We start from the raw sequence: 72,089 nt of genomic DNA on the forward strand, positions 1-72,089 counted from the left end.
GATCACAAAGCTAAACATAAAGTGCAAAACTATAAAACTCCTAGAAGGTAACACAGGAGGAAACCTAGATAACTTTAGGTAAAGTGATGGCTTTTCACGTACAACACCAAAGTCTTCATGATTCATGAAAGACATAAATGATTAACTTGTCCTCATTAAATAAAAAAAAATATGCTCAGCAAAAGATAATGTCAAGGGAACTAGAAATCAAGCCACAGATTGGGAGAAAGTATTTGCAGAAGACACATCTGATAAAGGACCATTATCCTAAATACACAAAGAAAACTTGAAACGCAACAGTAAAAAAATAAACCTGATTAAATATGGGCCAAAGACCTTAACAGATAACTCACCAACGCAGGTATACCAGATGGGAAACAAGCATAAAGATGGTCCATGTCACATCATCAGGGAAATGCAAATTCAAACAACGAGATACCACTATACACACACCTACTAAAATGGCCCAAATCTGGAGCACTGACAACATCAAATGCCAACCAGGATGTGGAGCAACAGAAACTCTCACTCATTGCTGGTGAGAACGCAAAATGGTACTGCCACTTTAGAAGACAGTGTGGCAGTTTTTTACAAAACTAAACATACTCTGACCATACAATACAGCAATTGGGTTCCTTGTTATTTACCCAATGGACTTGAAAAGATGTGTCCACACAAAACCTGCACATTTATAGCAGTTTTATTCATAATTGCCAAAACCTGGAGCAACCAAGATGTTCTTCAGTAGGTGAATGGATAAATAAACTGTGTTACAAACAGACAATGGAGGAAGATCTGGGTGGCTCAGTCAGTCAAGTGTCTGCCTTTGGGTCAGGTCATGATCCCAGGGTCCTGGGATTGAGCCCTGCATCGGGCTCCCTGCTCTGAGGGGAGCTTGCTTCTCCCTCTCCTTCTGCTTGCCGCTCCCCTTGCTTGTGCTCGTTTTTGCTCTCTCTCTGTCAAATAAATAAATAAAAATTTTAAAAAACAACAAGAACAACAACAAAAACAACCAGACAACGGGATATTACTTAGAGTTGAAAAGAAATGAACTATTAAGCCCCATGAAAAGACATAGAGGAAACTTAAATGCTTATTACTAAGTGAAATAACTCAATCTGAAAAGGCTACATACTATATGATTCCAGTTATATGACATTCTGGAAAAGGCAAGAGTCTGTAGACAGTAAAAAGATCAGTGGTTGCCAGGGTTATGGTGGAGGAAGGGAAGTTCTGGGGATGGGTGAATAGGAATAGCACAGAATATTTTTAGGGTAGTGAAAATATTCCATAGATCCCATAATGATGAATATATGTTATTACACATTCGTCCAAGCTCAGAATGAAAACACCAAGAATGCATCCTAATGTAAACTATGGTCTCTGAGTAATTTTGTTATGTCAATGTTCATCAGTTGTAACAAATGTACCACTCTGGTGCAGGATGTTGGTAAGGGGGGTTGCTATGCACATGTTGGGGCAGAGAGTATATGGGAAATCTCTGTACTTCCCTCTCAATTTTGCTGTGAACCTAAAACTGCTCTAAAAAATTATAGTTTAATAAATAAAAACCTGAGTCACCATTTGAAGCTCAGGGGATTTCAAATATTTAGATTTAGATTTTCAGGTTTTTTCTTTTCTAAGTTAGAAAAGTCTGGTAGCACTGGGCCAGCCTTGGTCATAACTACAATCAGGTGAGCTAAGTAGTATGTACTCCCGTTAGGAAGATCTGCTCTGTTATGTTCAGACATTTTCCCACCGGCTTTACTCAGTTCCATTTCCTTCTTGGGCTCTACGTGGTTAAGAGGCAGACCCATCCGCTGCAGGTTCTGAACAAGTTACCCCACTAAGAACTCAGTCAGAGGGAGCATGGCAGGAATTGGGTTGTCAGAAGTCAGTAAAAGGAAGAGAATGAGTGGAAGCAATCCAGTGTCTATTAGTAGATAAATGGATAAACAAAATGTGGCATAAACAAAGAAAGGGATATCATTCAAGCTTTAAAAGGAGGAACATTCTGACATAACATGGATGAAACTTGGTAGCATCATGCTAAGTGAAATGAGCCTGTCCCCAAAAAATAAATATTATAGGATTCCACTTATAATAATGAGGTACCTAGAGTAGTGAAATGCATAGACAGAAAGTAGAATTGTGGCCAGGCAGCTATGGGATGGGATCAATGAAGTGCCTAATGAGTATAGAGTTTCCAAGAGGAGTTGTTGATTTTTCAGTCTGTTCTACTTTTTACTTGTTGTTTGGGCAGAGTGGCGACTTCCAGGGTCCTTACATTTGAAACTAGAGACTGGAAATCAGAACTTTCTTGCCCAGTTTTTGAGAACACTCACTAAATAAAATGAATCCGCAAACCTAATTTGGCTCTCAGGCCTTCAGTTTGTGACTACAACTCTAGGGTTAGGTGTCCAATCTTGCTCTCACAGATTAGTTAGTGATACTTCTGAAACCTACACCTGACATGGGCATGGGCAGATCTGCCCAGTTCCATTTCCTGGTTGGAGTTGAGAATCGAACCTGGGGCCTGCTCCTGGGTTCCACACTGCCATGTTCTGACCATAGCAATGAGATCCAGTGTGGTGGAAAGATGGACTTGGGGTCACCTCTCAGCTGTGGCATTACTAACTAGCGGTTCCCAAGGGGCATTTTGGAAAATGGAATGAGTGTGAACTTTGAAGTCACATCAAAGAAGAATCCTCTGAAGGCAATAGTCTTAAAATTATGAGTGAAAATTCATAGTTTAATGACAGGCACCTGGGAAGCTCCACTTTTATAGGGTAGTGGTAGTCATATTTAAGGCTGGGATAAAGATTACATGAATTCACATGGCAAAAAGCCTCACATACCATGCATGGTGACGTAACACACAAGTTCAAGAAAAAGGTCAGTTGCTAACTAGATCCTGGTACATGAGCCCTAAATGACTACATTGCAGGAATTTGATACATTTCTGAATAGAGAGTAAATATAGTAATAAATAGTTGACAGTTTTTTTTAAAAGGGTGACTTCCAATAAATTTATACATATTTATTGAATGCCTACTATAAGCTCACGACTGTGATGATGAAAGAAATAATAAGAGGCTAACACATAGCTGAAGGTTTGGGCGGGGATCAAAAAGAATTATACATAAAGTACTGATTAACAATTCAAGGAAATACATATGAAATACAAGGAAATACATATCTATCATATGATATTTTATGGATTTTGCATGCTTTACTCTATAACACGAGTGTTTAAGAAATTGTAACAATTGACAACAGTCTTCTTTCTAACATAGGAGCAGAATAATTCTTTTTTTTTTTTTTTAAAGATTTTATTTATTTGACAGAGATAGAGACAGCTAGCGAGAGAGGGAACACAAGCGGGGAGTGGGAGAGGAAGAAGCAGGCTCATAGCAGAGGAGCCTGATGTGGGGCTTGAACCCATAACGCCGGGATCACGCCCTGAGCCGAAGGCAGACGCTTAACCGCTGTGCCACCCAGGCGCCCCCAGAATAATTCTTTCAAATCGTATGCTAGGTTGTGATATGCCTGTCAGAAGTAACACTGTTCATGAGCACCTGGTGGTCAGTTAAGTGGCCAACTCTTCAGGTCATGATCTCAGGGCGCTGGGATTGTGCCCTGCATCAGGCTACCCACTCAGCAGGGAGTCTATTTGTCTCCCTCGCCCTTTGCCCCTCCCCCCATCACATGTAAGCGTTCTCTCTTTCTCTCTCTCAAATAAATAAATAAATCTTTTAAAAAAGAAGTATCACTGCTTAGTATGATCAATACTATTATTTACATTTGATAGAAGAAAATTTTCCTTTTTATCATTGATCTCTTAAGAACACTAAAGAACACTAAATCTAATGAAATATTTGAATATTTTGACTCAAAATTAGGTATGTACCTTATTTTTATGAGTATTGTTTTTAGTGGTCATATACTATTTCATAATGTTGCTATCCCATTAATTTATTAAACTATTCCTCAATTCCTGAGAAATAGGTGGTTTCTTGTCACTCAGAGTTAAATTTTGATATAATTGCAACTGAAATATGACTGTTTAAATATAGCACAACTGAGTAGGGTTTGTGGATGAAATATAAGATGGCTCATCATTTATTATCTTTAAAAATTTAAGGGGAAAATCATGACTATATCAACAAATGACCAAAAAAACAAATAATTAAATTTAGGAATAAGTTCTAATTCCTTTTTTAAAAAAGCTTTAAGTAAAATATGAATCAAATAAAATTATCTTGAAAATAAAGAAACACAGTTATTAGGTGGAGGTGATATGGCAATATTCCTAAAAATCTAATAAATTCAACAGAAATTGTTAAACTACTAAGAGGATAAGGTGGTTTTATGTAAGACAAAATACAGAAATAAGTATTGCTTTCCTTTTTATCAGTATTGGACAATTAGAAACTGAAATAAGCAAAGTCATATTCAAGATAGAGTCAAAATTAGTCTGCAAAACATCTAAGAATTACTTAATAAGAGAATTATATATTTTTATTAAAGGATGTATAATAGGAGTAAAATAAATAGATAACAATAATTCCTCATGGAAAGATGAAATAGCTTACAGGTGCCAGTTCTTCTCAAATTAATGCACAACTATAATGCAAATTTGACTAGTATTCTAAGAAATTATTTTGGGATATAAGCAAGTTGATTTTTTTTTAATTTGAGACNAGTTGATTTTTTTTAAATTTTGAGACAGAGAGAGAGAGAGCATGTGCACAAATGGGGGAGAGGGGCAGATGGAGAGGGAGAAGCAGACTCCCTGCTGAGTAGGGGGTCCGAGTCGAGTGGAGTCTGGGCTCAATCACAGGACCCTGGGTTCATGACCTGAGCCAAAGGTAGATCCTTAACCAACTGAGCCACCCAGGCACCCCAAACAAGTGGATTCTAAGGTTTATTTGGAATAATAAAGTAAGAGTTTGAAAAAGAAGAATCATGAGGGAGGATTTTTCTCTTCATGATATTAAAATATATAATTATTTAAATCAAAATAGTTGAGTAATGATACAAAAATAGATAAATAGATCAGTGGTACATTACAGAGAATGCAGAAACAGATACATTTGTATATGTGAGTTTAATATTATGATAATGAAGGTATTTTAAAGAAAATAAAATTTCTCCATATTGCACACTGTTATAAAAATTATAGATGAACTGAACATAAAAATGTAGAAAAAACTATATGGTATTGTTATATTAAGGTAACTATGTATAATAGCAAAAACATCTTAGGATCACAGTGACTTAACATAGGAAAGAGCTTTTTTTTTTTAAAGATTTATTTATTTATTTGAGAGAGAGATTGAGAGTGAGGGGTGGGGCAGAGGGAGAAGGAAAGAGAATCCCAAGCAGACTCCATGCTGAGCATGGAGCCCAACATGCAGCTCAAGCTCATGAACCCAAGATCACAATCTGAACCAAAACCAAGATTTGGATCCTTAACCAACTAAGCCACCCAGGCACCCCAGGAAAGGGTCTTAATTAAGCAGAGTCTGAAGTGAATCTGAAGACTTCCCATGGCGGTTCCTTCCAGGTGATGATTGTTCCAATTGTTCCTGTGCAATTTGAAATATATGGTTTTGAGGTGAGAAGAGAGGGATGGAGGGTCAGACAGGGGTATTCATGGTCAGGGGTAGAAACGACACAGACTGTATGTGTTACTTCTGCCCCCACTCCATTGGCTGACATTAGTAAGCTACTTATAACCTAATTCTAAAACAGGCTGGAAAACGTGGTAGAGGACATGGAAATTCAGTCAGCATTAAATGTCTCCATCAGAAAAGTATTACAACAAATACAGACAACACATTTTTATAAACTCAGGGCTGGAAGAATTTCTTATGATTGTCTAGGAAAAAAAGCAATAAAAGGAAAAATAAATTCGACTACAAAAATGTTTAAAAGCATTAAACAGTGAAAGATAACAACAAAAAACTTAAAGGAAAGTGACAGATTAAGATATTTGTCACATACATAAATGGCAAAACATTAAAATCCCTAACGTGCAGCCTTTCTATAAAGAAAAAATGACAAACCAATAGAGAACATATCAAAGGATGTTAAAAATTCAAGTACAGATGGTCAGCCACATATGTACAAGGAAGTACATTGCAGTATTGTGGTAATGGCATAAAGATTGAAAACAATTTAATTTTTAATAGGAGTCTCACTGAATTGTATTTGTTGTATCTCTACAATAGAGTACTGTGCAGTTATTAAAAGAGAATGAGGTAGGTCTCTATACTGATATAATCACATGTGTATGATACATAAATGGAAAAAAAAGAGATGTAGATCACCAGAGACAATGATTATAGAAATTAGTGATATAGACAGGTGATTGATAAATAATCTAAATAAATAAATACTATAATATGATGAAATAGGGAAGAATATGGACAAATTGTCAACATTGCTTTTCTCTGAAAAGTAAAGAAGGTGATATTCACTTTGGAAGTCATATAGTATTTTAAGTAGCAACTTTTTATCTTTTTGGTATTTTCTGTATTGTTCAAATAAAAAAACCCATTGATAACATTAATTAATTAATTCATTTATCCCTCCACTCGTCTACCTATCCATACATCATCCATCTACCTACCCTTCTATTATTCACTTATGTGTCCATCAATCCATCCATTCATTCTATCATGTTCAAGCAACGTTCAGTAAGTACCTATTCTCTGACATTGTGTTTGCCATGCTTATTACAATTAACATTGAATTTCATTCAGCTTAGAATAAAAAGAAGGATACCCAAATGTTTTTTCCTCCTTCTAGTTGACCGTTTATTTAAAAACAAACCAACAAAACTTCAAGATTCTGGCCCCAGGCTCCTTGAACACACCATCTGGCTTGGCTTCCCTAGTCTCTGGCCTTTGTCTGCCCTGTAGATGACAGATTAGTGAGGAACATCCTTTATAGTAGGAAATGGAGGTCAATAAAATTTGCACCAGGCTTTCCAATTTAGTATCATCCCAGTCAGGACATCCCAAAATAAAATTTGTTTCAAAAATAGATCTAGGAGGAGAAAAAGTCAGGATTGAAAACAAACAATTAATCCTCTTATGTCATTGATTCTGTGAGAAAACTAGATTTAAAAAAAAATCAGTTTCTTGTTCAGGTGCAAAGATTCTGTTGGTAGACAAAAAGCAGAACAAAAATAGTGCGGTCAAAGAGTCCAGTGTGATAAACGATACTATAGAGCAAAACAGGAAGTTGTTTAATGGAAGAGAATAATTGACCTCAGAGCCTGAGACACAAATAGACCGTTGGATGCAAAGGTTTTTGCATTTGCAAAGCATCATATTGATGCCTTATTGATCAGAATTGGCTTATACACTATGTATTCTTTTGTGGTGATCCATTGGCTTATCTACCAGGTAAAGAGATGGCATCCATAATGTTGAATGATAAAGCATTCCAAGGTCATTACATTACACATTAGTTTCTATTCTAATACATGTAACTTCCACAGGCACATATCTGCATGCACATGCTTGTGTGCATGCATAGGCATGTGAGATTTTGTGCAATAGGGATTTTAATTGATGTTATGAGCAATTGGACAGGAATCCCAAACCAATCTGATTTTTTTTCTTGCTATAATCTTAAAAAAGTAAGAGCTACATCACAGGAATATATATTTTTTTCTTTTTTTTTTCAAACTGTTGAGGAATGCATGTTTGAAGGGTATATGCTCAAAAGGAAAAAAAAAATTTTCTTCCTGATATTCCATATGATTGGTTCGTATAGTGCTACTCTGGGATAATGTCAATCTAGAGCAGTTTCCTCTGGGAGAACTTGTCTCAATGCCAAGAAAGACTGTTAGGCTTAAAAATTGTCTTCATATAACTTAAATCCATAGTCTGATAATTCAGGCAGAACTTCTCCTGACATAAGATAAAGGAAAGTGGTGGAGGCTGATCCCAGAGGTTTATTTTTTTAATCTCCATTTCCATTTTACAGAGGAGGAAACTAACACTCAATGAGATTCTGTAACTTGTTAGAGATAGAGCTGTGGTGGCAGAGCTGATCTCAAACCAGGTAACACCAACCCCCAAACACTTGCAAAATGTGCTCTTCACGTGAGATCCAGAAAGCTTATGTATGAGTCTGTTGACTTGCTGTCCTCTGTGATCCTACCTGTCTGTAGTGACAGCCTCGTGTGCCCCTCAAACTCATGCAGACAGCAAGGAAATGATTCCAAGACTGAGGACCTAGGGTCCTTGGAAGAGAAGAGGGTTGGCTTGTTTTGTTAGTTGTTGTTTTCCTGGGATAGGCCCTTGTCAACACGTTCAGATACATAGCGGCTGCTTCCTGGAAGTTCTTCCTGGAAGGCCCTGCCTTTCTACCCTTTTGTGGGGGCTGTGGGCTGAGCCTCTGCCCCATCCAGGGAGAGTGAGCTGAACAGATGGCAGCTGACACTGAGAGGGCACGTGTAGGAACACCCGCCCCAGCAGGCTTCCTGAGCTGCAATTCTGCGTCCCTCCCTTGCCAAGGCAGCTGGGGGGAGCCTGATGACTTGGCCTGGGACCAGTGGACTGGTAGCCAAAAGGCAGTAAATCAAAGTGAAAAAGAGGTGATATTTTAAAAGCAAATGACATATTTGTTTGTTTGTTTTAGAGGGCAGAAAGAAGTAAGTTATTGTAATGGCAAAATGGCAGGTGATATAGAACAACACTGTCTTAGAGGAATTTAAAGTTGTTTGTTTGTAAAAGCCTTTTCCTGAGAGTATGCTCTATTCTTATTTGGCAAGATTCCTAATATTTCTCTAGATGAGTATGGAAAATGTGTACATTCTGGTTTTACCTGGAAATTGGTGATCTAGTGTTATTGAGGTTCTTATCACTTTGAAATAAATAGAATATTCTAGTTCATAATCTCCACCAGGGTATTAAAATGTTTTCTGTGTAAAATTTTTGGCCCCCAAATCTTTCTTTCTTATCCTAATTCAAGTTCTGTTTCCTCTGTCCTTGATGACTTTTTTCACCTGGACTCTCAGAGATAGAAAAATGTTTCTAAATTCTCACCTCCTGCAATCAACTGAGAATGGCTTGGCATCCCCAGAGAAGGATGTGTGGGGAAGTCAGAACTGGGTATCAGAAAGCAATATTACAGGAACACAGATCTGGGGGTGCATTTCCACAGAACACAGAGGACATAGAGTCATTCACCTGTTTATCGTGATTGTAACTTTGCTTTTACTTATAAGTATAAATGTTTCAGAAATATAAAAAATGTATAAAGATTAATACTATGAACACCCAGACACTGGCCACCTTGATTAAGAAATAAGGATTACACTCTAATTATAGGGGAAAATATAATGTCACCAAAGTATGAATTGAAAGCAATATATGATAGAGTGGAAAGAATGCTAGATTTATTGTTCCTTTAAATTTACTAGCCACCTTTATTGAGCTCCTGTTTGTGCCCCGTCCTGGGGCTGCAGACATGAAAGATAACCTTGCTGACTCAGATGTGATGAGATAATCAAGGAAAAAAAGGAAAACCCATAACACAATATATCCTCTTGGAAGTGCTATGGCAGATAGAAGCTCCTGGAGCAAAGGGCTACAAGGAAGGAGAATCTAGGGGCACCTGGGTGGTTCAGTTCGTTAAGCATCTGCCTTTGGCTGAGGTCGTGTTCCCAGGACCCTAGGATTGAGTCCCACACGGGGTTCCCTGCTCAGAAGGGGAGTCTGCTTTTCTCTCCCTCTGCCTCTCCCCCTGCTTGTGCTCTCACTCTCTCTTTGTCAAATAAATAAATAAATAAATAAATAAATAAATAAATAAATAATAAAATCTTTAAAAAAAAACAAAAAAGAAAAAAAAGGAGAATCTAATTCAGAGTGGAAGGTGGGGATAGGGATGAATGGTCAGAAAAGGTTTCTCAGGGAGAATGATCCTTGAACTGAGTGTGGAAGTGGAGGGTTGAGCCAGGCACCCAGGACAGGAAAAGTGTGTCAGGCAGAGGAAGTGCCATCTACAGACTAGGGTGCACTGGCATATAAGGTTAACTGTTAAGGCTTTGTTATCTGGGATAGACTGTGTTAAGGGCTGGGACTTGCAGGAGGGGATTTCAAATGATCACATCTGCATTTTAGAGCAAGACCTTTGCTCAGAGACTAAGGTAGGGTTTACTAGCTAGAAGTGTTTGTAGATGGCTTTAGGGGTTCTGTGGATCTTTTGAAATCGTATGCAGTGGGGTAGGAGCATGTGAGCATGGGTGTGCGTTCACGTATTCATGTTTTTCCCCTTGGAAAGCCCAGCTCTTTCTTTCCATCTTAAAATGCTTTGTAACTCTCACAAAGGGTAAAAATCTCAACTAGGATAGAAGAGGGTGGTCAGATTGGAAGGTTTCTGCAATAACTGAGATGAGAAGCAATGAAGTTCCACATTGAGAAACTTACTCTGGGGATAGAAGTCAAGGGGAATTTCTGAGACACATAAGAGATGACGTGATAGGGTTCATTATCTAATTGGATTTGCAGGGGGAGTGAGAAAGAGCAGTTCAGTGCAAATCCTCTCAAACTTTAACATGCACTGAATTACCCAGGGATCCTGCTGTATGTAGATTCTGACTGGGAGGTCCAGGGAGGACCAGAGATCCCACATGGACAACAATCTCCCTGGTGACAGAGATGTCATGCCGTGGTTGGGAACTACACTTTGAGTAGCAAGGGATGAGGTAACATATTTTGGTCCAGTTTTCTCAACCTCAGTTGTTAGCATTTTGGGGCCACATACGTCTTTGTTATTGGGGGGGTGGGGAGATGGGGAGACTTTGTAGGATATAGCATCCCTGGCCTCTAGCCACTAGATGACAGTATCACTCCCCCAGTGGAACAAAGGTATCTCCCAGTATCACCAAATTGGAGGTGGGGACGGTCATGGGGAGATGAGGGTAAGGTGTGGTAGCTGGCAGTGCTCTAGTGATTCACAGCCCTGCTAAATATTAAAATCATCTGGGATGTTTTAGGAACTATCAGTGCCTGACCTCACCCAGATTGATTATATTCTAACCTATGGTTGGGTGGGGGAGGACACCAGGCAGCTTTTGGGAAACCTAATGTGCCAGGAGCTTTGCTGTGTGGCCTGGCCAGGGGGCAGTGCTGTTCTTGGAGCCAGAGATGGAAACTTTGCTGGTAGAGGAGCAGTGGGGGCAGGAAGGTGGAGTGAAAGGTAGAGATAAGATTACAGATTTAAGGGGCATCTGGGTGGCTCAGTCGTTAAGCGTCTGCCTTCGGCCCAGGGCATGATCCTGGGATCCTGGGATTGAGCCCCACATCAGGCTCCCTGCTCCGCTGGGATCCTGCTTCTTCCTCTTCCACTCCCCCTGCTTGTGTTTCCTTTCTTGCTGGCTGTCTCTCTCTCTGTCAAATAAATAAAAATCTTTTAAAAAAAGATTACAGATTTAAATGCTGATGAACTTGGTGTGCCTGGGGGTCCCTTAGATGGAGATGTTTACTTTGATTTTCTGGGTCCTGAAAAGCTGTGTGTCCTTGGGTCAATTAGATATATTTCCAGGTTTTTATTTTCCTTATCTGTCAACTCTGATAATATTTATTCTATCTTAAAAGGTGATGAAAAGGTAAAATAAATTAATGGATGTGGACAAAAGTAAAAGACATCTCATACTACTACTACACACACACTCTCTCTTTCTCTCTCTCTCTTAGCTCGAGGTAGATCTTTAATGTTATTGAAAAAAACATATTTTGAAATAATGGGGAAACATTTTATAAAATCATGGCAAGGAGTGATTTTTGGGAAAAAAGAACAAGCACAAAGAGCACAAATGGTAATTAATAAATTCAAGTTTAAAATCAACTTTTGGAATAGTACTCCCTATTATCCACTCTTTTGCTTTTCTTGGTTTCAGATACCTTCAGTCAACCGCTGTCTGGAAGCAGACGATTCTACTTCACACAAATCATCAGAAGGTCAATAGTACCCTAGGGCCACAGCACGATGCCTGCCTCATTCAGCTCACTCCATCTCTTCAGGTAGACATTTTACTGTCACATCATCCCAAGAAGAAGGGTAAGTACAGTACAATCAGATATTCTGAGAGAGAGACCACATTCATACAACTTTTATTATAGTATTTGTTATAATTGTTGTATTTTATTATTGTTGTTGTTTATCTCTTACTGTGTCTAATTTATAAATTAAACTAATGTATGTATATTTAGGAAAAAAACAGAGTATATACAGGTTTGGTACAATCCACAGATTCAGGCATCCACGAGTGGTCTTGGAATGAATGTATCCCCTGTGGATAAGGAGGGACTATTGTACACCAAAAGGCACCATTAGTAAAGTTAAAAAAAACAAGCAAAACACTGGAAAAAATATTTTCCCTGAATAAATTGACAAAGCTTAAGTATAAAAAATAAGCAATAAACTGCTAAAAATCAAGAAAGACAAACAACCCAGCAGAAAATAGGCAGAAGATATATACAGGCAAGCCACAGAAGGCAGAATTGGAATGGCTATAAACATAATACCTAGATGCTCAACCTCCCCATTTATCAGTCAGTTGGAGCTGTAGTGTATAGTATTTCTCACCTACCAGATGGGCAAAAATATACTAAAATTGTAAGGCAAAAGAAACTCATGTTGCTTGGGGAGAGGGGGATATAGATTGGTGCAACTACTTTCTGAGCAATTTGATAAAATTAAAAATCCCTAATAACCAAACTATTACACCATAATTCCATACTTAGGTGAGGTATATATGTGTAAGGATAATCATTGTAGCAAAATAAAAAGTTGGAAAGGTCCAAATGTCCATCAATAGGAGGATAAGTAAATTGTGCTCCTTTTCATATAATGGAATAATATATACTTTCATGAAAATAAATAAACAGAGCTCTAATTATTAACATAGGTAAATAACAAAGGTGATGTTGAACAAAATGATAAATTATAGAAGTATGCAGAGTATCCTTTGTTTAAAGTGTAAAAAATACGGAACAGTACTATATACTCTAATTAAAATTGTATGCATTCTTAATTTTAAAAAAAGACCAAAAGAGTGCATGGGAATATTAAAAACCAAATCTAGAATGTTGGTTCTCTTCAAGGGAGGGAGAGAAATGAGATTGGGGAAGGTGGCCAGGGGCGGAGAGGTTGAGTAATTTGACTTTCCCCTCCAGCCAATGGCTAGAGAGTCTTGAGCCAGGTTCGTTCCCAGCATCCGGCAGTGACGGAAGTACTCCTGCTCTGTGCTCTTCATCTCTTTGTTCCATGTGCATCTTAAATTTAAACTATCACCTCTATATCCAAAAGAAGTTTTTCTGGATGAGCTGTTGTGTTCAATCCATTTATGATGATTTAACTGGGGGAAATAAGTGGTTTTTGCCAAATAATCTTTTAAAATTTTGTGACTTAGTTTTAAAATATTAAAATAGTTAAAATATTCCTAGCACAGCTTATTAGTACCAGCACGTGGTGTAATTATGTGACTACTTCATTTTTTATACCTATATTTGATCTATAACATACTGACAAAAATATAATTTTCTCTCATTAAGGGCCAAGGATACAGTACAATTAGGCTTCTTATTTTTTTAAATCAGCTATTTATTCTTTTTTTGTAAACTAGTTTTCTACTCTTAAAAATTGTAGTTTAATGAGATTATACCTTTGTGAGCTTTCAACAAAATTTCTTTATACTGAAGAAAAAGGTCCATAGTTCTTGGGTTTGAGCTTATGTTATAGTTGTTTGGCCCCTTGAAGTGTTTGAAGTAGAAAGCAACATTTACATGGAGCTTCACTATTTTGAAAGTTTTCTTGCATGTATGATTCTAAATCCTTCAACCTGAGGACTTTTTGGGGTCAGTAAGTGCCTATTGCTACTCTCATCAATTTGTAATTGAGATTAAATAGCAGTGGTCTTAATTGATTTGCCCTGAGACCCACTGACCTTGGAGGGACTGGAGCTAGCATTCTAATAGGAAGGGCCTGGCATGACCACTTGGGCTCAGTCCATGAGGACCCGCTACTTTCCCCTCACAGACCATGGCTTACTGATTTGGTCCCCTCCTCTGTACTGGAATGGCTCTTCCAGGCCACTAGTGGCATGCTCCGCACACCCTCCTTCTGTGCAGAGCAGCAGCAGCTCTAGGCAGAGTTGGTCACTCCAACTTCTGTTCTTGCCCTTTCTCAGTCTCTGCCACTTGCAAACATCTAAATATTGGACATGTCAGGGTGTTATTTTTGAATTGCTCATACACCTACAAGCATTTGTTATTTTCTGAGCTCAAAATATCATAAATAAATACATAGTGAATAGAGAGGTGAATTATATGAAAGATGTTGGCTTTTGATTTCTGTGCCTAACCACTGCCATAATGTTGAGAGCTAAATTATTCTCAGAGAACAATAGTGGCTGATTTTTTATTACAGTTTGGATGATGTCAATGCCAGAAGTGGTACTACAAGAGCTAGACTTAATGAAGCCTTCAGAAATGAGTTTTTCCCCTCCAGCTAATCCCAACCTCAAGTTATGGGCCAGTTTAGGAGCCCAAATATTAGGCAGAGTTCAAAATGCTGAAATTCAGCAATTTTAAGTGCAAGTTAAGGGTAGGGGAGAGAAGTAAATGAGACCTTTTCTAAATCTTTGGGAGACTGTGTCTTCACCTTCAAGTTAGGCAGCAGATAAGAAGACTGGAATATACCAAGCACCATTCTAGGTGCTGGGGATACATAGCTAACAAAGTAGATCAAGTTGGAAGAGGCAGACAATGAAATAGGTACAGAAGAAAGTGGATGGCTTTTTGGTAGATGGAAGATGGAGGCTCTCCTATCTGATGGTTCCTATTTCCCCCATGAGGCAATGTTAACATCTGATGGGGAAGGGTATGTATTTTTATAAGAGATTTGAGACAAGAGAAAGAAACAGAAGGAAGACAAAACCCCAGTCCTCAATCCTCCATTTTTATTTTCATCATATGAGATGCTCAAGCTCATAAAATATTAGTGCCCATTTTTATATCAAGCAAAAATATTTGAATTTGAATCAGAACTCAAATTCTTACAATTTCACTAAGTAGGCTTTTAAATTTACTTTCTTGTTCTAAACACTCACTTATTTTCATATTTTTATGTTCAATGAAAAAAATGTAAACACACCCCAAATTATAGTGTTATTAATTTTTTTAAAATGTAGCTTATTAAGAAATTATCACATAGATGTGCTTGTCATTTATGTGTAGTAACTGGAATGCCAGTCCCTGTTCCTCTCCATTTTGGGAAGAAAAAACAATTTTATGGGTCTTAGAATGAGATTTTCATGAGAGCCAATGTGGTGTCCATACTTTATGGTTGAACTGTGTAAAGAAAGAATCCATTGGATACTTTATCAGGATTAAAAAAAATCACGTGTGTTGGAATGCCATGGTTGAGTCAGCTAGGTATGTCTTAGGAGTATTGTTTCCCCCTGTTTTGTGGAATTTGAGATGTAGAGTTTTGTCTGATCACTTGCAAGAGTTGGTTAGGGTATAAGAGGGGTCAGGGTGAGTAAGAAAATGTTCATGAAACAACACATTCATGTTCTTGCAACTTTCTTTTTAAAATGTTTATTAGTAGTGACAAAGAATTTATCATGCTTTATTTTGGAAAGAGGAAAACAGAAAAAATTAATTTTAGATTTCAGTTAGTATTCATAGTGAGGGAGCGTTTTCTGTGCAATCATACAGTTGTTGTCACCAAATAAGATCCTCAGTGAAGGGTTTCAGCTGTGCCTGATCCTAGAGCCCAATCCTCCAGTGGACATCCTGTTATTTTTCTTCATTCAGGGATATCCACATGGATGGAGGTTTGAAAAAATCAGAATTGACACAAATGTTCTGAACAGTTTTTACTGCCAGAAATTCTAAATGTTCTAAAGCCTGTATTTCCTAGTGTTGATATTTGGGGGGAAATGGAATAGGGTTCTAGTTTTGACCCTGTATGTGATGTTGCACAAGACATTTTGTAAAATTTGAAGGCAGAACTAATCTCTCATGTCTCTTCCAGTTCTGTGATTCTAGTTCTGAATAAATTATACTTCCATATGTCACTCAAATACAAGAATTAACTGTCAAAGTTATTCTGGATTTGCCAATCTTTATCATAAAGTCACACTAAAATAGTAGAAACCAAAAGTCGTTCAGTGAAAATATTCAATATAAAAAAGACAACGCCTGAAAATGAAGGGAAAAGATATCTTGACCAGGTTCATTAGGGTAGCTCTAGTGTTCATTTTTGAAGGGAATAAAAGGGAATAAGAGGATGTCTCACTGATATTCTCTCATATTATTTTGAATTAGCAAAATTAAGAAGGACCCATGTGTCTGACACTCTATGTACCCAAATGCGACATCTATTTGAGAGAAGCAAAGGCCATGAAGGCCCATCTCTCACCAGACACATGAGTAAATTGTTCAGAATTTAAATTTTACAGGCTCAAAAACCTGAGGAATGTACCAATACTTATATCGTCCCTGTTTTAACTTTGCAAAGAGGAGGATTTCCTAGTATGTTACTAAATTATTTCTTAGTTTTCTCATCTGAAAAATTATTGTGGGGTGCCTGGCTGGCTCAGTTTGTAGAGCATGCCACCCTGGATCTCAGGGTCATGAGTTCAAGGCCACATTGGGCATGGAAGCTACTTAAAGAAAAAAATTATTGTACCTACATCATAGGACTATATTGAAGATTAAGTGAATATATTTATACTATAGGTAAGTTTTTAGTATTAATGTCATTCATTATTATTGACTCTCCCCCAATACTGTTTCCTGTATCATTGCATCATTCTTGTGGAAGTCTTTGTGTATCCATAAATAATAGTATGTGCCTTAAAAATTTACATAGTTGTTATATATTTTTTATAATTTGTTTTCTTTTTTTTAAAAGATTTTATTTATTTATTTTAGAGAGAGCAAGAGAGAGCAAGAGCTGGGGGAGAGGCAGAGGGAGAGGGAGAAGCAGACTACTGGCTGAGCAGGGAGCCCAAGGTGAGGCTCAGTCCCAGGACCCTGAGATCATGACCTGAGCCGAAGGCAGACACTTACAACTGAGCCACCCAGGTGCCCATATAACTTGTTTTTAGCCTGCAAAATGTTTTTAAGATTTGTTTATGTTGATATATATACATCTATATCGATATATGTACATTTATTGATTTTCGCTAATGTGTGCAGTGGAATTTACTCTTGCCAATTGATGCACGTTTAGACACTTTTTTTTTCCTTTTAAAGATTTATTTATTTATCTTAGAGAGATAGAGTGAGAGCATGAGCAGGAGGGGCAGAGGGAGAGGGAGAGAGAATCTCAGGCAGACTTTGAGCTGAGTGCGAAGCTGTATGTGGGGCTTGATCCCAGGACCCCAAGATCAGAACCTGAACCGAAACGAAGAATCAGATGCTTAATCAACTGCATCACCCAGGCATACCTAGACACCTCATTTTTTTTTAACTCAGTGAGCCAATAATGATATTATACATTTTTCACTGGGGTCTCTAAGGTGTTTAGCTAGAAGTAGATTTCTTGGGTCATTGGAATTATACATTATCAAACATAATAGATATTGCCATATTGCTTTCCAAGTTAGTTAAACAAAGTTACAATTCCAATAACAATGCACATGTAAGAGTTGTATTTCTCCAGCTTTTTGTCTATGTTAGCACTGTGTTTTTGCTAATTTGTTAAGTGTGAAAAGAGATCCTGTAGTTTTATTTTGCACTTTCCTTGTGAATAAGGAAGCTGCATCTTTTCATATTTATTAGCACTTCAGATATTTCTGCATCTTGCCTTTTTGCATAGTTTGCCATTTTTCTATTAGATTATCTTTTCCTTTTGGTTTGTAGATCTTTACAGGCTAATGAAAGTACAGCCGATTCTCAATATTTTCAGTAGTTGTGTTCTACAAAGTCACTGTGAACCCTGAATTAGTGAATATTGAACCATTGTTCCTAAGGGAAAAATACAGGGTTGGGTTCCTGTGAGCCTTTGACTACTACATTTTTGTCAACTGATCAATACGTAACTTTGTTTTATGTGTTTTTGTTTAAAGACACCTTATTTAATGTATATTGTTGATTCATTAACATAAATGAGTCAGCACTATAACTCATGACCAACAGCATTATAACTCATGCCTGAATGAATCTTCTCTAACACATATATTTTCTCCATAAGGCACATCATAGCCTTCTTGCACTTAGGAACACTAGACAGCGTTTCAACACTATGCTTGGGGACATTTGAAATAATAAAACACCAACAATCCCAGAATTGAGAAAATGTGGCAATAGAATCTCAAGGACACTTATTTACAGTATGAAAGCTGAAAAAAGAAGGCAGAACATAGGCTTGTTTGACCTTGGTTGGGAATGTCATGTTGGATGATTCAAAATTTTTACTTCTCTGTGCATGACTGTGAATGACTATGAATGTGCCACAAGTATTGATTTGGGGTTATAAATTAATTTTAGCAAGCATTGGTGAATTCACAAATGTGGAATCTACAAATAATGAGGATTGACTGTAATTCTTTGTCCATTGTACACAATTCAAATATTTCCCCCAGACTGTAATTTGTCTTTTAACAATATTTATGGTGTTTTTTGTTACACAAAAAATTTTATTTTAACTTTGTCAATTTTACTAATCTTTTTTTTTATGGTTTATGGGTTTCATCTTGTTTTGACATCTTTCCTTACTTCGGTATCAGGGAAATATTCTCATATATTGTCATCTAAAAGTTTTGTAGTTTTGCCTTTCCCATTTAGATCTTTAATTTATTAGCATTTTTTGAGTAAAAGATGAATAGGATTTGATTAAGTGATTTTCCAGAATTGTTCATTAAGCAAAGATTTGGATTTGATTCATAATATGACTTCCGTTATATACCATGTTCCCATGCTTTGTTTCTAGGCTCTCTATTTTTTTTCCATGTTTATTTGTGTATTCTTTCATCAGCCCTAAACTTTCAAAAATTATTATGGCTTTATAATAAGTTTTAATATTTGGTAGGGAATATTCTTTATTCTTCCACTTTACTCTTCTTCAAAATTACATCTTACTTCTTCAAATGAATTATAAGATTTGTCAACTTCCTTGAAAAATTTGGTTAGTATCATAATTAGAATAGCATTAGATTTACAGGTCTACTTTGGGGAATTTACCTTTGTAGAGAGTGAGTTTTCCTGTCTGTGAACATAGTATTTTCCTTCCTAAGTCTTCCGTAATAGCCTTCAAAAAAGTAATCGTAGTTTTTCCCAATATAGATCTTACACAACATTTGGTAGATGTATTTCTAGGTACTTTATATCTTTGGTTGTACTTTGAATAAAATTTTTATAAGGTGATATTCCTGATAGATTTTTGCAGGTGTACAGTAAATTATTAACCTTTCTATAGCAAGCTTGCTGAAGAGCTCATTAGTTCTAATCATTTGTCTATATATTCTCTTGGATTTTTATGTAGATAATTATTTCACCTAATAAAAATAATTTTGTTTTTTCTTCAGCAATCAAATTATTTCTTTTTCTTATTTTATTGTGTTGTCTAGTATTTTTATTTTGGTGCAACTCTGTACCTGCACTGTAGCAACTCTGTGTCCTTAAGTGAACAACTGGAACCAGGTTTATTCTCCATTCATAGTCTGCATGAGGCTTCACTATTCCCAAAGTCTGGAACACTGCCTAGTTTCATATCATGGGCAAATAGCTTAACCACTTCACTATCCTGACTGATAAAATAGGCATAATAATAGTATACTCTTGATGAGGCTGTTTTGAAGACTAAGTAAGTTAACACTTATAATACTCTTATAGCAAGAGAAATGGGGAATTTTTTTTCTACGAGCATAATTTCAGTTATGTTAGATAAGTTCTAGAGATTGCTGTGCAACATAGTGCTTATGGTTAACAATATGGTGTTGTACACGTCAAAGTTTGTTGAGGTTCGGTCTCATATTAAGTGTTCTTCACATAAACACAACAAAATGACAAAAGGACACAACAAAAGTGGGCAGTGTTGGATATGTCTGTTACCTTGATTACGGTGATGGTATCGTAGACATATGTCTAAATTCATCAAATTTTATACATTGAATATGTGAAGTTCTTCACATATCAGTTGTGTCTCAATAAAGCTGTTAGAAAGCAACAATAACAGCAAAATGTCTTATAGTGGTGCCTGAAATGTATAAAGAACTAATAGAGTTTATCAATTAGTACTACTACTACTACATAAAAATGAGATTGGCTGATAAGCTTCCTTTCTCATATTTATTTCATCTGCTTTTGCTACCAAGATTTATAAACTTCCAAAAGTGAGTCGTTTAGTTTTCATTCTCTTTCTATTTTCTTGAGTGGATTAATGTAAAAATAGGAATTATCTGTTCCTTAATCTTCTGGTAAAACTCACATTTGAAACTTTTTAGTCCTGGAAGTGTTCTGATTCTGATAATTGATTCAATTTCTGTAATGTTTATGTCTACTCATATTTTCAATTTCTTTTTGAGTTATATTTGGTAGTTCATATTTTCCATCTCACTTAAGTTGTCAAATTTATGGCATAAAGTTGATCAGGGTATCCTTTTATGATGTCTTAAAGTTTACTGTACCTTTAATGACCTATTTTTTTTACGGAAAGAGTAAAATCTGATTAGTTATTTCAAAGAATCAGCCTTCGCTGTTATCTATCCTTCTTTTATTTCTTTAATTTTATCCTATTTCATCATTTTTCATTTTTCATTTTACTTTTTTTGAGTTAGCTGTGTTCTTTTACTAAATCCTAGAGTTGAGTGCTTAGTTCATTAATTTCCATTTTTCCTAAAATATATACTTATGCACATACATTCTTTCTAAATATTGATTTTGGGTAGCCTGCGGAATTCTACATGTGCTTGGCTTAAAGAGTCACCAAGGATTATAATGAAAGAAGCATTCTTTTCTTACCATTTCCATCCCTAATTCACATCTTTTTTTTAAACAGTTTCTTTTGGTCTTTATCTTTTTTTTCTAACTCACATGTTATACTTTCATTGCTTGATATTTTAGTTTAACTGTTATTTTCTACTATGAAGGATAAGACTTGTCCCACATCCTCTCTCTCCCCCCATCCTTTTAACAGAACTAATGTCATCATTTTCACTAAATTGATATTCAGTGTTTGCATTATTAGATGGTTATGTAAGTAGTATTCACAGAAGAGCTATGAGGTATACTGTGATTACACTTCCTGTTTTGGCAATCTTTCTCCTTTTTTTTAATTAAGACTTTAGTTATTTGAGAGAGAGAGAGAGAGAGCACAGCAGGGGTTGGGGGAGGACAGAGGGAGAGGGTGAAGGAGAAGTAGACTCCTCACTGAGCAGGGAGACCAACTGGGGCTCAATCTCAGGTCCCCGAGGTCATGACCTGATGAAGGCAGATGTTTAACCAACAGAGCCACCCAGGCCATCTGATTTTTTTCCTTCTTAAAGTTAATAACAGGTTTTTGTTTTCCTTAGTTTTCTACTTTCTTGTCGTTCCTTCCTTCTCAAGTTCTCCTCCCTAAGTTTAAATATTTTCTCACTGTGGTCATACACATCGGGTATTTGAATTTATCTCTTTCTCAGAGATAACCCTTCTAGAAATCTATGTCTGTTCCTTCTAATCTAGACTTCTTGTGCTCTATGCCTGCTATAGGGCTCTTGTCCAGGGATTTCTCTTCACTATCATGCTGGTGCCAGTGGCTTGATGATGGGTGAAAGGCAAAATGAACTTTCTCCAGCGTTCAAGCTACTAGTTTCCTGCATCCTGTATTTTCCCCTTTGTTTATGCTATTATTTTGGTAAAGCATATTCTACAGTAGCTTCTTGAGAATAAGTGTGTATTTTTCCTGATCATTTTATAGAATTCTTTAAAGTTTCTGAAATATTGTAATGTTTATCCTTCTCTATTATTCTGGATATTCAGCATAATGTGCATTGGTGCTTTTTCTTTTATTGTCCTGAGAACTTAGTAAGCCTATTCAATTGGGAAATTCATGTTGTTCAGTAGTAGGGAAATTTCTAGAATTATTTCTATGACAAAACCATCAGTTTTATTTTCTTCTTTATGTCTTTACAGTAAAACTTTTAATTAGACGTTAGAGCTTCTGAACTCATCCTCTGTTTTTTTTTCTTTATTTCTTATCCTCTGTCTTATTTTCCATCATCCTCTTTGTGTGTGTATGTGTACACACACATACACAAACACACGTATATGTTTACATATTTATATGTATATATTTATATATTTATAAGTATATTTTTATATATAACATATATACTTGTATGTATATGAACAAATGGGATGATGGAAAAATATATATCACTTTCATGCTCACTTAAATATAATATTTAATAATTTTTCTTATGATTTGTCCTTTGACCCATGAATAATTTACAAGTGTGGAGCGTAATATCACCAAGAGGGCAACATATGTTATTCACTCTCCCCATAGGAAAAATAACTAATATCTATTCATGAACAAGACACCAGTGAGAGAATCCTAGCACACAGGGGTGAGGCTGAGGCACCCCCTGCACCACAAATACCAAAACAGACCACACTGGAAAGTAAGAGAAGTGGCTACCTGCTGACCACATTGCGTCTCTCCCAGGACAACATAGCACCACATGGTGAGTTCTCTTCTGAGCCTCCAGTTTGGTGAGGAAAGAGAACCCAGGGAGAGCAACAAGCACCTCCACCATCATTGTGGGTCACTTTGTAGGAGCCCCTACTCTGATCTCAATCCATGGGGTTGCAGGAGAATCTGCGGGGTTCAACCACTGGGAATATGACTGTGATGGAGAAGTGAGGAGGGCTTGCAACAACCAGCACATGGATTTTGGCACACCCAATTCATATCTGCAGTGACCAAGTAGTAGTCCCAACCAACGGTTTGGTTTGTCTACAGAACAAAGTTGGGGGTGCACTCTGATCAAAGAACTCATGAAGTGCAGATCTGCCTAATTTGGATCCTCAAGTCAGGAAGTTTGCCAGCCCTAGAGCCGGGTTTGCCCAAGTTCAGGGAAGGTGCTAAATCACAGTCCCACCCACTGTGGAGAGTGTCTTCCATCTCCAACCAACCATAAGGGATGGTAAAAACCTCTGAAAACTGTGTGGTCCAATGGCAGTCAAGGCAAGAGAGGGGCAGACAAAGCCAATAGCTTGCAGAGCAAAGTCAGTAGCCCTGTTCAGCCAGGGAAACTGGGGTGTGGGTCAGCTTGAGTTAAGAAAACAAATAGAGCTTTACTGGTTTTAGAGACGCTTCTCTCACTGTGCCCAGGCTGGGAATCTAATTCAAAGTCCTGCTCATTGCTGAGTACAGCCTTCAGCCTGTCCAATCAGAGAAACTAACCAGAACATACCAGAAACTGTGTAGCCCATTTAACACCCCTATGTACATCGGTGCTTGGACAGAGAACAGAGCCTATGGCTTCTCTAACTGGCAGAGCAAAAGTGATGGCCTCATCCAACCAGGAAATTCAGTACACACTGATTCAGGCTCCCAAAAATCAGTCATGTAGGCCCTGGGCCCTGGTCTGCTGCCCTGCCAGAGCAGGGAAGCTAATTCATAGCCTCATCTACTACTGAATATATCACCCAATCCCAATCATCTGGTAAACCTGACCAGAGAATCCAGGCAACCATAGAACCCATCCTACAGCCTCACTTGGGTAAGAAGTCAAGCCAGTAGTGCTATCCAACTGTTCTCAGCCAATGGCACATCCCCATCCCCAAACTCAGAGCTTGAATAGTTGCTTCACCCAAAATAGACCATAATAGCAGGCCTCACTTCTCCAAAGACAGTATCAGCAGACACACCTAGAAACCCAAGCCAAGCTGACTTGTGAAAAACTGTCTCTGCCAAAGCTAACCTGTAAAGTGTGGAAGAGGAGCCCCATTACTCAAATGAGCAGAAACCAACATAAGAAATCAAGGATCACAAAAAATCGGGTAAGTATGACACCACCAAAGGAAACATAAAACCTCTTAAGTAAGTCTAGCGAACTACAAGAAAACACGGACAACACAATTAGGAAAACAATGCATGAATGCAGTGAGCAGTGTGATAAAAAAGAGCAACCATCAAACAAACAGCCCCAAACAGAAATCCTAGAGTTGAAAACATACAATAAACTGAAGAATTCAGTCAAGAGTTTCAAAAGTAAACTCAGCTCTTCGGAAGAAAGAATCAGTGACCAGGAGGATAGGAGACTGGAAATTACCCAGTCAGGGGAGCAAAGAGAAAAAAGAATAAATGAGAGTAAAGAAAGTTTATGAACATTATGGAGCACAATGAAAAGAAACAATATTCACATTCTGGGAATTCGAGAAGGAGAAGAGAAAGAGAAAGCGACAGAAAGTATATTTAAAGCGATAGTGACTAAAACTTTCTAAACCTTGGGAAAGAAATGAACGTCCCCACCCATGAGGCACAAAGGACCCCAAATAAGTTAAACCCAAACAGAAGTGTACTTCGTAGTTTCTAAAATGTGTGTGGGTGCATGCGTGTGTGTTGGGGGGTATTGGCAATCTTTTGTTACTGATTTTTAATATTACTGAATTTTGATCAGATAATGTGATCAATATATAATTTTTAAAATATTTATTGGATTTCCTTTCGACATGCTGTGTGTTTTTCTTAATATCTCATGTATGCTTGAAATGGAGGAATATATTCTATTCATTGGGAGTGGTGTTTTATATGTACTTCCATTAGATCAAGCCTATCAATGGGGAAAAAACGCTTTGTGCTTCAGTTGTGTTTTGTCATTTTGACTTATCATTTTCTGGGAGAGTTGTGTTCGGTTATCCCAGCCGCATATTCTCTTGTGCAATCTTTTTTCAGACCACCACTCTGTCCACCCTTAACTCCTGATCCTCTTTCTGTACAGTTTTGCTTTTCAGAATGTCATATAAATGGAATCCTGCACTATGAAGTCTTTGGGGTCTGGCTTCCTTCATTAAGGAAAATTCATCTAAATTTTATAGTGTTGCATGAATCAGTAGTTGTTCCTTTTTATTGCTGAGTTGTAGTAGTCGACTATGGGATGTACCATAATTTGTTTATCCAGCCACCTGTGGAAGCACATCAGGGTTTTTGCCAGTGTGTGGGTATAAATAAAGTGTTAAAAATATTTACATAGAGGTTTTTAGGTGAGCATAGGTCTTTAATTCATTTGGATAAATACTAAAAAGGGAGATTTCCCAGCCATATGATAAGTATATGTTTAAATTTATAAGAAATTTTTGAACTGCTTTCCAAAATGGCATGTCATTTGCATTCCCATTGATAGTGAATGCGGATTCCTGTTGCTCTAAATCCTTGCAGGTCTTGGCATTGTTAACTTAAAAATTTTAGCCATTCTAAATATGTGATGGTGCCTCTTTATGATTTTAATTTACCTTTCTTAATGACATTAATGTTGATCATCTTTTCATATGCTTATTTGCCAGCTGTATATTTTCTTTGGATAAATTTCTTTCCATATGTTTTGCTAACATTTTTTTAAAAAAGATTTTATTTATTTATTTGACTGAGAGAGAGAGCAAGACAGAGAGTACAAGTAGGGGGAGTAGCAGAGGGAGCAGGAGAAGCAGGCTTCTCATTGAGCAGGGAGCCTGATGAAGGGCTCCATCTCAGGACCCTGGGATCATGACCTGAGCCGAAGGCAGATGGTTAACCTACTGAGCCATCCAGGTACCACTGTTTTGCTCATTTTTATATGGGGGTTGTTTGTTTCTTATTGTTGAGGTTTAAGAGTTCTTTATATATTCTACAAGGGTACAAGGCCTTTCTCATACATTGGATATATACATTTTTTTCCTCCAGGTCTGTGGCTTTTCTTCTTTCTCCTAACAGTGTCTTCTATAGAGCAGAAGTTTTTAGTTTTTAAAAGTCTAATTTATCAATTTTTCTTTTATGGCTCATGTTTTTAGTGTCATACCTAAAAGTTTATCACCATACCCTAGTCACACAGATTTATTTTCCTGTCTGTTTTTTCTAGAAGTTTTAAAGTTTTAGATTTAGAATTAGGTCAATAATTTATTTTGAGTCAATTTTTGTATAAGGTATGAAGTGTGTGTCCATCTTCTTTTTTTTTTTCTTTTTTGCACATGGATATTCAATTGTTCCAGCAACATTTGTGGAAAAGATAAAACTTTCTAAGTTTATTTGCCTTTGTACCTTAGCCAAAAAACAACTGACTATATTAGTGTGGGTACATTTCTGGGCCCTTTATTCTGTTTCATTGTTATATATATTTATATCCTTTCACCAATATTATACTGTCTAGATAAATGTAGTTTTATAGTAAAAGTAGAAATCAGATACAGTGAGTCTTCTTTTTCCATATAAATTTTATTTTATTTTATTATTATTTTTTATTTGCCTCATAATTTTTTTATTTGTATCAATTTACCAAGGCTCTTTTTCTTGCCTTTTATTGTTGAAAAAAGTAGGTAACATTATCCTGTAGAATTTTCCACTTCCTGGATTTGACTGATCACTTCCTGGGTGCTGTTTTTTTTTTATTATAATAATATTTTTTAGCATATTATGTTAGTCACCATACAGTACATCCCTGGTTTTTGATATAAAGTTCGATGATTCATTAGTTGCATATAACACCCAGCGCACCATGCAATACGTGCCCTCCTTACTACCCATCACCAGCCTATCCCATCCCCCCACCCCCTCCCCTCTGAAGCCTTCAGTTTGTTTCTCAGAGTCCATAGTCTCTCATGCTTCATTCCCCCTTCTGATTACCCCCCCTTCTTTATCCCTTTCTTCCCCTACCGATCTTCCTAGTTCTTATNACCGATCCTCCTAGTTCTTATGTTCCATAGATGAGAGAAATCATATAATAATTGTCTTTCTCTGCTTGACTTATTTCACTTAGCATTATCTCCTCCAGTGCTGTCCATATTGTAGCAAATGTTGAGAAACCGTTCTTTTTGATAGCTGAGTAATATTCCATTGTATATATGGACCACAACTTCTTAATCCAGTCATCTGTTGAAGGGCATCTCGCCTCCTTCCACAATTTAGCTATTGTGGACAATGCTGCTATGAACATTGGTGTGCATATGGCCCTTCTCTTCACTACGTCTGTATCTTTGGGGTAAACACCCAGTAGTGCAATGGCTGGGTCATAGGGTAGCTCAATTTTTAACTTTTTAAGGGACCTCCACACTGTTTTCCATAGTGGCTGTACCAACTTGCATTCCCACCAACAATGTAGGAGGGATCCCCTTTCTCCACAACCTCTCCAGCAACTGTTGTTTCTTGCCTTGTCAATTTTTGCCATTCTAACTGGCGTAAGGTGGCATCTCAGNATCTCAGTGTGGTTTTGATTTGAATTTCCCTGATGGCTAATGATTTTGAACATTTTTTCATGTGTCTGTTAGCCATTTGTATGTCTTCATTGGAAAAGTGTCTGTTCATATCTTCTGCCCATTTTATGATTTGCTTATTTGTTTCTCATGTATTGAGTTTGAGAAGTTCTTTGTAGATCTTGGATACCAGACTTGTATCTGTAGTGTCATTTGCAAATATATTCTCCCATTCCATGGGCTGCCTCTTAGTTTTTTTGACTGTTTCCTTGGCTGTGCAGAAGCTTTTTATCTTGATGAAGTCCCACAAGTTCATTTTATCTTTTGTTTCTCTTGCGTTTAGAGATGTGTCATGAAAAAGTTTGCCTTGGCCGATGTTGTAGAGCTTGCTGCCTATGCTCTCCTCTAGGATTTTGATGGATTCCTGTCTCACATCGAGGCCATTCATCCATTTGGAGTTTATCTTTGTGTATGGTGTGAGAGAGTGGTCAAGTTTCATTCTTTTGCATGTAGCTGTTCAATTTCCATATAAATTTTAGAGTTAAGTCATGTATATCTCCAAAAACCTTGCTAGAATTTTGATTTGTTTTTTTTTAAAGATTTTATTTATTTCTTTGACAGAGATAGAGACAGCCAGCGAGAGAGGGGAACACAAGCAGGGGGAGTGGGAGAGGAAGAAGCAGTCTCCCCGCAGAGGAGCCCGATGTGGGGCCTGATCCCGTAATGCTGGGATCACGCCCTGAACCGAAGGCAGACACTTAACCGCTGTGCCACTCAGGTGCTCCCTAGAATTTTGATTTGGATTACAGTACAGTGTATATCAATTTAAGAGATAGATACCTTAAAATATTGATTCTTCTAATTCATGAACATGGTATATTTATTTATTTAGATGTTAATTTCTTTTATTTGTGTTTTATATTTTTCAGCATCCAGACCCTGCATATATTTTATTATATTTATACCTAAGTATCTCATTTTTAGTGCTATTGTAATGGTATTTTTTGAATTTCAAATTTTGATTGTTCATTGCTATATGTAGTTCATTGCTATGTGAAGACAATTGACTTTTATATATTGACCATGTATCCTGTAACCTTGTTAAACTCACTTTTGTAGTTCAAAGAGATGTTTTGTAGATTCTTCAGGATTTTCTCAATAGACAATGATTTTCCATTTCTAACAGTCTTCATTTCTTTGTGCAGACCCATTTCTGACCTATATTACATTCCTTCTGACTTAAGAACTTAACATTTCTTGTGGATTTGGACTGCTGGCAATGTTGTTGGACTCCTGCCCACTCCCTGTCTCCCATGGCATCTGCAGCTTCCAGGGTTTCAAACTCATTCTGCCTCTACACTTGGCTTTCAGGAATTCATTAAAATCTTTTTACTGGCTTATATAGCATCTGATGACATCTGCCCCAAGTAGGAAAACCTTGGGTCCTGTTTCCTCCTGCAAGCACCTGTCTCTTTGAGGATTTCCAGTTAGTTGTTTGCTCTTATGACCCTGGCTCTTGCCAAGGGAGATTCAAGAAAGTCATTATTTTGCAGTGTGTCCAGCATTTTTCTTGTTGTAAGGGTGGGTGTGCCTTTTTCCTAGGTCTCTGAGTCTCCATGATGATCTAGAAATTTAAAGGATCTGTTTTAAAAATGTCTACATTTTATATCTGCTTTTTTTCTCTCAAATATTCTTGATTTTTAAAAATGCTGTCCTGCCTTTTGTTATTGCTTATATTCCTTTTTTAGTTTATATAAGTTTAAATGTATCTTTTTTTTTTAATTAAAGATTTTATTTATTTATTTGACAGAGATAGAGACAGCCAGTGAGAGAGGGAACACAAGCAGGGGGAGTGGGAGAGGAAGAAGCAGGCTCACAGCAGAGGAGACTGATGTGGGGCTCGATCCCATAACGCCGGGATCACGCCCTGAGCCGAAGGCAGACGCTTAACCGCTGTGCCACCCAGGCGCCCCTAAATGTATCTTTTTAATGGTGTTTTTCTGATTTTCCTATTTTCTCTCATTCCTGAGCTCTAATTCCCTTCAAGGTGGTTCCTCATGTAGCTTTGATGGTGTTTGCATGTGTGATTTTGATTTTGTCACTTTGAATTTTGATTTATGGTCAGTAAGTACTCCTCTTTCTATGGAAGATCTGGACTATGCAAGTTTTCCTAGGGAGCACTTTTATATTTGCTTTTCTTAGAATCTCAGAATTCAACTCTCCTGGACCAGTCTTCATGTTTAAATCTCAAGCTGTGTTTCCTGCCCCCTGCAGGTGGTGTAAATTCACATCCACACATGAGATAGCCTGATGTTTTGATTTCTTAGAAACAATTTGCTTTATCCAAGGCACCTTAGACTGAACTTTTCCTTGCTACTGCTTCTCTCTCTCTCTCTCTCTCTCTCTCTCTTTTTTTTTTAAGATTTTATTTATTTTATTTGACAGAAAGAGACAGAGGGAGAGAGAGTACAAGCAAGGGGAATAGCAGAGGGAGAGGGAGAAGCAGGTTTCTTCCCTGGGCAGGGGCTCAATCCCAAAACCCCGGGATCATGATCTGAGCTGAAAGCAGGTACTTAACAGACTGAGCCACCAGGCGCTCTCCTTGTTGCTTCTTAGGACAAGTGTACTGAATTTTCTTGACTGCTCCTTAGTCTGGCCAGCCCTTCAATACATCTGGACATTTTGCAGGTAGCACCATCCCAGCTGCCTCCTTTTTTCTTCTCCTGTCCTTCCCTTGGCATTAAGATCCAAGTTTTCAGGCCAAGTCTGAAATCCTTGTGGATCCTCATGGCAACAACTTCTGCACACTGTTTCAAGAGTCTTCTCTTCATTTCTGCAGCCTAAGGATTTCCATTATCCAAGGACATTGTTAACAAAAAGTGTTATTATATCCTACAGTTCTATTAGTTTGTTTTTGTAGGACCCTTCTTCACCATTACCCCAATGTACTCACTCTGACAGTCAGTCAGCCATGTTGCTGGAAGTGGCCTGAGTGCAACTTCCAAGTGACTAGAATTCTGATGTCAGCTAAATGCAGTATCTCCCTTCAGTTTCTTTAAGAAAAAGAGCTTCATGTCAAAGCCAATTTGAACCCTCTTCCTCCTTAGTTACTTAGAATAAAGGTATAGAATTTAGTGATATTATATATTTTTTTCCTCACTTGAATGATTTGTAAATACAGTGGTTATACTTGATTCTTATTGTCCACATGACAATGAAGTCAAGGCATTTTGCTTTATACTTGAGAAGTTTAGATTAGATCCTTAGTTTATTTGAATGCACAGGCAAACACTACCCATGCTTACTTAAGTCAACCAGCTTGCTACTCACATTAAGAAAAAAGTCACCTTCCCAAGATCACCAGCAATTCCTACTGGTGAGGTTTTTTCAAGTTCCAAAATAATCAACAGTAGAGGAACATTCTGAATTAAGTGTCTCAAATTTCTGCTCTTTGGGTTTCATGAAGAAGTTGCTTTGCAGGAGTTCAAGCATGCTTGCATCCCTTGATGATGTCCTCAGGAGGGATGTGACCAATAGAGATGAAATGGAGGAGAGACAAGATATTCTTAGATCATTAAATCCTTAAGTTATCCCAGTGAAATAAAAATATAAATGTTAAATGGAAACAGTCTCCTTGGTAAGGGATTGAATTTCTTGGTATTTTACTAATTACTAACATACTTGACTGTATATTTTTACTTTACTGAATTTCTTGCAGCAAAGGGCAGATCTCCAAAGGGAACTTGACTGGGTAAAGCAGTGTGTCTTTAATCTGTAAGATGTGGTTTATTAGGACTTCATATTATATTTCTCTGGCCCTTCAAAGCAGTCTCATCCAGCAATTAGCTTGGAGATGAGTGTCATAGACAGCATAAGAAGTGGAAAGGCTTTGCATGAAGACATGCTGCTCAGTTGGCCAGTTTTTTTTCTCATCTATAAAATACGGTGCTCTGTTAAATTGGCTCCTAGGTTGTTTCAAGGTTAAGAAAGAACTATAGTCATAAATCAAAATTCAGAGGAATTATGGGTTTGAGGTGCTATAATTCTGGTAAGTTGATAGACTAAATTGATAAAGATTACCAAATAAAATGCCTCTGGTTCCTGAAAGGGACACCAAGGAGAACTTGCCAGATCCCACTTCTGCCTGCTCTTTTTTTTTTTTTAAGATTTTATTTATTTATTTGAGAGAGACAACACAAGTGGGAGTAGGGTCAAGGGGCAGAGGGAGAGGGAGAAGCAGACTCCCCACTGAGAAGGGAGCCTGATGCAGGACTCGATCCCAGGACCCTGAGATCATGATCTGAGCTGAAGGCAGATGCTTAATTGACTGAGCCACCCGGGCACTCCTCTGCTCTTGTTTTAGAAATTCTGTTTCAAGAGTTTTAGGAACAGGTTTAGTTACTCATTTATATATAGGCCACTCTCCCAGGCAGTAAACTTCTGTAGGATTCAGGTCTCATTGTTTTCTTGAGTCTCAAAACTTACCACAGGTACATACTCACTGACTGAATAAATGGCAGTACTGTTTTTCTCACATTTGTACGTCCAGATCATACATTCTAAGGTTGGTTTGGGAAACACATTCATACTCCTGATACTGGTAACTAGGGTGACTGTTGTTCCTCACTGTATTTTTCAGCTCTCCCTTGCCATCCTCAACCCTGACAGGCTCACATGAGCACTCCTGGCTGATCTCTACTTTCTAACCCAGATTATTAGTCATCATCATTAAAACCACATTGAAGACTTGTAATTGTGTGTTTGAATTGTTTCCTTGGTCCTAACTGTCTTGCATCCTAGAAGGAAGTAGAAATCTGAGTCCCTTGGGAAAGGCAGCACCACCTTACATCTGAAGAAGATCAGATCCATGTGTGGGAGAAGCAGGCCAGAGTGACCAGGGCATCAGTGCCAGCATCAGTCAGGAGGCTGCTTGGCTAATGTAGCATTGCTTCTTTATTTATAAATGCTTATGTTAAATCCAAGATTCCTTAAAGATAATTTCCAAGGCATGGAAGAAAAGGAAATTTTTATTTCAAGCTTTCAACATGGAATGGAAGAAATGACTAAAAAAATTTTCTCTTTACCTATGTGGCTCATTAAAAAAATATTTTGGGGGGGCACTAATCAAATATGGGTATGGTGTTACATTTATTAAATAACACAGTGGTGAACAAAAGGAAAAAGGTCAGTCTCATTTTACTTTGAGACATTATGAGAAGAAAAGATTGCTGGGCAGATCAAGAGAGTGATGCCAGTACTCCCTGAGCCCCTCTGTGTTCCTGTGAACTCTCTCTCCATAAATGCCTCCTCTGTTTTCAGTTCTCAAGGTGCACTGATGCTTATGCACCACAAGATGGAGCCTTCAAAGCAGCTTATTTCCCAGTGCTTCCTTCCCATTTCCCCTTTTGGACAGTGAAGATCTGGGTCTGTGAGTGTTTGGGAAAGCAAAACCAATACAGCAATGGGGGGGCGCACAGACTTGGAGGGGGTCTAGAGGATTGTTGAGTCATTGTCATAATGAAAACTGATTGGTCTTTGGCCCTATCCTGATGAACATTGTTATCAGCATCTTCCAAGAAGACGCAAGAGACATGCTTAGCAAGTGTGTGATGACACAAAGCCAGGGAGGGTAATTGGTGCATTTGGATGATACTGCAAAATTCTGAAAGTTTTCAATGGGCTGAAATCTAAAAGATGAAAAGTGAACGGGAATAAGTCATTCTAACACAGTGTTACTCAGAGTGTGGTCCATGGACTGCCATTCGCCAAACTGCTAGTGGCCTTTCCTTGACAAGATAAGGAGCTCCTGCCAGGGTGTCAGTGAATTTTGTTACAAAGCACATTGTTCAGCAAAGCCAAACAAGCAAAACTTCCCTGGTGAAGGAAGTGGGGCATTGGCCTACATTCTAGCATGAACTCATCATCTCGTGGAGGGGATGCCTGTTGAGTGGCATGGACCTGGACCGAACTGCCTCAGTCTCTTCATCTGACGGGTGATTATAATCATATCTAACATAAAGGTGAAGGTTAGAAATATCAAGCACTTATTTTTCCCCACACATGGTATGTGCTCACTACATGGAAGTAAGTATGACTGTGTTTCTCCTTTATACTTCTTGGAGGAAAATACTGTTGTTATCCCTGTTTTATAGACGAAGAACTGAAGTGAGTGTAAGTGAAGATTAATCATGTCCTGTGGTCATGCAATTCCTAGGTGCCAGAGCCAAGACTTGAAACCAAAGATTTTCCAACTCTAAATTTCAAATAAGCGCTTATCCATTATAGCACACTGCTCGTTCCTGGTTAGACTAGGTGATTGGCTTTAACATTTTTTGACCAAAACTTAATTATGGTCATAATTTAGTATGCACATGCGTGCATACGTACACAGACACATGTGTATATAAATCTGAAACACGTTTCATGAAATAATACTTGCCCTTCATAAGTGCAATGCATGCCGATACCTTACTCTATTTTATTTTTATTTTTGTTTTATTTTTAACTTCAATTTATTTTTTAATATTTTATTTCATTTTTAAAAGAAAATTGATTTCGTGACCTGCAAATGGGCTGTAACCCACAATGTGTACTAGCAATATCAACAGTTTATTTAGCTCTAAACTTCTTGATTCTCCTAGAAAACAAACAAAGGACTTCCAACCCAATTGCCTTAGTGTAGAACAGAACACCTGGGCTTGGAAATGGTTGGTTCATGTGAAGAAACAGTAAGGATTTTAGCTTAGGTCAATATAAGGAAAACACGGCAGTGTTGGGACAAAAAGCTCACTTCAAGTTTCCCTCAGGAATCCCGCATTCCCTCTTGGGTGCTGTACTTTGACAGAAATCGACAACCTGACACAGGCAAGGTGGGGAAGGGTCTGAAACCGTTTAAGGAGCCAGGGATGTTTAATCCAATTTTGAAGGAAGAGAGTCTATAAAGAGTTATTTATATCTACATCTACATCTACATCTATCTATCTATCTATCTACATATCTATCTATCAATCTAGATATAAATGATAATAGATCCCTAAATTAGTAGAATTATTTTGCAGGACTCAATAGGTCTTGGCCAGTCTGTCATTATCTCACAGAAAGCTTACTTCCATTGCATTTTTGGATTTTGGTGTCTGAAGTGAGAATCCTGCAGAATGATTGTTACTCCACTTCCGTTCTGTGAAAGGCCGCGGAAGGCAGGAAACCACTCCTCTCACGGTGAGAGGAGGAGTTCTCCAGCTTGACGTTGGCAAGACTTTTGCTCAGCTTCAAACAGGTTTGCAAGGGTGGTGTCAGACTCCAGCCCAAGCTGTGCCTTGGAACAGGGACATTCCTTTGCCTAGACCCTGGCCTGGCCTTGTGGGAAAGCCCCCAGTTCCTGGTACTTTGGGTTGGTAGGAAGCACTTGCCTGGTTGTTTCCCTCCCTCGTCAGCTCTGCAGAGAGCTTATTCTCTATGTGAGTCAGGAAAGGAGGCAGTGAAAGACTGGAACAGTCCCTCTGCAGGTTTGCATGAGGCCCCAGGAATGCCTGGAGCTGGAAATCCCCCTGGAAGGTGGTTACAACAATAGAGGTTTGCACTGCTGCCGCTGGGGTAGGGCATTACATTGGAACAAGTAGCAGCAGATTTGTTGGTAGTTTATTCAGGAAGGAAAATTCAGGAAGGAAAGGGGAGAGGGGAGTCAAGAATGACTCAAAGGTTATGTGGTTGGGAAATTGGGGAGCAAAGTAAGGTCACCAAAACAAAGTGGAAAAACAGAAGTGGTATAAATTGTGAGGAGAAAGGATGTATACTTTTGATGGTACTATGTGATTTAGAGTCAGAACTGTGTTTGTGAAAGTTTGAAATGAAGCTGGAGGGGTTAAAATACATCGATCTTACTGTTGAACTGTCTATTCTCCAATGTTAAATTCAGACACTTGGAGCCAAATGTGATCATATTTGAGAGTGAGGTGACTCTTAATGGTTGAAACTGCTTGGATAACATATTCATTCATTTGTTCATTCATTCATTCATTGATTCATTATCTGTTGGGATCTCAGATTAACTTTCAGAACATAATTGACACATTCATTTTTTGTGGTTCTTTATGTAGAATTAAACTAAACAGGCTAGGGGCACCTGGGTGGCTCAGTTGGTTAAGCATCTGCCTTTGGCTCAGGTTGTGATCCTGGAGTCCTGGTTTGGAGCCCCACAGGGCAGGCCCCCTGCTCAGCAGGGAGTCTCCTTCTGCCTCCCTTCCCCAGCCCCCCTCCTGCTCTCTTGCTCACTCTCTTTCTCTCAAAAAAATAAAATCTTTTAAAAAATAAAATAAACAGGCTAATGAGGTGCTTTCTGAAAATGACTGTCTACATTTTATTTCTGATCTCTCAGGTAGATTGAGTCAAATGACACTGGTTATTCTAGATTGAGTCGTGTCAGGTGACATGGAGGGACTGCTGCTGAAGCAGTGAATGTCTTGTGCATGTGTGCTTGTGGACTAAATGCAGAGAGATGAACTGATGGATATGATGATGATAAAAACAGCAGTTAACATTTATCAGGCATTCCCTATATGCTCAGTGGTATTCTAAGCACTATATATAATTATCTAATTTGATCTTCAACAACCCAATTAAATAATTACTATTAATACCTTCCTTTATAATTAAAGAAACTAAAGCACAGAGAAGCTAGTGGATTTGGCCAAGATTGCAGAGCTGGGATGGTCTGACCACCGAGCCACACCATGAGCACTAAGTAGGAATGTATTGTTTTTGCCTGGCTTGATAAACTGACACAAGGCAGCCAGAAATTCAAGTAGTCAGAAGACGTGAAGAAATTTTCTTTTTTTTTTTTTTAAGATTTTTTATTTATTTATTTGACAGAGAGAGAGCACACGCAAGGGGAATAGGAGAAGGAGAAGCAGGCTGCCCGCTGAGCAGGGTGTCCAATGTGTGGCTTGATCCCAGGATCATGACCTGAGCCAAAGACAAATGTTAAATTGACTGAGCCACCCAGGCGCCCCAAGAAACTGTTTTCTAAGAGACACTGTTCCTTCCAGTGCCCAGCTGGCATGTGTGATCCAACACTGGGGAGAGGGACATTTTCCTCTCATCCAAAGATTATAGGCAAGCTGTGGGTTTCCAGCAGGGAAAGTCATAGCCCTTTGAGGAACTTCCCTGGGCTCAGATAGCCAGCATCCCGGCCTCAGGAGGAGCCTCTTTCAAGTGCTCCTGTGCAGTGGATTTCCATGAAGAAGCGGGATGCACTGATTTGGGCTTGCATAGCCTTATCCTGGACTCACCTCATAAACCCAGGAGGACCGTGGAGGAGGACAGTTAGAAGGTTTCCAAGAACTAAGTTTCTATAGCCACTCAAGTAAGGCTCACAAGCTAGCAAACCTCAGGAAAATGCAACTTAATTGTACCCACAAGTAGGTGAGGTCTGGATGTGTGCTGAAAGAATGAAGAGTATCTAAAAATAAATCTTTATTCAATTTTATTCTATTATTCTAAGTTCCTAAAACCTGTTCAGAAGAACAAATGAGAGAATACTTTCTATCAGCAAAATAAGCTCGCCTTAGTTTTCAGGTATTTTTGGAGGAGCGGGAACTCTTTACAGCCTGTTTCGCTACTATGTGTATGTGCCCAGAGCCTAATATGCCATAGTCAGTGTCACATAACAGATGCTCAACAAATGGCCATCAGCCTGAACATTACACAGGTAAGTGGAATGTGAAATGTAGGGTTTTTTTTTTTTAAGTAACCTCTACCCCCAACATGGGGGCTCAAACTCATGACTGTGAAATTGAGAGTCTCATGCTCTACCCACTGAACCAACCAGGTGCTCCTGAAATGTATGTATTTCAGGGGATAAATGTAAGGTTGTCCCCTGAAGCTTTTTAGATGCTACATGAGGAAATGCTAATAGGAAACATCTGGACAGTGACCCAACAAGCAGTTATTACATAAAGATGAAAAATTCAGTCACTGTAATAAAATAGCAAATAGAGATGAGGAGACACAACACTTTTAAGCCAGAGCAGGGGGAGAGAAGGCAATAGCACATTTAAATTCTGCAGGGAGATGTCCTTGAGAGATAATTCAGGTTTTAAAGTTTTCGTCAAAAATTCCAATCTTAATTTATAGGGGAAAAAAAAAGGTCCATCGACCAGGATCCCACTACTCCAACACATCAGCTACATTTAACCATGTTTTCTTACTGGACAGGTGCCCAATCAGTTTGCGTGGAACCTCCAGTCATAAAGTTCTCTTTATCTTCTGAGCCAGAGTGGCCACTCCTGAGAACCAGGTTTCTCCGTGAAGATAGCAGCGCGCCTTCAGAAGGTGGTGCTGGGTGGCAGAAGCCCCTTCCTGTCTGAGGGCTCCTTGCAGCTGCCAAGGAGGGGACAGTGAGGTGCCCCACTGTTTCACTCCCCACCATTGGCAGCTGTCCTAGCCCCCTTTGAGGGAGTGGAGAAGGGAAGCTACTGATTACATTGGAAAAGATTCTCTCCTTGAGCTCAGATTAAATCAGTCCACAAATGACCCAAGGGAGCTTTCTTTTTTAAATTGTGGCAAAACAGACATAGCACAAAATTGACCATCTCAACTATGTTTAAGTGCCCAGTGCAGCGGCATTAAATCCACTCTTGTTGTGCCACCAACACCCATCCGTCCCCAGAATTGTTTTCATCTTGCAAAACTGAAACTGTGTCCAAGGAAGCCTTTGGTACCACTGTCTCTTAAACTATTTTTTTTAACCAAACTTTGCTTTCTTGTTGCTTTCAAGAAATCTAGCGAGAAAGGAAGGCAGCAATATGAAATGTATTGTTTTTCATAGGTGCGGTTGTCATGTTTGGGACAAATGTGTTTGTTAAGATCCATTTTAAGCCTGCACACTTACAAATGAAGCATGACCTCTAAAAAGCCTCAAGGATATCTTTATTAAGAGCCATTCAAAATCAACCAAAGCTTCCAGGGATTATGGTTGTGCAAATGCAACATTTCCTGTGAAAAGATCTGTGTTATACTAAAGAATTTGTCTGGTCTTTGTCTTGGGTTTCTGATTGGGGGGGGGCTGGCATTGTTATGCTAACTAGATGACTCACAGGAGCTCCTAGAAAGCTTCAGGATGGGGGCTGGTCACCAGAAAGATCAACCTTGTGATTAGAGGGTTGGGATTCTTAGCCTCCTGACCTCCGGCAGGGAGAGAAAGGCTGAAGATTTGATTCAATCACATTGCCAATAATTTAATCAATCATGCCTACATAATGAAACTCCAATAAATAACACTGGACAAGAAACTCAGTGGAGCTTCCTGGTTGGTGAACATGGATATTCAGGGAGGGTGATGTGCCCTGACTCCACAGAATTCACAGAACTTCTTACCCAGAGCTTTATAGGTGGTATGTGTATTAGTCTGGGTTCTCCAGAGAAATTGAACCAATAGGAGATTATATATATATGTGTGTGTGTGTGTGTGTATATATATATAATGAAATTTTCTGGAAGGACTTGGCTTATATGATCATGGAGGCCAAGAAGTCCCAAGAAGTCCCTTCCTATAGTTAGGAAGGTGGGTAGCCAGGAAAGTCAAAGGTATAGTTGCAGTCTGAGTCCAAGTCTGTTGGGAGGAGAGAAGACCCATGTCCCAGGTCGAAGACAGGCAGGCCCAAAGATCGAATTCTACCTTTCTTAGCCTTTTTGTTCCATTCAGGCCTTTAACGTATTGGATGAAGTCCATTTACATGGGGAAGTGCAATCTGCTTTACTCAGTCTACCCATTAAAATGTTAATTTTATCCAGATACACCTCACAGACACATTTAGAATAATGTTTAAGCAAATATCTGGGCACCTGATGGCCCAGTCAGGTTGACACATAAAATTCATTACTACAGTAGGCAACTGTTTGTATTGCTGCTGTAAGAAATTACCAGAAACTTCAAAACAGCATAAATTTATCATTTTACAGTTCTGGAGGTCACTAGTCCAAAATGGGTCTTTGTGGGCTAAAATCAAGGTGTCCCAGGATTGCATTCCTTCTGGAGGCTCTATGGGAGGATCAATTCCTTGCCTTTTTTTAGATTTTAGGAGCTGCCTTCCTTCCTTGGATTGTAGGCCCTTCTTCCATCTTTAAAACATAACATCTTCCAATCTCTCCCTGACTCTGGCTCTCCTGTCTCCTTCTTATAAGAATCCTTGTGGCGCACCTGGGTGGCTCAGTTGGTTAAGTGTCTGGCTCTTGGTTTCTGCTCAGGTCATGATCTCCAGGTCCAGAGAAGAGACCCATGCAGGTGCAGGGCTCTGTGCTCAACAGAGAATCTGCTTCCTCTTTCCCTCTCCCTCTGCACCCCCCACCCTGCCATGCATTCTCTCAATCCCTCTCTAGAGTAAATAAATAAATCTTAAAAAAAAGTCCTTGTGATTACACTAGGCTCACCTAGATGACCTAGGATAATCCTCCCATCTCAAGATTCTTGGCGTAATCACATTTGCAATGTCTCTCTGGACATTTTTGGGGGGCTATTGTATCATAGCAATCAGTAAATACTGTTGAATTAATGAATTATTGGTATTGTCAATTAACTGGTTACTTTATACTCAGTTTCACTACCTTCAAGCTCAACCATATCATCAGAATGGTAACTATAAAAAATACCTTGTACCTCCTCTGTTAAAATTCTTTAGTGGCTTCTCATAGGTTGTAGTATAAATCTAAACCCCACCACGGGGTGGCCCCTGCCTACCCTTCTAGCAGCCTCTGTCATTGCCTTACTATACATATATAATGTTAAATGATATGAAATTACTGGTAATTGACCATTTTTGACATACAAAAATTGGAATTTATGCAGGTCAACCTAATACCACCATTAGCCACATTGATATTCTGTACTTACTTGTCTCAATGCACAAAGCTTCTCTCATTTCCGTTTTTGCAGATGCTGTTCTCTCTTCTCCCTTCCCTGATATAACTATACCCCAAGCAAATTGCTGCAGAAATTATGAGTGAATTATGAATTATCACCTAATGTGATAAGATTGTGCATGTTTTTTAATTTGAGCTTCAGCCCACAATACAGTTTGAGCATTGCTTTATCTCTACTGACTTGTCTTTAAATATAATTGTGTGTCCTGTGATTACATCGGGACCCTTCCCCTCCTGTGAAGACTGGGGTCAGGCTGGCCTTTAGTAACTATGCAGAGAGCAGGAGGAGGTTGATGGAGTTTTTTTCAAGCATCTGTAGATCTGTTTGGGAGCCCATTGAATTTGTAATCCTCAGAATGTGTGTATCCAGTCAAACAGGTCCTCAATAAATGTTTACCGAGTGAAGGAATGAAAATAATTTCCTTTGTCCCATTGTTTACTTAGATCGTGAACCATGACCATGTGGGTATAGTTGCTGCTTTTCAGTGGATTAAACAGTCCAGCGGCTGAGTTTGAGATCAGACTCAGCTACTAAAGGGGTGTCTGATCTCAGGAAAGAGCTCTGTCTCTCTGGGCTCAATGTCTGTATCTGTGAGACCAAGTACCCTTTGTCTTGCATTATTCTTTAGTCTGCCAGCTAGTCAGTGATGTTATCTGCTGCCTGGAGCTGGGGTGGGGGAGCGTCCCTCAGCACCCTCAGTGCTGGGCTGTTGTATAACTGGATCCTGAGGAGGGTGGAGGGACTGGTGTATTTTTGGCACCTGTATGCTTTCTTTGCTTGATGGGGTTGTAAGTGTAGGCTGGAATGTTTTGTGTGTACATTGCTCATTGCATCATTCCTTGTTGTGACACACCATTAAGGATCTGACTCTATTGTCTGGCCATTGCCGTTGCTGTTTTCTAAAGTCAAGTCAGAATTTCAGAGCACACCAAAGCATATTACTGGAAGCTTTTCCGAATATTCACTAAACTCTAATTCTAATTCATGATCTAATTGGCATATCCTCTTTATGTTTGATACTTTGCTGGGAGCTTTCAATTAGACTGTTTAAGAATCAGAAAAGGATCCTACCAGGAGGGAATATTAGCCTCATTTTAAAACAAAGGTTTAGAGAAATTAAGGGCATTGTCGAGATTCCTTTACTAAAAGAGACAAATTCCTGGTGCATATATGTGATTTCTTTTACAAGATGTGAAATAGACAAATAGATAAATAAGTAAATATGTTCAATACCTACCCCTCATTAAAAATATTCTTCAGAACATCCTTGGAAGATAGTTCAGAAATATATTTTTTAAAGATTTTATTTATTTATTTGATAGAGAGAGAGAGCATAAGCAGGGGTAGCAGCAGGCAGAGGGAGAGGGAGAGGGAGAGGGAGAGGGAGAAGCAGGCTTCCTGCTGAGTGGGGAGCCCAAGGAGGGGCTGGATCCCAGGACCCTGGGATCATGACTTGAGCAGAAGGCAGACACTCAAGTGACTGAGCCACCCAGGTGTCCCAGAAATTCTTCTTCATTCTGTAGTTTGTGGGACATTTTGGACAAAGTAAAAATGAAATCATTTGTCCACCTGCATATCAATAATAAAAAAAAAAACCCCTGGCTATTTAGAAACTACATTCTTCTAAGTAAATTAGTAATATTGTTTTAGACAGTGCCAAATGCCCCAAATGAAATAAAACAAAGTGATGTGCTGTTCAGTGACTGGGGGAGGGTGAGCCAATATTGGCCAGAGTGGCCTCAAAGGAGTGACATCAGAGCTGAGACTTAATTGGGGAGGAGGAAAAAAGCAACCCAGCATGCACAAAGCCCTTGAAGGGGTCAGGACTAGTAGGGAAAGGTCAGGCAGAAGGCCAGCGGTGGTTTACTTGTAGTGTTCAGCACTGTCTGAAACAATGTGACTCATGAAATTACTTGTAAGCTGCCTACCATCCATATAAGAACAAAAGCTCTAAATGGCCAGGTCTGTTCCAGCACATAGTAGGTATGCAATGACTGGCACATAGTAGGTATGCGATAATATTGCTGAATGAAAGAAAAAATATTCTGGGTGCAGGAAAGTCTATCCAACCCAGCTCCTTACTGTGCAGACTGGTTTAACAGGAGCAGCAGAGGGGAAACCAGTCCTAGGTTTCTGGCTGGCCAAGCTCTGATCTTTCTGTTGCACCATCCTGCCCCCTGCTGCTGAATTTATCAAGAAATGCCAAGTTTTTCAAATGCACCAGTTCTTTTAGATAGAATTTCTTGATCTCTGGAATTGAAATTCTGTGGTCACCTTTGAAGGAACGTTGCTTCTTGTGTGTTCCACCTCACAGAAAAGATAATTTTTGCATTGAGGAGAAAATGAAACAGATTGTGCCTTTGCCAATCTAGGCGATAAAACAATATGAGACTACCACTAAATAGCCAAAAAGCCTAAATAACCCAATAAAGAAATGGGTAAAGGACTTGAACAGACATTTCCTCAAAGAAGATATACAAATGGCCAATAGGGATACGAAGAGATGCTCAACACCATTAATTATCAGGAAAATGTGAATCAAAACTACAATGAGACATCACCTCCCATCTGTTGGGATGGCTATTAATAAAAAAAAAAAAAGAACAGATATTGGTGAGGACGTGGAGAAACTGGAACCCTTGTACTCTGTTGGTGGGAATGTAAATTGGCATAGCCACTGCAGAAAAAAAAAACCAGTATGGCGATTTATCAAAAAAGTAAAAATAGAACTACCGTATAGGCCAGCAATCCCACTTGTGGGTATTTATCCAAAGGAATTGAAATTAGGATTGCAAAGAGATATTTGCACTCCCATGTTCACTGCAGCATTATTCACAATAGCCAAGATATGGCAACATTCAAATGTCCTTTGACAGATAAATGCAAAAAGAAAATGTGACACATACATACATAAAATGGAATATTGTTCAGCTTTAAATTTGCCACAACATGGATGAACCTGGAGGACGTTATGCTAAGTAAAATGAACTGGTCAAAGAAGGGCATATGATGCATGATTCCACTTATATGAGATTACTAAAATAGTCAAATTGATAAAAGCAGAGAACTTGATAGTGATTGTCAAGGCCTGGGGGTCAGAGTGGGGGGAATGGAGAGTTGTTGCTCAGTGGTTGTAGTTTCGGTTATGCTAGATGAATAAATTCTAGACATCTTTGTACAACCTAGTGCCTACAATGAACATATGGTATGGTGTGCTTCAACATTTAAGAGGGTTAAATACTTAACATGACATCTACCCTCTTAAAAAACAAACGAACAGACAAAAACAAAGGGAAACAAGGAAACTTTGGGAGGTGATGGATATGTCTGTTCTCTTGATTGTGATGAATGTTTCATGGGTGTTTGTATATGTCCAAATTCATCCAACTGTACCCATTAAACATGTGTAGTTCCTTGTATATCAATTATACTTCAATAAAGACGTTTGAAAAAACCCATAAAACGATATAAGACCTTTGACCAGGGGTTCTGGTGACCAAAATGAAGGTAATGATGATGACAAGTGATCTGATACATTTATCACCTTCTGGGGTCCTCTCATCCTTCGTCTGTGGCATTGCTCAGAGCCCATTTCTGCCTGGCCAGAATAGGTACTTATGTGGTTGTTGAGAGAATAAGTGAAAAGTATAGATAATATGTGCATCTGGTAGTCATCTATAACAAAAAGTAACTGACTCGTGAACTCTTTGAAGTCAGACTTTTTTTTTTTGGCAGGCACATGTTTTAAATGGAGCAGCAACTCACTTGTTATGGGGACTTACCTCCACTTTCTAGTGTCTAGATGAAAACATACTTTTCAAGATAAATATTCAAAATATCAACTTCAAAATAAGGTAAAAAGCTCATAGGCTCATATGCCAAATTATATTTATATGCCACAAAAGATTTGATTAGAAAAAGAACAAAATAGGTTCTTTTGTGGCCATTAAATAAAATTGAATTTAAAGGAAACATTTATGTAGGTTGTAGTTTGTACTATTTTTTTTTTACCAGAATGAGGGAATCTACTCACTGATCCATGATAACAGTCCTGAATCTGACCCCAGCTCTATCCTTTGTTATTGTGTGGCTTGGGAGTTATGTGAAGTGTTTGCTGTTACTACAGGTAACGCATGTAACAATGCAAACATTGCTCTTTCCTTTGACCAGCACAAAAGAAAACCAGGTTTACACTTAAACAGCATGTGAGCAACAGGATCCCAGTGATGCCAGGTCCTTTGCTCTGATTCTTTCAAACTGTAGCCATCTTGATTAAGACATTCTGGAGGCAACTGAGGACTTCTACATACACTTTGGATGTTACAGGTAAAATACATGATTTTTTCTCTCCTTGTCTTTTTTTTTTTGTGGGAAATGGTAAATAAAATTTATAAAACTTTATTAGGTTTTTTTTTAAAGATTTTATTTATTTATTTGACAGAGACAGCCAGCGAGAGAGGGAACACAAGTAAGGGGAGTGGGAGAGGAAGAAGCAGGCTCCTAGCCGAGGAGCCTGATTGGGGCTCCATCCCAGAACGCCGAGATCAAGCCCTGAGCCAAAGGCAGACGCCTAACGACTGTGCTACCCAGGCGCCCCAATCTTTATTAGGTTTTTAAATGGGAGGATATCTCTAACTTTTATTTAAATGAGGAAGATTGTTTACTGGTGTGGAAAATATGCCAATTGGGTAAAGCAGGAAAGGCCTGAGCTAAATAATTTTTACTCTTGGTTGCTGTGGGGGAGGTGAGTGAACTAATTTTTATTGTGAAGCATTTTCGCAGATGTTTCTGAGATATTCTAGTTTTGAGAGGTTGTTTGGACACTTGTCCTTAAGTTCAAGAGCCTGTGGGCTAGCAGAGGACTTGGGAGTTAATCCTTAAAGCCCTGGGGATAAGTTGGAGGGTGTAAGGCAGAGAAATATTATGAGTAATCTTTGTTTTTAGAAATAACGACTGACATTTATTAACTATGGAGGAAAATAGGAGAGTGGCTCATGATGGGGCAGAACTAGATATATGCCTGAAGACCACTTAGGAGGCTATCCAGATATGTCCAGATACTCTAATATGGGATGACAGAGATAAAATTAAAGAATGGGAAAAGAATATTCAGAGAATAAAATGGAGTGGGGATATATTTAGAGACTCAGTCCCCGAATGGGAGAAGGAGTTTAATATGGCTTCTAACGTGGAAGTTTCTAACTTGGTTTCTAATGTGGATGACATTAATTTCCCATATTCTTGCAATTGCAATTTTTCATGTTCAATAAGTTAACATTCAGCCTGCAAACATCTTCCTAGTTTGCAGAATGGGTAAACTGGGAGGAGAAGCTTGGATGCCTCACGGCAAGATCACAGGAAGTGGAGTCAGAGCATGTGGGCCTGATCTGGAAGCCCCGGGATGTGCCTGCAGGCAAGTCCTGCAGGGCTCCTCGCACTCTAAAGTGCTGCATGAATGTTAGTTATTATCTTAGATTTTTTTTTCTTATCAGTTGAAGCGGAAGTTTGTTTTCATTTTGATTAAGTGACTAGCTGTTCTGACAGCGGTGGAGGTGGCTGGAGCAAGGAGGGTTGCACAGGGTCCACCAGGCTCAATGCATTTGCTAGCTATGCAGGCAAGGAGCCCTTCCTACCTTGCTCACTGCTGTGTTATATGTACATTCTCCCTAGTGAGAAGAATACAGCTGGCCCTGAGGTCTCTGCTCTGAGGTGGCGGCTCAGAATGCCTGCTCCAAGTCCTCCAACCATGTGCAAATTATTCCACCTCCTCCTTCCTGTTTCCATCTGTGAATTGGGAACAGTAAGGGCAGGGCTGTGGAAGGCCACCACACACAGTGCTTAGCACACTGTGAACACACAATGTATAAACAGATCGATCTTCTTTGTCTGGGTCTGACATGATGACATCATTTGAGCAGGGAGACCCACACTCTCTGTAGCATATTTGATGTCATCCCTATGTGAGTGGCCTCCAGTGCTTTATGTGGGGCTAGAGCTGGAGCCTCCATGTGGGGAATATGAGCACAGAGTGGGCTCTTGCCCTCGCCTCAGCGCTGGAGACAGAGCTACTCTGCAGCCTCAGGACTTAGGATAAAGATTTGGACACTAGAGAGACTGGAGCTGATTTCGAGAGGACCACATAGTGAAGTTGTTTGAGATCGGAGTGGTAGGACTAGGTGAGCCCCATTACCCCAGAAGTTGGATCCTCAAAAGAAGGTTCTGTCAGTCTGGCCCCATAGACTGAAAACCCAGTTCAGCTAAACCTTTTTACTGCTAAACGTTCTTAATAAATCCCCAATCTCCTTACTTCATTTGGCATATTTGAAATTAATGACATAATACTTTCATAAGAACACACACTATAACATCACTTTCTTCCTTTTAGACAAGCAATGTACGCATTTTAAATTTGTAACGTAGATTCTGAGGAGACTCAAAGTGATTGCTAAATTCCTTGTCATCGGCACCATAGCAATAAGTGTTTAGTTTTTGTTTTTATTTACTTTATTCAGTATCTCAGAATCATTTAATAGCAACATAACATAAAAGCCAAACAGCACCCTTAGAAACATAAACACCGTGAAGACTGGGGCATGTGGAAGTATTCCCTTGGTGCAAGCAAACGCTAGAGAAGTTTGGGAGGCATGACTTACCTGGTCAAGTTGGACAGAAAGTGAACAGAACAGATCATCAGCTTGTGAAAAAAGAAATTATGGTGTTTCAGGTGTTAGTGTTAGAGTGTATAAGGTCCGGCCAATGGATTATTTTATTCCAGGCTGGCTTACTTAGTCACAAAAGAATTTTAGTAACTAGAAAACAGAAAAAAGATCAATGACATTCTGTTGTTGCTAGAACATTCTGTGAATACACTTCTGTTTTTGATGCATGGTTGGTGAATGCCAAATTCCAATTAATTATACATCCTGATAATAAACAAATTAATATCAGAATATCAAACATGAAATAACTGTACTCAAATAAAGGAAATATAGTAAAGTACAAATGAAAATAATTTTTGTTTTCCTTTGAGAAGGTATTTCAGAATTTTATAGCATTTCAGGGACATTACTATAAATATAAGTAATATAAATATTACTTATCACAACAGAGTACCATAGCTAAGAAGGTATATGAGATTGGCTGTCGAATGAATGGATGGTCTCTAACTTGTTTACAGAAAGATGAGATCCTAATACTTAATATTAAGTAATTTAAAATGAATCTTCCTAAAAAACTCAGCAGGTTTTCTATTACTCAAAGGATTCAAAGCTAAGAATTTCAAATTTCTTATGTTTATAAGTAAAACTATTGAATATGGGTGTAACATTTTTATGCCCATTAAGAAAATGAAGACTGATTGATGAGTGTTTCATTTTAAAGTATTTTTGTTAAGATTTTATTTATTTATGTGTGTGTGAGAGAGAGAGAAAGCAGAGGGAGAGGGAAAAGCTGGCTCCCCACTAAGTAGGGCCCTGGGATCATGACCCGAGCCAAAGGCAGATGCTTAACCGACTGAGCCACCCAGGCACCTTGAGTGTTTTGCTTTAAATAATTGCATTCTTCACATCTGAAGTTACTTGATGTTTCAGAGATGCCTTTCCTAAAGAGCATATTGAAATGATAACATTTGCTTATGATATATAAACCGGTTTCTGGGATAAGTTAAAAGAAACATTTCTGTAATATTAGGGTTGATGAAGTATCACTATTAATTTATAATTATCCAGATTTCAATATTAATTGATTAAAAAAGCATTTTCATAGTAGATGTTAGACAATGGCACCTTCTTTGACATAGAAAAATAATTTTCCAAAGATCTCAGAAAGTTCTGTGCAAGGAACAAGGGACCAGGAAAACGCTTTCTATTTCTATAGGCTTTGCCCTGAATGAGCATTGCAGGCACTGGTCAGTCAGGCAGGCCACACTGAGTCATCCTTCACTAAGTCCCACAACACTCAAGACATACCAGTAGTACTTGCAGTCTTTTCCCCTTAAGTTATCTACCACCCTGTTATTTGCCTCTCAAGTCCTACCACTCTGGTACAGAAGAAAATAAAAATCTAAAGAAAGAAGGAGGAAAGCATAATTAGTTTCCCCCTAAGGCCCAGAAGAGAAGGGCCAGCCTTTAGGGTTGGGTGGGGCTGCTGTGTGGCTTCCTAAGGAGATCAGAGATTGGAAGTAGGCAAGGAGGCAGGAGGTCCAGGGCCTCTTGTTTCCTCAGCCATACTGGAAATCTGGATTTCTGAGACATGCTCACTTGCTGGGATGGGCCTCTCAAAAAGAAGTGCAGTGCAGGAGGGTGTCATTTACCTCCTTGGGTCTCCATTTCCATGTATGTGATGCAGATAAAATACCTTTCTTATAGGGTGGCTTGATATTTAAGAACCCAGCACATTTTAAATGCCTTACAAGTGTTAGCTATTATTTTTTTGATACCCAAATCTTCATTTCCTGGCCTCAAGGCCCATCCATTTGTCTAACACATGGAAATAGCAGAAAAGGACTAATCCATAAGCAGTAATGTTGGCCATTTCATCACAAATGTGGGTAAATGCATCCCAGGAGGAGCTACTCAAGATATGCTGATGTGACAGATTTGGTGGCCATGGTGGCTTTTCCTCACAGAAATGATGACTCTCCCCAGAACATTTCAGTCCAGGTGTCCTCTGAGTGGGGCTTGGCAGCTTTTATCCCTGTCTTGGTCTTCTTTTTGTTTTTTTCTTTCTTTCTGTCTTGGTATTCTTTTTTTTTTTTATTTTAATTTTTTAAATTATATTATATTAGTCACCATACAGTACATCCCCGGTTTCCAATGTAAAGTTTGGTGATTCATTAGTTGCATATAACACCCAGTGCACTATGCAATACGTGTCCTCCTTACTACCCATCACCAGTCTATCCCATTCCCCCACCCCACTCCCCTCTGAGGACCTCAGTTTGTTTCTCAGAGTCCATAGTCTCTCATGTTTCATTCCCCCTTCTGATTACCCCCCCCCCTTTCTTTATCCCTTTCTTCCCCTACCGATCTTGGTATTCTTGATAGGGCTGGTCAACTCAGGGAACAGATATCGTTTGAGATTGGCAGCAGTGGTCTTCAACTTGTGGAGGCCAATTTTCTTATCATAGACTTCTTTGCCAGAAGGATTTCTCCAATTTGGGCATGACAGGGTCTGATGGTGATACTAAAATGAATGCCACTTAAATGCTAGGTACCTGCCACAGTTTATGACAGGAGTGGGGGTGGAGTCTGGAGCCCTTACCTGGCCTGGGTTGAAAACACGGACCTGTGCTTCACGGTGCAGACATAGAAAGTACCCAGTGTTCTTTTTGTAATATGGGGAGAAGAGTAAGAGTGGCCTCGAAGGTGGTCATCAGGATTGCCTCATTCTTCCCTATGTGGGCATGATAAGAGACAATTCACAAAGTCCATCAACAGAAGACTTGTGGTTAAGGATTTGAGAGGAACATAGCCCTTCACTGTTACTCTCTGGGGGTGCTAAGCAGGGCTTGGAGGGTCCTGGGCTCTAGACAGTCCTGATTACTCTGATTTGTTCAGGGCCTGTGTTTTGTTAGACACCTTCTTCATTAGTGTCGTAGGGCTGCTGTAATGAAGCACAATGGACTGCGTGGTTAAAGCAACAGAAATTTATTATCTCATAGTCTGGAGAATAGAAGTTAAAGATCAAGGTGTCAGCAGGGTTGGTTCCTTCTGACCATTGTGAGGGGGAAATCTCTTCCATGTCTGGTGCCTGCTGGCAATATCTGATGTACCTCAGCTTACAGAATATCACTTCAATCTCTGCCATCATTTCCGGTGGTCCTCCTGTGTGTGTGTGTGTGTGTGTGTGTGTGTGTGTCTGTATCCAAATTTCCCCTTTTTATAATGATACCAGTTGTATTGGATGAGGGGCCCACCCTATCCAGTATCACTTCATCTGGACTAATTACAGCTGCAATGACCCTATTTTCAAATAAGGTCACATTCCAAGGACTGTGGTTTAGGCCTTCAACAATATATAAATTTGGGGGTGGACACAGGACACAATTCACCCATTATGGCTTCCCTTTCTTTAACAATAATCTTTGACTCTTTTCAACACAAACTTAATCAATGTTCTCCTGATAAGGGAGGAGACAGGAAGACTTGAATCTCTACTTCAGGAGGCAGTGAGCTAACCCCAGGCTATCCTAGAGGTAGGTCAGGATGCTAAAATTTAATATAGGTCCTCTGCATTCCTCTTTCCAAATCAAAGGAAAGCTCACATGTTTCAGGCTGTGCTCTCTAGGAGAGTGAGGGACCTCACCAGGCAAAGCCCCATCCCTCCTATTTTCTTCTCCACTGTGGGAAGGATTGACCAGAACAGTGCTGGTCAGATGGAAGCCATTCAGTTTGAGAATCTCTATCTGGTGGCTGCCTTGTTCTGTCTTTCTCATTAAGAGCTATCTTAGTTCAGTTGGGTTTGCTTCTCCTGCTTGAGCCGTAATTTGTGACTGGAGGCTGGCTCCAGAGAGCTGTGGTCAATGGGCAGTAAAGAGCCAGAGCTGAGCTCAGAGCTCTTCTATCTCCTCAGATACTGGCCTCCACCCAACTTGTCTGAAAGTGAAATAAAGGGAAAAGATAAGAAATTTAATGCTGACTAATTACTTACAAAGGGCTCAAACCAGCAACTATTACAAGCCACAGCGACTTTAAAACCACCTTATAGGACCAGGGAAAGTATGCTGAATTTGACAAAACAGAGTAGGGGTGTTCACAGGGCCTGAAGTGCACTGTGCAGAGCGCTGTCTGAGGAAAATGGCGAAGGTGAAACATTCAGGCTTATCTGGTCCTGCACACCCCCTGGTCTGACTCTCCTGGAAGTTCTGGGGAGGGGGGTAAACAGAGCTGACCAACCCTCTTGCAAGTCCTGGCTGCCTCTCTGGGCTCACCCTCAGCCTTGGGTGTTCCCTGCTTTTCTTCCAGTTGATTTGAATACTTAAATCCCTGTAGCTCAAAAGGCAATCTGACTTTTGCTTTTCCAAAGATAAATCTTAAAGGAAAAACTCTTCAATATAGGCAATTATTTTGTCTGCTTACTTCTAAATGCCTGTTTGACATATTTTGTCAAACTTCCCTCTAGTCACAGAATGTACTATTGTTATTCATCAATTAAGGGCTTTAGACTTACAGAGGGATGCCTACACTTGGCAAAAAAGAGTAGAGAACTTCCATTATATTCTGATAAAAGGGCCAATTTAATATGGGCATCAATATCTAAGCAATTTTTTTTACAGTCTCAGATCCAAATACCCTTCAGGAATCTACAAAAAGCTCTATTTTAACAGGATAATTCAAAGCTTATCAAGGTCACAGACATTTCACTTATTAACAAGAGGCTTCCTGAGGAAAAGTAAAGCAAAAATACAGGCATGCAGGCTTCCAGAACTTTACTTTTTAACAGGTAGGATGGAGAAGGAAAAATGTTCCCACTGGTTTTGAGGTAATTATTTTCAGTGCAATGGTCTTTGAATACAATAAGCAATGGGAAACTAGACCTCACTTTGTAGATTCAGGGAAAAAAAAAACATTGTGTGTGGGAGAAGAATCTATTAAAAAATCATGGATTTGAGAGTGTTTCACAAAACTTCAGGGTCCTCTGAGCATTTCTGTACAATTTTTAGAAGAAATGTTTATGGTCAGTGTGATCTATTTGTGATGCTTCATTAGATCAGGCATTGCTGAAATACCCAAACTATTTATTTTCTGTCTGTATGTGTGTGTTGGGGGTGGGGGAGGCAGAGGGAGATTTGTTTCTAGTGTAATCCATGGCAAATAGTAGGTGCTTTTCTTAGATTATTTTTGCTGTGCATAACTAAAACATGAAAAATAGACTTAAATGCATTTCTTTCTTATTAAAAAATGTGAATATACAGTCCAGGGTTAATACAGTAGATCTATAATGCTGATACTCAGGATTCTTCTGTCTTTTCATTCTGCTGTGACTGGCTACCATCCCCAGGATCGCCCTGTGGTCCAAGATTACTGCTAGAGCTCCAGCCATTGAACCACATTTTAGGACAGAAAGGGGGAAGAAGGGGAAAAAAATGAACCCTCCTTATTAATGAGTTTTCCTGAAAGAACCATACAATACTTCTGTTTCAACCTCAGTGGTTAGAACAGTGACATTGTCATAGGTGGCTGCAACAGACATTGGGAAATATGCTTAAATTCTTTTACCAAAAATAAAGAAAAAAATGGATTTTGAGATACAAGTAGCAATCCTTGCTCTACAGATCAAAAAATATTTGTTTAATTGAATTGGATCAATTGGCCAGAACTGGTGTACGTGAGATATTTTGTTAACTGATCTTCTCTCATGAAAAACTAGGTAGGAAGCTTCTTACCATACCTCGCAGTGTGATAAGCTGGGATTTGGAGAGAGAATGCTGGTCCTGAGCACACCTCTGGCTGACCTTGACTTACTGTGGGCAAGGATGTTAGAACTCTTGTGTTCTTTTATTCTTTAAGAAGTTGGGTGTGAACATGAATAGTGTAAGACAAATGCTTTCAAGTTCCATCAAATGAAAATCAAATGCCCTGAAGGCGAATGGGATTGATCTAACCTCTCCAGTTTCCTTCATATAGTCAGCACATGGGACAAGATATTGGGAAGACCCCTCCTCCCTCATGAATTTGCAGAATGTTCTCATCACTCTTTAGAAACAAATTCAGTGAGTATTCAGTGTTCTGTGTTATCTTTCCTTTCATGTTGTTTAAAGTAGTTGTCAAAGTGTTCTTGGCTATTTTTAAATAAACAAGTAAGTACACAAATAAGAACACACCCTCTCATAGGAACCTAATGACCAAAACTCGTTGAAAGGAAAACTGGTTTTGTAGTCTAGATTAAGTCATAGCATGCTTATTCATAATTTCTGTTTTCAGCCTGCTAAAATCCATTTTTTAAAATAGAAAACGGAAAGAATGCCATTAGGCCCAAGAGAAATCTAAATATAACTGAAGTCAGGCACATAGTAGGTGGCTTATGACGTGAGTCTTGATGGTAGGATTCCTTTGAAACTCGCACTACTCTGCTGTAAACATTGCCTCCTTAGCCCTGTGTGGTCTTGATGGGCTGTGACTGATGGCCATCGCTATATCATGGAAGACATGTTCACTCCTTCACTTGCCAGCCCTCCATTCTCCCCTTTCTGGCTGTCTAGGCTGTCCCTTCCCTTGAGAAGGGTGGATGGTGTGAGCCCTGTGCTGGTCCTGCATGGAACATGCACACCTTACCTTTCTTTTTGGGGTGCTAATCCCTCACCCTCATTCCCTTCCCCTGTTTGCTCATGGAAGTCTCCCCTGGCCCACAGACTAATCTAATTTTCCCAGGGCAGCCTCTGTGTCTGCACAGCACACATCACACTTGTCATTACTTGTTTAGAGCTGATCTTCCCTGGGAGACTTGGATTCAGGGTCACAGGGATTGTGTCTTCTGGTTCATGGCTGTGTTCCATGCCCAGCTTGGTGCCTGACATGTAATAGGTGCTTCGTGAATATTTGTTCATTGTCTGACAGATGTAGCCCCTCCCCTCTCATTATTGCAGACAGGTTCCCAGGGCAAGGTATGCACTTGGAGCCCCTGTCCATGCCTATATAGAATGGACGTGTTGGTCCCCAAGGGCTGGTGAGATCAATTAGTTCACTCTTTCCTTTTTTTAGATGAAGGAATGGTTTTAGTTTACTAGGTCTGACAAACAAATTACCACAAGCTGGGTGGTTTAGATGACAGAAAGCTATTGTTTCAACAGTTCTGGAGATTAGAAGCCCAAGATCAAGACGTCTGTAAGGGTGGTTCCTTCTGAAGGCAGAGAGAGAAGGATTGGTTCCCTGGCTTTCTCCTAGCTTCTGGTGTTTGCTGGCAATCCTTGGTGTTCCTTGGCTTGTGGAAGCATCACCTCGATCTCTGCCTTCATCTTCACATGGTGCTCTCCCTCAGGACATGTTAGTCTTCAAATTTCCCCTTTTTATGAGGACACCAGTCATATGGGTTGAAGGCCCACTCTAATGACCTCATTTTAATTTGATCATCTGCAAAGATCCTGCTTCCAAGCAAGGTCACATTCACAAGTACTGGGGGTTAAGGGACACAATTAGCACACAGCAATGACTCAGTTCATAACACATTGTCCTCTCTGTTGAAAGATAATGCTTTTGACTCACCATTTTTGTAACATGGGGGTTGGGTTATTTTCCAAGGTCTAGTCTTATTTGTTGTCTTTCGTGAGCAAGAACAGTACGAGGAAAACTTGGGTTATAAATTAAGAGGTTAGTTCATTCAGGTAATGGAGCTTGTTTCCTAGGTGTGGAAAATGGTCTTCACATAGTGTTTTCAACTGATTGACATTAGACCCACTTGGCTGCATATCTACCAAGAAGCACAGTCACAAGAGTTCATTTATTTTCATGGATCAATAAACAATTATTTAGAGAAAGTGACTTTGTCAGCAATTTAATTAAAGTCACCCAACCTTTGACATGAGAAGTAATTCAAGTTTGGCCACGTATTAGCTGTATGGCCCTAGGCAAGTCACTTAATTGTCTGGACCTCAGCACACTATCTGTAAAGCTCTGGTACTAGACTAGGTAACATTCAAGAACCCTTCTGGCTAGAATCTCCTTTGGATTGTGTAGTTCTTTTAGTGTTGAAAGCAGAACAGGCCTTTAAGGAATTAGGCTGTGCAAGGTACAAAAAGGAATCAATTGTTGAAACAGTTTTCCTATTCATTATCATCAGTAGATATGAGGTGGTTCTAGGCTCAGCATTGAAGGAATAGGCTTGGTCCCTGCCATCATCTACTTTTATGTGCTCATTGTCTACTCCACGCAAGTGACAGACCAGTAGACAGTACACATGTCCTCTGCTGACAGGGCACTATTCCCCTGGCCCACCCCAGTGATCATACGCTGGTGGGTTTGTACTATCAGAATTTGCATGGGTTCACTATGTCATTTTCATCCCCCAAATAAGTAATTTTCTAAGGAGTTATTTATGTGAATGTCTGCTAACATGTTTAAGAACCTGATCAGAGTTTTAGTTACTTGTTACAACTGAGCCTTTGGGGTGTACATGCTCCTCTTTATAATCTTGGCATAAAAACTCTGGCTAATAATAACATCTTTACTATAAATAGAGATCTTTAGATGCTCTGTCCTTCTATTGTCCTGCCTCTTACAATGCTCAATGTATCTTAATCCCTTTTCTTTATTTTGTTATTAAACTGTGACCCCTGATTGTAGGGAGGATACAAAATAGACCAGATGTCTTAACCATGTTTGGATAAATCAGTCATCACCCTTCTCTTTTCCAAGAAAAATGAGACATAGCGCCTTGAGTGAGGGGCGTAGACCCTTCTTTCCATTCAGTCTTTCCAAAGCAAACAGAAAAGAGGTGTAAATGCCTGTTAACTGTGCTGTGTCACTTGTGTGGGCATTCAATTTTAAGGATGCAACCATCGTTATTGTGAACAAAGAGGGAGACCAACTGTCAGTGTTTCGTCTCATTTAATATCAAGACTAAAAATAACAACCTCAGGAGAAACAGAATTAATTAATGAACTTGGTTCTAGTGTTTGAAAGGAATATAGATTTTGATAGGAAGCCAGGGAGACAAGCTCTCAATACAGTGGCCTTTCCCTCAAATTTCAGAATTCTTTGATATACATTTAAGTAGTATCTGATTTCAGAACTTCACTTTTAGAAAAAAATTTTTTAAAAGTCTCCCTTGACCACATTACAATGAGGCAAAGAATTGATTTGCAGCAACATAACAATAAAGTCAATCACCAGAGTATTTTGTCCCAATATTTTATATTCTGTGTTAGGTATCAGTCCCTAGGTTAGGTGTTGAACATAATATTTAAAGCAAAGCAACTTTATGAGATCCAAACAACTCCACTTTTACATGGAAAAAACATAACACAGAGGGAGTTCAATAGTCTGCTCAGGTTTGTCCAGTTAGGAAATAGTATACTCAGGATTCACGCATGGAGCAGAATCATTTGACTCAAGCCCTGAGCTCTTTCCAAATACTCTGGGGTCCTATTAACAGGGTCCTGATTTGCACACATGTTGCTGTCACACAGCTTTGCATGAATGGTAATCAGATGACTACAAAGGCCTTATTCTGATTGGATTCCTATGGCATCATTAATCTAAGCCAGGCCAGTACTGGTGGAGTTAGGAAGAGGAGGACCGGAAGCAGGCATTAATGGGCATGCAGAGATAAGGGAAACAATTCCTCAGAGTACATTTACAAGGAAAAAAGTACACATATCATTATGATAAAAGAGACAGTACAAATGCCATATGAAACTATTAAATAATGTTATTGAGAGCCTAAGGAGGGAGAGATCCTGGTCTGCAAAAGCCATTCCGCGCCCCACTCTACCTATGACCACCCACGGTAGTGGGCTGTATCACTGGGGAGAAGATAAGGAAAGACCTGTTTGAGGAAGAACATGTGGATGGGCCTGAAGGATGGCTAGGGTTTTGGTAAGAGGAAATTCAGGTGGGATATGGCATTCCAAGCAGAGGGAATGGTATGAGAGAGGCATAAAAGTGCTGCTACTGTATAAGCAGAAAAGATGTTACTGTAGAATAGCATCGCTTAGGACAAATATTTGAAAAGCAGCCCAAAGTCTGTAAGACTGGGGCCTGGGAATATTCCAGTCCAGGGATTTCAAACTCAGTCTCGTGGTTCTCTAAGGAGCCTAAGAATGGGCTTCAGTTAGTCTATGAAGTTTTATTTGAAACTCTGAGTATATGCCCATGTTTCAGTTGCCTATTGCTCTGTAACAAACCACTCCAAAGTGAATTAAAATTGAAGTGACTTGAAACAATTTATTATTTCTCATGATTTTGCAATCTCAGCTGGCTCAGTCAAGAATTAGAAGTTTGCTCTAAAACTCCAACCTGGTGTTTGGGGCCCTATCACCTATTTTCAGACTTCCTTCCTGTTTAGTGCTTGCCCTCCTGCCTAGTGTTTGAAGGAACAGCTACCCCTATCCAGAGGTTCCCCATCAAAGGCCACTTTGGGGGACATTTCCACAATTTACATTGAACCTTCCATTGCTGTCAAGTACAGAACTTAAACAAAAGAGAGGACATCTTGAGGATCAGTTTGGGTCAATATGAATCAGAATTTTCTCATATCTGGACTAACTCTGGACCTTGTCCTCAGCCTATGAGTCCTATTTTTGGATGAATTGAAGAAGTGGATGCATAACCGTGACTCAGGGATTCTGTAAAAGCAATTCTTCACTCCAAGGCGTTGGTCTTATGATGACTTGGAATTTAAAGGTCCTGAATTAGTTGTTGCCTAACAAAATGAAGCTATTGAGATGCAGAAAAGCCACAGAGATGTCTCGAAAGAGCAGGGTACTTGATCATTGGAGGCATAGAAAATGTCCATTTCCATAGCATCATGATTAATTGGTGGGAGAGGAGTACTTTTTCACCCTGAGAGTAGGAGCAAGGAGAAGGAAGACACCACTTAGTCAATCACTCTTTGCTGCCTTAGAAGTGTTCCAGCCTATGTGCTATTTACATATTCTAAGAAGAAAAAAAAATGAATGAATATGTCAGACTCTTACCACTGATGAATGCTAGTAATCAGCCTTACAACATCCGCTCACTTAACAACTTTATTAGCAGCCACGGAAGTGTATGTTTGTACTTCTCTTGCATTACTTAATGACGACCTAATTTACATTGGGTCTCTTGCTTTAAAGGTATTCTTCAAAGGTATGTTAGATATCAGAAGAGTCATTGTCAGCTATGTTAAAAAAAATGATGTCACGTGGGTCACAAGGAAGCGATTCCAACCAGCAGGTTCCCATTTGATTTGGCATCCGAATATAATACATCACCTTTGTTACAGACATGTAACAGTTCTGGTCATATCCAAAACTGCAGGGAAAATGTTAGAAGTCTGGAAGTAAAAACACAGGGGAGTGATTTATTTCAGGACAAGAGTTAATCTCTTTCCACTTTGGGTCCGGAAATTCATGGGCTTTGTTTCCTAGATAAGACTCCCTACAGCTCTGGCTAACAGGAATAAGGTGATGAGGCAATCCTAGGTGTGGGCAGTGTTATCAATAGCCTAAGGCAAAATTTGATAGCTATTTCTGAAAACCAGCCTTGATTAAATTCATCAATGAGAATGTTTTAGAGTTCTTTATAATGCTATTACCTATAGTTGCTCTATCTACTATTCTACAAGTTTAAATATGAAATGAAAACTTTAAATAAAAGAAAGCTATTTGAGTAATGGGAAAAAACTGGCTATTTTTGGTGTAAAAAATACCAGTCCCTTCTATATGACTTCCACGTTAGGGAGAAAATGTTACTGTCATTGTAGTAAATAAAAGATAAATGCCAGAAATAATGAATCTGCAGTCCAAGTTTATGGTCTATGTGATTTTCCTTATATGAATAAGTACTTTTTTGCTTTTGCAAAATAATGAATAATGTATTATTAAATTCGTATTTCCTTCTTACACAGTAAGTATGTTATGGAGCAGTCACGTGTTATGAATTGCTTATTGGTAATAGTTATGGCTAACATAATTTCTTACTTGGTGCTATGCTACTTTATCCCATTGGATCCTTGATAACATCAGACTTGGATAAATTCCATTGATGAGAAACTTGGTAGACATTTTCAGAAAGAAGAAATTGGAAGCATTGAAATATTTTCTAAATATAGAGTGAGAAATGGCTCAGAGGAATCAAGTAATTTCTTAAAGAATATTAGTTGACAAATATTAGTTGAAAGTGTAAAAAAGTAATTCTGTATTTCATTTCTTTTACCTTGGATTTTTGCTCTGGAAATGAAATATTTTTAAATTTCTTACAAGGGTCCCAGGATGTTGTGGTTCCTTTCAAATAAAAATATCTTATATTATGGCTTCACAAAATGAGCTGCTCTGTTCTTTGGTCCAGTGAATCACAGGAAGGACTCTAGCATTTGTTAAGCACAAGACACTGTGCTAAGCAAGTTACTTCATTTGGTTCTCACAGCACACTGTGAGCTGGGTATTAGAGTAGACATTTTTCAGCTGACTTCGTCTTAGGAAAGTTAGGTGCCTCAACACAAGTTNGAAATAGTCTTAGGAAAGTTAGGTGCCTCAACACAAGTTGTATATGCTATAAGCCATAGGGCTGGTATTCCAATTCATGTCTGCCATGCTCTTCTTAGAAATAGATTTATTGTCCCTTGAAAAATGAGGGGAATGAAATAGTTTTCCCAAATAAGCAGATTCTTAATTAACTTTCTAATTCTTTTTGTTCCAATGCTTCATTCTGAAGGTTTGGATACACAGTCAACGAGAATTCCAATTCAAAATCTGCAGCAAGTTTGAAGAGCTGTGTTGGTGTGTTGTTTCAAGAACTGCCAATCTAATCAACATAGCTTTTGTCTAGGAAAGTGAAGTCAGGGGCTCGAAGTGTCCAGATTTCCACTTGTGTTATCTCAGTAGACACACAGCTGCAAATCAGTAGCTACAGTCAGGTTTTTTTGATTATTCTCAACATTTCCCTCCAAATGAGGGAGAAAACTAAGAAAAGTGATGTTGAGTCTAGTCAGCACATTTTACCCATAAAGATTCAAGAAGCTGAAATGTAGGATCAATTCCGAAGGCCCAAGAGCAGGGAGGTGTTAATGACTCACCTTCCTGGGCAGATGTGCTCCTCCCTTGTCACCTTGGTTAAGGAAGGCTTTGGTGACTCGTGGCATATCTCCATCCTTTGTTAATCTGGGGCGTTTGGGATTATTGAGTCACCTGCAGTGTCTCGGTCAGCTTCCTGGTCCCTTAATCCGCTCAGACCCTGATTCAAAGCCTTGGATAGATCCAGGATCCCTGAAGCCACCACAGAATGATCAGCAACATGACTGCTGAGTATCAGAAACTGCTGTTCCCTGGACCTGGTCACTCCCCATTTAGGGAAGCTGGGAACTTTAGCCTCTCTGAGTCTAGGTTCCTCGTTCCCACAAGTTAACTCCATTCACCAACCCCTTCCTCAAAATCAGTCTACACACCTACAATGTTCACCGACTTCTCTCCAAGCCTGTCTCCAGAACTTTTAGAGGCAGTTTATCATCTGGCAAGTGTAGTATTCTCCTTCATCCTTGTCTTCAAGGATGTTAGTATGTTATGGAGCAGTCTGTTTGGACTTGGAGAGCCCCAGACCGGGTGTTGATACTCTCTGACAATGATGCAGCAATAACAGCAGAGGGCAGCAGAAAAATCAAGGGTTTGAGCCAGATGGACTTAACTGAAATATTGGCTCCAACATGCATTTAAATGGCCAGGGGACCCAAGACAAGTCTTAGTTTCCTCATATGTAGAATGAGAGAAATAACTGCTGTGTGGGGTTGTTGTAAGGTCAGAGTCAATGCATATAAAGCACTTGGCTTAATGACTGGTATGTATTAGCCATTTTAATAACTGGTAGTGTTTATTATGTCTTTCAATGAACTATTTGGACTGTGGGAAGCAAAATGTAATTTAGACATACTTAAGCCTCTGGCATGGTTTGCAATATTGAAAACAAGGAAACTAGGACTTGAGTTCTCCTGTACCAGCCCAGGGATCTTCAGAGAATGCTTATCCTTTGGTAAGGTCACATTCTCAGCTCTTAGGTATTTTAAAGGTAGATTTGACAAGGGAGAAGAAATTCTCCCTCTAGTACTGTATCTGGATGGTGTAGCCAGAAAGGCCAAGAAAACCTTTGGAGCCTCCTGGAAAGTTAGAGATTTAGGCTGAAGAACTGGAAGGGCTGACAATTTACAGAGGTTTGTTAGACAGCAGAATAGCTTTACAAATGAAGTGCCTGAAGCCAAAACTGTTAGGTCATCTAAAATTAGACTGGACAAATGCTTGAGAGTGAGCTATGCGGGCAGGGAATTGAACAAGGTGGCCTAAGGACTTTTTCCATTTCTAATTTCTGTGAGTCTATAGAAAGATCTCTTTCTTTTCTGTATTTTCAAATTTATTTTTTTTTCTTTAGCCTGAGTTTTTTTTCCTCTCAGATACATTTATAAATTCTACTTACAAAGCTTAAAATTACAGCAAAAATGCCATTTCATACTGTTAAGTTTAGTCCATTTTAAATCTTGTCTTGCAAATTTCTCCTCCTACAAAGCAAAGCTGTCCCATCATGTTGCCTTATGGCCATTGCTATTTTTGAATTACATTTAGAGTAGAGTTAATCCACCTTTGATAAGGAATTTAAAATCCATTGGCAGGTCAGCTTGTGACTTTATGCTGTGAATATAGCGGCAGATTATGGAGCATCTTTCATTTTAAATTATTCCCTGGGATGGAAAGCCAGTCCAAATGCAGAATACTTTGTGCTATAAAGATTAAAGCAGCAAGCTTGCAGAAACAATGCTTCCGCAGTGGACAAGTCTTTCAGGATGGACTCTCACAGAGGAGCGCAATTGGTTGTGAGCATATGGAAGGGAGTTGGGTGTGAAAAAACAGATACAAGAATGGAGAAGCAATGAGAGGGACCCAGAGAACATTAATCATGGCACTGAGGTTCAGAGCTGGGTGGGCTCAGAATCCAGTCTGGTACAGGAAGCAAATTTTGAAGATTAGAGCAAGAAATTGGACTGGGGTTTAGTAAGTAGCTGCAGTGTTAGGATCTCACCATGGCAGGAGGCAGGACCCAAGGAGGAACTGGATAATGGGTTTTGGCAATAGAAAAGGACACAAGCTGACATTTCAGTTTAGCCAGAAGTTTTATAATTGTCATGTTAGGTCACAAGCCAGTGTCAGCAGCCTGTAGATGTAGGTAAGTGAGAATATTGGGGGGACATGCTATCGAGTGAGATTTACAGGAAGAAAGAAGGTTGCTGACTTGACAACAGCTCCAGACATAGGTCTACTTTGATTTCAGTGTCCCTTGGTTTTTAGTTTTTACTCAGATACTGGATCTTCCATCTGGGAAGTAAAATGTAAGGGAATTAAACAAACACTTCTAGAATGTCTACCATTTAAATAGGATTTGGCTGGGCACTTTCATATGCTACTCCTTGAACTGTGACAGGAGCCTATGACATGTTATTTTTATTTCTATTTTATAGAAGATAGGGAGGCTCAGATGGGTAAATAATTCACCCTAGTGCAAACAATAAGTGGTGGCCTTTAGATACAGTTCCAGGTCTGTGCGATTCTAAAGTCCCCACTGTTTCCACTCCACCTTGTTGCTTCCTATGGAGGCCCAGTGACTCTGGAGTCTGGGTTTGGCATTAAGCATCAGGTGCTGTTGATTTCCTCCCTGCCTGCATCTCCTTCTCCTTCTACTACTCGCTTAAAGATCCGTTCTTTCATTTTTCCTCCAATTTAAAAAAAATAGACTTCATTTTTTAGAGCAGTTTAAGGTTCATGGCAAAATTGAGCAAAAGGTACAAAGACCATCACTACTGTAGTAACTACTTAACAAGGCTTCAGCATCTACAGCAGTTCTAACATTCATCCTCCTCATAGCAACCAGAGTGAACTCTCCAAAATGTAAATCAGATTACTTGGTAAGTAAATTCCAAACTCCTTACCATTGCCTAAACAGCCCTGAACAATCTGGTCTCTTTCTATTCCTCTGATGTCACCTTTGTTTACTCTCTACTTTGTTCATATTTTTCAGCCATACTGACCTCATTTCTGTCTCAGGGCCTTTGCACATGATGTCTCTTCAGTTTGGAACACATTTCTTCTTTATCTTTGAATAGCATTTTTTTTGTCCTTCAGATTTAAGTTTCATCTTAAATGTCCCCTTCTTAGAGAGGACTTCTCTGAGAAACTGAGTGGCCCTTATCACTTTCTACTAAATTGACCTATTTTATCTTTTTAAAATCAGTTCTGCATCTGAAATTATCTCATTTACTATTTTTTTTCTTTCTTCTTGTTTTAGTTTTTAATGACACAGAAAATCATCCCAAAGTTAGTGGCTAAAACAACCACTTACTGAGCTCACAGTTCTTTGGGTGAGCCAACTGGACTGGGCTCAAGTGAGTGACCTTCTGGGTTAGACTGGGCTTACTCATGCATCTATGGTCAGGTAGGTAGCTCTGCTTCTGAGGCTGGTTGCCTGTTGGCTGGGGTGACTGTGGCACCTGGACTAGGTTTCTCGCATCATCTAGTAGGCCAGCCCAGGTTTTTCATATAGTGGATAATAGGATTCTCAGAACAGAGTATACCAGTTCTCTTGAGGTTTTTGTGCTGGCATAATGTCACTTCTTTTTTTTTTTTTAAGATTTTTTTATTTATTTATTCAACAGAGATAGAGACAGCCAGTGAGAGAGGGAACAAGCAGGGGGAGTAGGAGAGGAAGAAGCAGGCTCATAGCGGAGGAGCCTTGATGTGGGGCTCGAACCCGTAACGCCGGGATCACGCCCTGAGTCGAAGGCAGACGCTTAAACCGCTGTGCCACCCAGGCGCCCCCATAATGTCACTTCTGCCTCATTCTATTGGTCAAAGCTGCCCAAATTCAAAGGGTGGGGAATAGACACCTCCTCTTGATTTACAGATTACATTGTAATGGAGTGTGGCTATAGGGAAGGAATACATAATAGTAATAATTTTTTGCAAATAACCCACCATAGTAGTGTGTATTTGCAATTCATTTTAGGTTCTTGGCATCTGAATCCCTTTTAGAGTTCGGGAGATTACCCACCTTATGGATCTTCGTAGGGCAAGGATTATTTCTTCCTTCAGGAACCAAACAAGTTATATAATTTTTCATTTTTTTCCCCTTAAGGCACAGACACTTGTGCAGGTTGGAAGTGAACAATGTAGGCCAGTAGGTTCCCTGTGGAATTGGTTTTTTGGTTAGGGTAACAGCAAAGGTGACTGTTCTAGGTTGGTCTTATTTGCAGTATAGTTGTTTTCCTGGTAGAAAAGCAACAAGAATGCAAGCTGTAGCACCTCAGGCTCTGTGGCAGGCAGGTGATTTCCTCATCAGGACAATATTTTATTTATTTATTTATAGATTTTATTTATTTAATTGAGAGAGAGAGAGAAAGAGAGCATGCATGAGCAGAGGGGAGGGGCAGAGGGAGAGGGACAAGTAGGTTCCCTGCTGAGCAGGGAGTCTGAAGTAGTGCTGGATCTCAGGACCCCAAGATCATGACTTGAGCCAAAGGCAGATGTTTAACTGACTGAGCCACCCAGGTGGCTCATCAGGCCAGTTCTATGAAAGGTTTTGTATGTTGTTTCTAGAATCTTAAGTTTGAGCCTCATTCTTTAGACCTCCCACAGATCTTGTGAACCACTCAATATTCTTTAAAAGACTCCTTTTCTTTGTAATCCTCCAGGGTCAGATTTTGTTGCTTTCCACAAAGAGTTCTCTTCCAGCAGTTGGTATCAGGAATGGAGTTAATTTTTCTTATGTAACAGGAAGAGTTAGGTGGTTGCCAGGTTAGCCCAGCTGCTCACACAGCTATCAGGATTCTTCTATCTTCCTCCTTGGCCGTCCTTAGTGTGTGTTTTATCTTTATGTTGTTGCCTCCTGCTAGCTCCATGTATTACTTTCATGTTCCAGGCAGGAAGGGTTGGCACCAGTTATGTCTGTTTCTTTTATAAAAAAAGCAAAAGTTTCTAGAAGTGCCCCTTTAGATCTTCTCTTACACTGTCTTGGCCTAAATAAGATTACCAGCTTGAGAGACTGGAAGTTGAGTATCTGACTCTCTAACCTCTCTGAGGAAGGCACAAAGGGAGGAAGCTAGAGAGTGTGTGTTGAATAAAATGATGGCCAGTGCCCCTCGCATTCTTAGTCACCCTTTTTACAATGAGGGTTCCTGGAGACCAGAGGCTGTGCTTCATCATTGCTGTCTCTCAAGTGCGTAGAACAGTGCTTAGCAATTCATTGACTGAGTGGCAATAGCTGGAGATTCTTTCTTTAAAATTTATCTTGCTTTTTGCTTTCATTACAGAACTACCATTTTATTCCAGGCCAATTTTTAAAGATTTGTTTATTACAGATCTGTTTTTATGTTATATTTCTCTCCCTAGTCTTTTCCATCCTCTATCTGCATTACATTCTGTTACTAGCATATCATCTTGAATATTATTTTTGTCTTGTCCTTTTTTTCTTCTCGAAAATCTGTGTTAGTGTTGTAGTAAATCTCAATCTCTTAGCCTGGGATTCAGCTCCTTGCATTAGCTGTCTGTTACTTCTCCCACATCAGCAACTTAGTTGGTAAGCACTCACAAATCCAGATAATCTTATGGCCATCTGGTATATGCTGTCATATTCAGTGTATGCAGAGTGACAGACTGCAGGGCTCAGAGGGCGAAAGGCAGAAGGCTTCCCTGTGAAGGGAATAGGTGAGATACAGGGAAGACCCTCAATATAGGATGGGCTGCCATGTCATTTTATTGAAAGGGGTAGGGGCAGTTATCATTCACTTTGAACTTGTACTTAGTCTATGGTCTCATTGGTAGAAAACATATCAGGCAGGGGGTCTGACTGGGTTAAAGCAGGACTGAGCTAGCTCAGTCCAATAAGTGGGGTGCTTGTGCAGTCTTTTTGAGAACTGGAGCATAAACCTGGATCAAGAACAGCAGATTGAAACACAGACTGGTCCACAAGGCAGAGAGTACAGGGAAGGCTGAAGGTCAGGGGCATGTAGGTGTCCGAGGTCTCCCTGTCCAGCTGAGCAGGAACCAAGCCATTCCTAAATCCCTAGAGTGGAAAGGACCATGCAGAGTCAGCCTTTGGTCTTGTTAGTCTGAGACTGGGGAGGTTGAGTCTATAATTTGTAAGGCCTCACGGTTGGCAGCCAGACCATGTTGGATCATGCAGGGAATGACCGCATTTTCCACTTGCTTTCTTTTCTCTACTTTTATAAATGTTCCACTTTTTGTTAGAAACATGTTAGAAACACTCTTTTCTGGTGTGCTTAGAAGGAGATTTTGAAAAACTTTGGGGGCGCAATTATGATATATCTCAATTTATTTGATAAAAAATAATTTGAACCATTTTTACAATTAAACAGTATAGACACATATAAATTTGACATGATGTTTTTCAGGCAAAATTAAGAGTTAAATTTCAAACTTTGATTTGAACTCCAGTCTACGATTATACATTCATTCATTTCATTAGGGGTGCTAAGATGCAAAAAACAGAAATAGAGAATTCTAAGACAAATCAAGGGCCACGAGAGACACTGTAATCATTATGGAAGTTGTTCATTGAAGATACATGTACTGAGAATTTAAACTGAATTCAGAAATTTCCATTTTTATAATGAGTTAAAAAGACCATGCTTGAGATTTAAAAAAAAAAAATTCTATAACAGGAAAGGAAAGTCCTTGATGATAGCGTTTGGTGCTAAGGATTAGAATAAAACTGCTATTTGGAGAGAATATCTAAATGTCTTCTTTCATAAGGTAAGAATGTCAACTCAGGGGCGACTGGGTGGCTCAGTCGTTAAGCATCTGCCTTCGGCTCAGTGATCCCGGTGTTCTGGGATAGAGCCTCGCATCAGGCTCCTCTGCTGGGAGGCTGTTTCTTCCTCTCCCACTCCCCCTGCTTGTGTTCCCTCTCTCACTGGCTGTCTCTCTCTCTCTCAAGTAAATAAAATCTTCAAAAAAAAAAGAAAGAAAAGAATTGACATTCTCAGTCTAAAAGAATTTCAAGGTATTTTTCTCACTTAAAAAAATAACCTATAGCTCTCTTAAAATAAATAAATCCTTCTGCATAGTGTACTTTTATTCAAGAATGTCTGTGTTTTCTAAGCAATATGGATCCTCCAAACATTTTAAACTAACAGTCTGATCACATGGATAGATTGAAACTTTTCAGGGTCATTGTTTCATAGCAAATTGGAATCTTCAAGCACCTAAATATTTTCCCGTGGCAGGGGCTAAGAATACATCAAGGGAGTTTACCCCAAATCATTCTTTTCACTGGCAACTTCCAATAATTGATTGAAATCCCAAGAACTGCTTATCAATTGAGACAGAAAATTATAAGCCTGGGTCTACTTACCTGATTATTTTAAGCAGAAACTTTGCTTTATTGTTTTGCTAATGTATTCAGGAATAATTTTGTGTACTGACTTGTCTCTTAAGCATGCCTTGGTTATACATATTTTGAAGATAACTGCATTTTCTTTCACTCATAGTGAAGTTATTCCTTTTTATGGTGAAATAAAATATATTCCTTAAAACTATTTTGAGCACTCTTGAAGACTTTATGGAAGAGGTGACTGATTCCTGACAGGCAATTTTTTTAGAGAAACCCGTTTTTTTTTTCATTCAGTAAATACTTATCAAATTCTGACCAAGTGGCTACAACTCAATAATTTGTCCTGTATTAAAAAATAAGTTTGTCAAACCACAGAAGTGATAAATTTTAATTTTGTATAGCTTAAATTCTTGGGATGTGTAGAATTCTACTTCAATAATACTATTTCTCTGTAAGACTACAATAGACTTTAAGACATTTAAACCAGAATCATTTGAATTTTAATTTAGAGTACGTTTAGATCAGTTTCATCTCATCAGCCACTAATGGGAATGTGAAATTCCAGTGTGATTTGGGAATTTTTCTGTCATCTCAACTATCTTGTCCATTATGGGCCCTATCCATATCATAACTCTAAATACATTATTTCTAAAGTTTGCTCACTTCATTACCTGAGTAATAATCTTCACCTTTTTCACAACTCTTTCTCTAGGTGATTCCAAGACACAGATTACATCCTCTACTTGAACGCTTCTATTATCTCTCGCTTATTCTGACTTCTTTCCTAATCTTCAGTGTCATATTAATAACTGCTTTTTGAACATCACCACCTGGATGTCTTTCTATGACCTCAACTAAGTATGTTAAAATGGAATGGATTTATACAATCAGTGACTTAACATTCTCTCTTCTTAAGAGAATTGTTGTTAATGACACTATAATTTTGGAGGCTTGAAAAATTCGAGTTACTCATTTAAATAAGTCCACGGCAGCACTTGATAAGAGCCAACTCTTATCATTTTGCTCCTCCTGCTTCATGCAAGTTTTGTTGAACTGTGCTCTGTGCTGGATTCTTTAGTTACAGAAGATTATTCATTTAAAGGATTAAATAAATTACCTATCTCCTTGTCCTCCACAATCAACCTATTGTTATGTTATTTTGGGGCTACCTCTGAAATTTTTTGGGAATAATTTCCTTCCTTTCTATTCTTATTTTCATTACTCTAAGTCAGGCTCTCAAGAACTCTTGATTTAACTATTTTTAGAGCCATCTCTCTGGTCTGTCATCACATTCTCCTCCCTCCAAATTATCTGACTTAGCAATGTCAAGGAAGTGTGCAGTTCTGATGATGTCATTTCCCTGCTCAAAAATCTTCAGTGCATTTCCATGTTCTGTAGGATAGAATCAAAACTCCTAAGCCTGGTGCTTTTGAACCGCCACACAGATAGGCTTCAACATTAAGTAGAGAACATTACTGCAAGGTAGTTAGGACACTGTACTATTTACTAATTGTGTGTCCCTTGGTAAATTACCATTCCTTTCTCAACCCTAGTATTCCTACCTGGAAAAAGGGATAATAATAGTACATACCTCATAGAGCTATTGTGAGGATTGAATAAAGAATTCATTTAAAGCATTAAACATGGTGCCTGGCACAAAATAAGTAATCAATACATTTTATTATTATTATTACAGCACTGTTAGATGAGTTGATAAATAGATGTTATTGATGGAACTTGGTATCTGTTCAGTTCTACTCTATGAGTTTTACAAATGGGGACCTGAGTCTGCCTTAGCACTGGGAATTATGGTTTCCCACCATTTAGTACCCATGTATTTCTCATTAGCAATTATTTCCAAATGAAAAGCTATGCCTGTTGTGTTGTATGGAATCCATTAAAAACTTTAGTGACCACTTGCCTAACAGGATTAGTCATAAAACCCAGAAGTCCAACAGTTGGTGAATGGATAAACAAAATATGGTATATTCATACACCAGAATATTATTCAGCAATAAAAAGGAACGATACACTGATATATGCTAAAACATCACCAAACCTCAAAAACGTTATGCTAAATAAATGAAGCCAAACACAAGACTCCATATTGTATGATTCCATGTATATGAAATGTCAAGAATAGGCAAATCTTTAAAGACAGGAAGATTCCTGGATGCTCTGGGCTATGGGTGGAAGTGACAAATAACTAGGACAAAATGTCTTTCTGGGTTGATGGAAATGTGTATGTATAGTTATGTAATTTAAGCACATGTGTAACCATCACCACAGTCAAGACACAGGACTATTCAATCCCCACAAAGATCTCCCTTGGGTACCACTTCCCCATACCATTATTATCCCTGACAACCATCAGCCTGTTCTCCATCTCTATAACATTGTCATTTCAAGAATTTTATATAAATGAAATCATAAAGTATGTGAGGCTGTTTCCATTTAATATAATTTTAGGTATCTTAGGGGTTAAGTATGCCATATTACTTTTTAATTTTCCATCTGTTTTTTAATTTTTCTATTTTCTCTTTCATGCCTCCTTGTGGGATACTTGAACAGTTTTCAGAGTTCCATTTTTATTTATCTATATTTTTTGAGCATATCTCTTTGTTATGTTAGTGGTTGCTGTAGGTATTACATTATACATATATAATGATCAGTTTACTGATGTAGACATTTTACCAATTTAAATGTAGCAAGCTACATTTAACCTCCCCCATTTATAATTGTTTTAATATTTCTTCTATATACACTGAAAATTATATAAGGCAATATTATATTCTTTCCTTCAACTGTCAAAAATCATTTAAAGATTCAAGAGAAGGGAAGTCTACTGTATTTACTCATATTTTTGGTCTTTCTGTTGCTGTTTCTTCCTTCCTGATTTTCCAAAATTCCTTCTTTTATCATTTCCTTTCTATTAGATGACTTCCTTTATCAATTCTTTTAGAGTAAGTCTGCTGATGATAAATTCTCTTAGCTTTCCTTCATGTGAGCATGTCTTGGTTACTCTTCACTCCTCAAGGATATTTTCACCAGATTAGAACTCTCTTTGACAGCTGTTTTATTTTAAGACTTGAAAAATGGCTGCAGTTTCCTTTTGGCCTCTCTGGTTTCTGATGAGAAATCTGCTGTCATTCACATTGTTTTCCCTTATAGGTGATGTGTCATTTCTCTTTTCTGTTTTCAAAATTTCTTCTTTGTCTTCAGCCTTCTGAAGTTTGATAATGAATTACCTTGGTGTGAATTTCTTTGAGTTTATTGTCTTTGGGGTTCAGTTAGCTACTTGAATCTGAAGTTTGTCTTTTGCAAAATTTTGGAAAGTTTCAAACATTATTTATGGGAATATTTTCAGCTCCATCTTCTTTCTCTTTTCCTTTTGCAACTCAGATGACCCAAATATTAGCTCTTTTGTTAAAGTCCTAGAATTCCCTGAAGTTCTGTTTATTTTTCAAAAAAGGTATTTTCTTTTTATTGTTCAGATTAGGTAATTTCTATTGCTTTATCTTCAAGTTTACTGATGCTTTCTTCTGTCTTCTTTATTGTGCTGTTGAGATCATCCATTGGGCTCTTAAATTTCAATTATATATTTTCAGTTGTAGGATTTCCTCTTGGTTTTTCTTTATAGCTTTTATTTCTTTGCCAAGGTCTTTTATTCTTTGTTTCAAGTGTGTTTGTAATTACTTATTACATTATATTTTTATAATGGCTGCTTGAAAATTATTGTCAGATAATTCCAACCTTTTTTGTTATGTTGGTGTTGGCATTCGTTGACCATCTTTTTCAGTCAAGTTCAGATTTTCCTAGTTCTTGGTATAATGTGTTGTGTTTTTTTTTGCATCCTAGATATTTTGGGTATTATGTTATGAGACTGTGGATCTTGTATAAAACTTGTGTTTTAGCAGATCTCCTTTGACAAAATGCTGCCAGGGGAAAGGGAGTACCCCTCTTTACTGCCCTTTATGGGTGGAAGTTCAGGTTCCCCACATTGCTTCATTTGACACCCTGGGGAAGGGGGACCTCATTATTTCTGGGTGGAGGTGGATTTCAGTTTTCCTGTGTGGTCTCACTGACCCTGGGGGTTGGGGTGGCCTCACTACTGCTGAATGGTGGTGAAAACTCTGGCTTTCTTTTGGGTTCCTTCTGACACCTCCTCTGACACTGCAAGGAGGGGAGCTGTGTGGATCCATTATTGCCAGGTGAGGATGGAATTGCTAGGTCTCTACTTGGTCTTCACTGATGTCATCTCAGCATGGGAAAGGGTGAGATGCCATATTGAAGCTGGGAAAGGATAGAAGTTAAGACTTTCCAAAGGAGGTGGAGGTTTTTCCCCATGGTATTTGGTTGTATTTGGTAGCTATTATTTCTGCATTGCTAGGGTTGCCCCTTTCCTGGACTTCTGGCTAGAGAGAGCTGGCTTCTGTGGGGGCATTTTTATCTGCTTCCATTGGTGTTTCTGGGTTGCTGGCTTCTCTAGTACCCAGTCTGGATGCATCAGGCAAAAAGACAACTCGGGGAACAGATTGTCATATCATTCGTAAGATACCTAGTCCTTCTGCCTCTTTCTCTATATCTTTCAGGGTATATATTTTATATATAATGTCCACGGTGTTGAGTTGTACTTAGCAAGAGAAATAAGAAGCGGTTCTTTGTTAAAATCCTGTAGGTTCCTGAGATTCTGTTCATTTTTTTTAAAGACCTTATTTATTTATCTAAGAGAGAGAGAGAGCACACAAG

This window comes from Ailuropoda melanoleuca, unplaced genomic scaffold (assembly GCF_002007445.2).
Source record: "Ailuropoda melanoleuca isolate Jingjing unplaced genomic scaffold, ASM200744v2 unplaced-scaffold11384, whole genome shotgun sequence".
Taxonomy (NCBI): domain Eukaryota; kingdom Metazoa; phylum Chordata; class Mammalia; order Carnivora; family Ursidae; genus Ailuropoda; species Ailuropoda melanoleuca.